General features: G+C 36.7%; 2 protein-coding genes across 3 annotated transcripts; one reads left to right on the top strand and one right to left on the bottom strand.

Annotated features, from left to right (window-relative positions):
* The first annotated feature begins 21,331 nt into the window (after window positions 1-21,331).
* Window positions 21,332-45,967, top strand: SLC6A14 (solute carrier family 6 member 14). Of its 2 annotated transcripts, none has more exons than XR_009050314.1 (14): window positions 21,332-21,467; window positions 22,399-22,564; window positions 25,579-25,710; window positions 26,941-27,102; window positions 27,896-28,034; window positions 29,494-29,626; window positions 31,210-31,350; window positions 35,929-36,157; window positions 37,792-37,917; window positions 39,105-39,223; window positions 39,779-39,878; window positions 40,142-40,251; window positions 41,921-42,093; window positions 44,268-44,404. XR_009050314.1 is itself a non-coding variant. In XM_057718603.1 (14 exons), the coding sequence occupies exons 1-14, from the start codon at window positions 21,420-21,422 to the stop codon at window positions 45,532-45,534; spliced, it is 1,920 nt and encodes a 639-aa protein (XP_057574586.1). In that variant the 5' UTR covers window positions 21,332-21,419; the 3' UTR covers window positions 45,535-45,967. The 2 variants fall into 2 exon arrangements, 1 of the variants encoding a protein (XP_057574586.1); XM_057718603.1 differs by lacking the exon at window positions 41,921-42,093 and adding an exon at window positions 45,388-45,967 and having other exon boundaries at window positions 44,268-44,435.
* Window positions 45,968-48,016: 2,049 nt separating this feature from the next.
* CT83 (cancer/testis antigen 83) lies at window positions 48,017-49,133 on the bottom strand. The gene is made up of 2 exons (XM_057717583.1): window positions 49,059-49,133; window positions 48,017-48,325 (listed from the first exon to the last, which is right to left on the bottom strand). Exons 1-2 carry the CDS (start codon window positions 49,131-49,133, stop codon window positions 48,017-48,019), a joined length of 384 nt encoding a protein of 127 aa, XP_057573566.1.
* Window positions 49,134-72,089: the final 22,956 nt, after the last annotated feature.

The raw sequence follows: 72,089 nt of genomic DNA, 5'->3' as shown, positions 1-72,089 counted from the left end.
CCCACCTCCCTGCCCCAGTCCTCTAAGGCATCTTCCATCCTCGAGTTGGACTCCCTTTGTTATACAACAACTTCCCACTGACTATCTATTTTACAGTTGGTAGTATATATATGTCTGTGCTACTCTCTTGCTTCATCTCAGTTTCCCCTTCACCCCCCGCCCCCTCCCATACCTCGAGTTCTCCAGTCCATTCTCTGTATCTGCATCCTTGTTCTTGTCACTGAGTTCATCAGTACCATTTTTAGATTCCGTATATGTGAGTTAGCATACAATATTTGTCCTTCTCTTTCTGACTTACTTCACTCTGTATGACAGATTGTAGTTCTATCCACCTCATTACATATAGCTCCATCTCATCCCTTTTGATAGCTGAGTAATATTCCATTGTGTATATATGCCACATCTTCTGTATCCATTCATTTGTTGATGGGCATTTAGGTTGCTTCCATGTCCTGGCTATTGTAAAGAGTGCTGCAATAAACATTATGGTACAAGTTTCTTTTGGGATTATGGTTTTCTTTGGGTATATGCCCAGGAGTGGGATGACTGGATCATATGGTAGTTCTATTTGTAGTTTTTTAAGGAACCTCCAAATGGTTTTCCATAGTGGCTGTACCAACTTACAATCCCACCAACAGTGCAGGAGAGTTCCCTTTTCTCCAGACCCTCTCCAACATTTGTGGTTTCCAGACTTTGTGATGATGGCCATTCTGATTGGTGTGAGGTGATACCTCATTGTGGCTTTGACTTGCATTTCTCTGATGATGAGTGATGTTGAGCATCTTTTCATGTGTTTGTTGGCCATCTGTATGTCTTCTTTGGAGAAATGTCTATTTAGGTCTTCTGCCCATTTGTGGATTGGGTTATTTGCTTTTTTGGTATTCAGCTGCATGAGCTGCTTGTATATTTTGGAGGTTAATCCTTTGTCCGTTGTTTCATAGGCAATTATTTTTTCCCATTCTGAGGGTTGCCTTTTAGTCTTGTTTATGGTTTCTTTCGCTGTGCAAAAGCTTTTAAGTTTCATGAGGTCCCATTCGTTTATTCTTGATTTTATTTCCCTGATTCTAGGAGGTGGGTCAAAAAGGATCTTGCTTTGATGGATGTCATAGAGTGTTCTGCCTATGTTTTCCTCTAGGAGTTTTATAGTGTCTGGCCTTACATGTAGGTCTTGAATCCATTTGGAGTTTATTTTTGTGTATGGTGTTAGGAAGTGTTCTAATGTCATTCTTTTCCATGTTGCTGTCCAATTTTCCCAGCACCACTTATTGAAGAGGCTGTCTTTTTTCCATTGTATACTCGTGCCTCCTTTGTCAAAGATAAGGTGCCCATATGTGTTTGGGCTTACTTCTGAGTTCTCTATTCTATTCCATTGATCTTCCTTTCTATTTTTGTGCCAGTACCATACTGTCTTGATCACTATGGCCTTGTAGTATAGTTTGAAGTCAGGAAGCCTGATTCCACCAACTCCATTTTTCCTTCTCAAGATTGCTTTGGCTATTCGGGGTCTTTTGCGTTTCCATACAAATCGTAAGATTTCTTGCTCTAGTTCTGTGAAAAATGCCATTGGTCATTTGATCGGGATTGCATTGAATCTGTAAATTGCTTTGGGTAGTACAGACATTTTCACGATGTTGATTCTTCCAATCCAGGAACATGGTATGTCTCTCCATCTGTTTGTGTCATCTTTGATTTCTTTCATCAATGTCTTAAAGTTTTCTGCATACAGATCTTTTGCCTCCTTAGGCAGGTTTATTCCTAGGTATTTTATTCTTTTGGTTGCAATGGCGAATGGGAGAGTTTCCTTAATTTCTCTTTCTGCTCTTCCGTTGTTAGTGTATAGGAATGCAAGAGATTTCTGTGCATTAATTTTGTATCCTGCTACTTGACTAAACTCATCAATGAGTGCTAGCAGTTTTCTGGTAGAGTCTTTAGGGTTTTCTATATATAATATCATGTCATCTGCAAAGAGTGACAATTTGACTTCTTCTTTTCCAATTTGGATTCCTTTTATTTCTCTTTCTTCTCTGATTGCTGTGGCTAAAACTTCCAAAACTATGTTGAATAATAGTGGTGAGAGTGGACACCCTTGTCTTGTTCTTGTTCTTAGAGGGAATTCTTCCAGTTTTTCCCCATTGAGAACGATGTTGGCTTTTGGTTTTTCATATATGGCTTTTATTATGTTGAGGTAATTTCCTTCTATGCCCATTTTCTGGAGAGCTTTTATCATAAATGGATGTTGAACTTTGTCAAAAGCTTTTTCTGCATCTATTGAAATGATCATATGGTTTTTATCCTTCCATTTGTTGATATGATGTATCACGTTGATTGATTTGCGTCTATTGAAGAATCCTTGCATCCCAGGGATAAACCCCACTTGATCATGGTGGATGATTTTTTTAATGTGCTGTTGGAGTCTGTTAGCTAGTATTTTGTTGAGGATTTTTGCATCTATATTCATCAGTGATATTGGTCTGTAGTTTTCTTTTTTTGTGACCTCTTTGCCTGGTTTTGGTATCAGGGTGATGGTAGCCTCATAGAATGAGTTTGGGAGTGCTCCGAGGCAGGCGGATTCTTAACCACGGCGCTAGCAGGGAAGCCCTCATAGATTTTTTTTGCGTCAAGAAATTATGACACAGCGATGTGAGTGATTTTCTCTTAACTAAGAAAAATAGGACTAATACCCATTGCACCTATTTCACTAGGCATACCTCATTGGAATGAGCAACTCAAATTGGTAAAATGAGGGTATTACATAAGAGGTGGTGTTTTAATTTTTTCTGCATTTTCAATAATATTTCCCAGTAAGTCTTAATCATATAGCTCCCCTCATTTCTAGACACAAATGATCTAAACAAATGAGTCAGTCTGTAACCCACATGGAGGCATTAGCTGGTGCTGCATAATTACAAGACAGGTGTATCACCACTCCTAAGCCTGAAACCAACAGTATCCCAATAACACAGGGTCATGGGCAGCCTGAAATCCTGACCACCAGTGACTGGTTGCTACACCCCACTGATGTTAATAACTAGAAGAGTACCGATTATGGAGCTGGACCCTGCTTTATTTACAAGACCCCCCTCCCACGTGTATTGGCAGAGGTCTTGGCACTGGTTTCATAAATTGATCTCTGGTTATAGGAGGTTCTCATGGAACTGATCCAATTGGCTTATACACTGAATCACCCCTCCTCTCTTTTTTTTTTTTTTTTTTTTTTTAGGCGCACGGGCTTAGTTGCTCCGTGGCATGTGGAATCTTCCCAGGGCAGGGCTCAAACCCATGTCCCCTGCCTTGGCAGGCGGATTCTTTACCACTGCGCCACCTAGGAAGTCCCACCCCTCCTCTCTTAAGCAGTCTCCCAAAAGATATCCCGAGCTTGGAGAAGTGAGCTATCTGGCAAGTTTAAGGTGTTATCTGTTCAGGCTGGTGATGAGTACTAATCACCCTTAGAGGTGTTCTAAAGAGAGACTGACTGAGATGGGAGGGATAGAAAGAGGGGAGACTGCCAAGAAAGGGAAAACAATTTGTAAGAAGGACTGGGTTAGGCATGATATAGGGTAAAGGAAGGGGGAATAAAAGTAAACAACAAAAGGGAGGAATGCCGAGAGGAGGAAAAGAAGTTATAGAATAATCAAGAAAGGCTGAGGTGGGAAGGAGAAGGCTCGTTGTATGATTACTGGTTTTGTTACTTAGGTTTTGTTAATAGAACAGGGGTTTGAATATCAGTCCCTGCATTTTCCAGCCCTATGACCTTGGACAAGTTATTTCACCTCTCTGTGCCTGTTTATTAACCTGTAAAAATAAGGATAAGGATAGTACCTATATGGTAGAGTTGTGAGGATTGAAAATATCATGAAGTGTGTGGCATATGGCAGCTATTCAAAGAGTAGCTGATATTATTACTGTTGTTCTGGTTATTGCTGTTGTTACAGACGATAACATTATTGTTAGTAACAGTACTTTTTGACAGTAATAAAACACAAACAAATCAGTTGCCATGCAATTCAGCAATAAAAGGAAGTGCATAGACGAAGGAGGCCTCAGATAGCCCTCCAGATGTCAGTTTTAGCAAAAGAAGCTAGAACATCGCTGTCTGGTGAAGGAAGAATGAATTGCATTGTATTATTCACATATTAGACATTCTACTGCACATCACTTTTACATTAAAGGACTTCGGCCAAGCAGGAAGAAATAAATCCTACACTTTATACACATGGTCAGTTTTGTTCATAGCCCTTCCTTTTCCAGTTCTTTAGAATATGTAGTAATGGCAACTCCCAATTTGATGTTTCTTAATTAGAATAAAAGATTGAGAATTCCTGCACAGCAACATAGATCGTCTTAATGTAATTATTACTTAGTTGATTTTCTCTTCTTAAAGGACTCTAGTAGGTAGATTTCAGTTAGGCTTCATACTGAAACGATTTTTTAAAATGCTAGCTTTTATTTAAGACGTTAACAAGATCAATTATTATGTGGTTCATATGAAGTGAATGATTTCCTTAGGTAGGAAAGCAAAAGATTAGGCACCCAGATTTCTAAAGGACTTGACATTTAAGTGCCATAGCACATAGTTCTGATGCAGTTTATTATTATAAAATGCAAATTAGCAGTAAGCATGCTTTACAGCAATGATTTTAAAAGGAGAAGTACCAGTGTATCAAGGTTGAAGACTAAGTATTTCTCTCCTTTACTGCATTATTACAATAGTATCAGACATCTAGGTCAAATTAAAATGTTTATTCATTGTTACTAACAATTTAAAGAGTACCTCTAGTGCAGCGGTCCCCAACCTTTTTCGCACCAGGGACCGGTTTTGTGGAAGACAGTTTTTCCACGGATGGGGGGTGTGGGGGTGTGGTGTGGGGGATGGTTCAGGTGGTAATGCCAGCGATGGGGAGTGATGGGGAGCAGCAGCTGAAGCTTCGCTCTCTTGCCAGCCGCTCACCTCCTGCTGTGCAGCCCGATTGGGGACCCCTGCTCTAGTGGGTACATAATCAAAGTTTCAGGGTGGTAGAAAAAATAAATATTGGTGTGCTGAAGGAAGACCCCCTCTGTCCTGGGAGAGAACAATCTCGGTTTATTTATTTTTAATTTTTAATTTTTATTTTTTAGGCTCTTTATTGGAATATAATTGCTTTACACTCTTGTACTAATTTTTGAGGTACAGCAAAGTCAATCAGCTGTATTTATACACATATCCCCATATCCCCTCCCTCCCACGACTCCCCCCTCACCCTCCCGGTCCCTGCCCTCTAAGGCATGACCCATCATCGAGTTGATCTCCCTTTGCTATACAGTAACTTCCCACAGGCTATCTGTTTTACAGTTGGTAGTATATATATGTCTATGCTACTCTCTCATTTCGTCCCAGCTTCCTCTTCGCCCCCCGCCCCCCCAACCTTGTGTCCTCCAGTCCATTCTCTGCATCTGCATCCTTATTCTTGTCTTGTCACTGGGTTCATCAGTACAATTTTTTTTTTTTAGATTCCGTATATCTGAGTTAGCATACAATATTTGTCTTTCTCTTTCTGACTTACTTCACTCTGTATGACAGACTCTAGGTCTATCCACCTCATTACATATCGCTCCATCTCTTTCCTTTGTATAGCTGAGTAATATTCCATTGTATATATATGCCACATCTTCTTTATCCATTCATTTGTTGATGGGCATTTAGGTTGCTCCCATGTCCTGGCTATTGTAAATAGTGCTGCAATAAACGTTATGGTACATGTTTCTTTTTGGATTTTGGTTTTCTCTGGGTATATGCCCAGTAGTGGGATTACTGGGTCATATGGTAGTTCTATTTTTAGATTTTTAAGGAACCTCCAAACTGTTTTCCATAGTGGCTGTACCAACTTACAATCCCACCAACAGTGCAAGAGAGCACCCTTTTCTCCACACCCTCTCCAACATTTGTTGTTTCTAGATTTTGTGAGAGATGGCCATTCTGACCGGTGTGAGGTGATACCTCATTGTGGCTTTGACTTGCATTTCTCTGATGATTAGTGATGTTGAGCATCTTTTCATGTGTTTGTTGGCCATCTGTATGTCTTCTTTGGAGAAATGTCTATTTAGGTCTTCTGCCCATTTGTGGATTGGGTTATTTGCTTTTTTGGTATTAAGCTGCATGAGCTGCGTGTATATTTTGGAGATTAATCTTTTGTCAGTTGCTGCATTGGCAAATATTTCCTCCCATTCTGAGGGTTGTCTTCTTGTCTTGTTTATGGTTTCTTTCACTGTGCAAAAGCTTTTAAGTTTCATGAGGTCCCATTTGTTTATTCTTGATTTTATTTCCCTGATTCTAGGAGGTGGGTCAAAAAGGATATTGCTTTGATGGATGTCATAGAGTGTTCTGCCTATGTTTTCCTCTAGGAGTTTTATAGTGTCTGGCCTTACATGTAGGTCTTGAATCCATTTGGAGTTTATTTTTGTGTATGGTGTTAGGGAGAGTTCTAATGTCATTCTTTTCCATGTTGCTGTCCAATTTTCCCAGCACCACTTATTGAAGAGGCTGTCTCTTTTCCATTGTATATTCTTGCCTCCTTTGTCAAAGATAAGGTGCCCATATGTGTTTGGGCTTACTTCTGAGTTCTCTATTCTGTTCCATTGATCTTCCTTTCTATTTTTGTGCCAGTACCATACTGTCTTGATCACTATGGCCTTGTAGTATAGTTTGAAGTCAGAAAGCCTAATTCCACCAACTCCACCTTTCCTTCTCAAAATTGCTTTGGCTATTCTGAGTCTTTTGCATTTCCATACAAATTGTAAGATTTCTTGCTCTAGTTCTGTGAAAAATGCCATTGGTAATTTGATGGGGTTTGTGTTGAATCTGTAAATTGCTTTGGGTAGTACAGTCATTTTCACAATGCTGATTCTTCCAATCCAAGAACATGGTATGTCCCTCCATCTGTTTGTATCATCTTTGATTTCTTTCATCAGTGTCTTATAGTTTTCTGCATACAGATCTTTTGCCTCCTTAGGCAGGTTTATTCCTAGGTATTTTATTCTTTTTGTTGCAATGGTAAATGGGAGAGTTTCCTTAATTTCTCTTTCTGCTCTTTCATTGTTAGTGTATAGGAATGCAAGAGATTTCTGTGCATTAATTTTGTATCCTGCTACTTTACTAAATTCATCGATTAGTGCTAGCAGTTTTCTGGTAGCGTCTTTTGGGTTTTCTATATATAATATCATGTCATCTGCAAAGAGTGACAATTTGACTTCTTCTTTTCCAGTTTGGATTCCTTTTATTTCTTTTTCTTCTCTGACTGCTGTGGCTAAAACTTCCAAAACTATGTTGAATAATAATGGTGAGAGTGGGCACCCTTGTCTTGTTCCTGTTCTTAGAGGGAATTCTTCCAGTTTTTCAACATTTAGAACAATGCTGGCTTTTGGTTTTTCATATATGGCTTTTATTATGTTGAGGTAATTTCCTTCTGTGCCCATTTTCTAGAAAGTTTTTATCATAAATGGATGCTGAATTTTGTCAAAAGCTTTTTCTGCATCTACTGAGATTATCATATGGTTTTTATCCTTCAATTTGTTGATATGATGTATCACATTGATTGATTTGCATATATTGAAGAATCCTTGCATCCCAGGGATAAACCCCACTTGATCATGGTGTATGGTTTTTTTAATGTGCTGTTGGATTCTGTTAGCTAGTATTTTGTTGAGGATTTTTGCATCTATATTCATCAGTGATATTGGTCTGTAATTTTCTTTTTTTGTGACATCTTTGCCTGGTTTTGGTATCAGGGTGATGGTGGCCTCATAGAATGAGTTTGCTAGTGTTCCTCCTTCTGCTATATTTTGGAAGAGTTTGAGAAGGATAGGAGTTAGCTCTTCTCGAAATATTTGGTAGAATTCACCTGTGAATCCCTCTGGCCCTGGGCTTTTGTTTGTTGGGAGATTTTTAATCACAGCTTCAATTTCTGTACTTGTGATTGGTCTGTTCATATTTTCTATTTCTTCCTGGTTCAGTCTTGGAAGATTGTATTTTTCTAAGAATGTATCCATTTCTTCCAGGTTATCCAATGTATTGGCATATAGTTGCTTGTAGTAGTCTCATGATCTTTTGTATTTCTGTGGTGTCCGTCATTACTTCTCCTTTTTTATTTCTAATTCTGTTGATTTGCGTCTTCTCCCTTTTTTTCCTGATGAGTCTGGCTAATGGTTTATCAATTTTGTTTATCTTCTCAAAGAACCAGCTTTTAGTTTCATTAATTTTTGCTGTTTTTCCTTCCTTTCTTTTTCATTTATTTCTGCTCTGATCTTTATGATTTCTTTCCTTCTGCTCACTTTGGGGTTTCTTTGTTCTTCTTTCTCTAATTGTTTGAGGTGTAAGGTTAGGTTGTTTACTCGAAATTTTTCTTGTTTCTTGAGGTAGGACTGTTATAAACTCCCCTCTTAGAACTGCTTTTGCTGCATCCCATAGGTTTTGAATTGTTGTGTTTTCATTGTCGTTTGTTTCTAGATATTTTTTGGTTTCCTCTTTGATTTCTTTAATGATTTCTTGGTTGTTTAATAGTGTATTGTTTAGCCTCCATGTGTTTGTATTTTTTGCAGTTATTTTCCTGTAATTGATATCTCGTCTCATAGCATTGTGGTCAGAGAAGATGCTTGATATGATTTCAATTTCTTTGAATTTACCGAGGCTTGATCTGTGACCCAAGATGTGATCTATCCTGGAAAATGTTCTGTGTGCACCTGAGAAGAAAGTGTATGCTGTCGTTTTGGGATGGAATGTCCTATAAATATCAATTAAGTTGAGATGGTCTAGTGTGTCATTTAAAGCTTGTGTGTCCTTATTTATTTTCTGTTTGGATGATCTGTCCATTGATGTAAGTGGGGTGTTCAAGTCTCCCACTATTATTGTGTTACTGTCGAAGTCCCCTTTTACAGCTGTTAGCATTTGCCTTATGTATTGAGGTGCTCCTATGTTGGGGGCATAGATATTTACAATTGTTATATGTTCTTCTTGGATGGATCCCTTGATCATTATGTAATGTCCTTCCTTGTCTCTTGTAATAGTCTTTACTTTAAAGTCTAATTTGTCTGATATGTGTATTGCTACTCCAGTTTTCTTTTGACTTCCATTTGCATGGAATATCTTTTTCCATCCCTTTACTTTCAGTTTATATGTATCCCTTGGTCTGAAGTGGGTTTCTTGTAGGCAGCATATAGAAGGGTCTTGTTTTTGTATCCATTCAGCCAGTCTGTGTCTTTTGGTTGGAGCATTTAATCCATTTACATTTAAGGTGATTATTGACATGTATGTTCCTATTATCATTTTCTTAATTGCTTTGGGTTTGTATTTGTAGGTGTTTTCCTTTTCTTGTGTTTCCTACTTAGAGAAGTTCCTTTAGCACTTGTTGTAAGGCTGGTTTGGTGGTGCTGAATTCTCTTAACTTTTGCTTGTCTGGAAAGCTTTTGATTTCTCCCTCAAATCTGAATGAGATTCTTGCTGGGTCGAGTATTCTTGGCTGTAGGTTTCTCTCTTTCAGGGCTTTCAGTATATCCTGCCATTCCCTTCTGGCCTGCAGAGTTTCTGCAGAACGGTCAGCTGTTATCCTTATGGGTTTTCCTTTATATGTTATTTGTTGCTTTTCTCTTGCTGCTTTTAATATTTTTTCTTTGTGTTTAATTTTCATTAGTTTGATTAATATGTGCCTCAGTGTATTTCTCCTTGGATTTATTCTGTATGGGACTCTCTGTGCTTCTTGGTCTTGGTTAATTATTTCCTTTCCCATGTTGGGGAAATTTTCTACTATAACCTCTTCAAATATTTTCTCAGACCCTTTCTTGTTTTCTTCTTCTTCTGGGATGCCTATGATTCGAATGTTGGTGCGCTTAATATTATCACCAAGGTCTCTGAGACTGTCTTCCATTCTTTTTATTCTTTTATCTTTTTCCTGCTCTGTGGCAGTTATTTCCCCCATTCTATCTTCCAACTCACTTATTCATTCTTCTGCCTCAGTTATTCTGCTGTTTATACCATCTAGAGTATTTTTAATTTCAGTTATTTTGTTGTCCATTACTGTTTGTTTGCTCTTTAGTTCTTCTGAGTCCTTATTAAGTGTTTCTCGTATTTTATGTATTTTGTTATCGAGATTTTGTATCATCTTTGCTATCATTACTCTGAATTCTTTTTCAGGCATTTTTCCTATTTCCTCTTCATTTATTTGGTCTTGTGGGTTTTTTTCCTGCTCCTTTGCCTGCATGGTGTTTCTTTGTTTTCTCATGGTAGTCCAAATTTCAGAGGTTGCTTCTCCACTACAGAGCGTGCTGCCCTCACAGGTCCCACTCAGTGTTGCCCTGGTCCCCCCAGCAGCCATTTGCCTGGGGCACAGTCCACGTGATCTGGCCCCCTTCCCATGCTCTGCCCACCGGAGGCGCAGTCACCACAGGGCCGCGGCCCGTGAGGTAGCTACCATGGCTGGTGACAATGCATAAACCTCTGGGACAGTGGCTCCCTGGGCAACAGCTGGGCAGGCAACAGCGGCTGGGACAGCCGGCCCCTGCTTGATTTATTTTTTAAAAAATCCACATTAGCTCCATTGCCTAGTGTGATTTGGATATCTCTTACATTAAAAAGTGCTTTGGTAAGTGATATTTCAAAGGAAAAGCTGCATTGTATGGGATGGTTAGTGAACCCCCTAAGTATTCTGTAGGCTCTAATCCTACGTGTTTGTTACACTTTAGAGAACAATGTGTGTCTCTCTTTGTTTCAGAGTTCTCACTACTGAAATCCAGCCCTCACCCTGAACACCCAGTGTTGATCATCCTTGCTGTGAGTCAGTTGAATCCGAATCTCTCAGTGATGGCCCCTGCAAACTGACAATGTGAGACTCCGCTGGGAAGGAAGCACAGATGTTGTTTAAGTTGTGACTTCTCCTTCAAGGAGAGAATACAGATAAGGTTATTCAATCTCACTGAAGATGAAGTTAATCAGAGTTTCACCTATGTGTACTGTTTTATTGCATATGGAGGGTCAAATGATGCCTAATTATTCCATATCACCATTAATGCTGTTGGCATACCAAGCCCTATGCAGCAGGATTGCCACAGACAAAGCATTTTCTAACATCTTATCCTCATGTTCTCATAGTAAAGTGGTTCAAGAGCATAGTATTTAGAGTCACATAGTCTGGGTTCAGATACCAGACCTGTCATTTACTAGTTGTGTCACTTTGAACCAGTCACTTAACTTTAAGCCTCTGTTTCTTCACTGTAAAATGGGGGTTATATTCGTTTCTACCTCAAAGGGGTTCAATGAGAATTAAATGAGATCATAAATGTAGATCACTTAACACAGCACCCTGCTAGGTAAATAATTATTTCTTTTCTTCTCCCACCAAGCACCCTCTTCCATCTTCCTTCTGTTCCTTCCACAGCCCATTCTATTCCATGTGACCTTTAAAAATCTTGGGTAGTGCTGGTGGGAATGTAAATTGAAAAACTGTTTGGCAACATCTATTAAAGCTGAACAGGGGGTACTTCCTAGGTGGCGAAGTGGTTAAGAATCTGCCTGCCAATGCAGGGGACATGGGTTTGATCCCTGCCCCAGGAAGATACCACATGCCACAGAGCAACTAAGCCCATGCACCACAACTGTTGAGCCCGTGTGCCACAACTACTGAAGCCCACGTGCCTAGAGCATGTGCTGCACAACAAGAGAAGCCACCACAATAAGGAGCCTGTGCACCTCAATGAAGAATAGCCCCCGCTCACCACAACTAGAGAAAGCCCACGTACAGCAACGAAGACCCAGTGAAGCCTAAATAAATAAATAAATAAACTTAAAAAGAAACCAAAACTGAGCAGGGTATACCTTGTGATCCAGAAAATTCATTCTAGTTCTATACCTAATGGAAACACGTACAGAAGATATGTTGCAAGAAAGTTCATAGCTGCACTCTTCAAGACACCCCTAATCTGGAAACAGACCAAATGTCCATCAGTGAAACAGAGAAATAAATTGTGATATATTCATACATTGGAATACTACACAGAATGACAATAGATGAACTACAGATCTATGTTATGGTACGGTTGGGTCTCCAAAACGTAATGTTGAGTCAAAAGAAATCAAACATAGAGTGTACATGCCATAATATTCCACTTATGAAAAGTTTAAAAACTGGCCAAACTAATTTACAGTGTTAAAATTCAAGATAGCGATTAAACTGGAGGAAGGTAAGGAGGGGTCTTCTGGGGTTTTGGCATTGTTGTTTCTTGAATTTGATGCATGGGAGTGTTATATTTTTGAAAACTCATCAAGTCATACACCTATGATTTGTACACATCATACTTAAGAAAAGCTGTATAGTGTGCTATGGAGAATGCTAAAAAAAAAAATCATGAAATTTAACAGATTCACTTTTCCTGTTTAGAAAGCACCAGTATGAAATTATGCATCAGGCACTATCGTTTTCTCTCAAGGGTCTCTGGCATATTATCCTATAGTATTGTGTAGGAAACCAGTATGTGTTTTCTCTGTCCATTGACTAGTTGACATAGCTAGAGAATCATTACCTCTTTGGCTGGCAGCAAGGAAATCTATATGATTGTCTTTCCTAAGAATATTTTACTTCCTAGGATTGAACGAAACTTTTTCAGGAATAATTTATTAATATTTTGACTATGGTGGAGTTAGATTTTTTTAAATAAAGTGGTTGTCTGAAACTATAAACTTTAAAGGGATAATTTATACATACACATTTACTAGGAGAGAATTTTTCCCCAAATATATTTCTTTTTACTGTAGGTAAACTAGTAGGGTTCCTTCTCTTACTCTTTCAGCTGGTGAAGTTTAACAGGGTTCTTCCAGAAGAGGTCTAGAAAACAGTGTGTTAGTAAGGCATTGGGTTTGTGAGATTGTTCAACTATCTTCTGATTTGTGCAAAATTTTCACATCCAAATAACTAGAAGAAAGCCTTAGATAATGATGCCCTTTTATATTTAGTGACTAAAGATAAGATTGAAGTGACTTCCATGGATAGTGACATAAATTTAATCTCAGTAAGAAGGGGAAAGAATGTGGTATATAAGTATTGGATCAGTTTTTATTTTAATGTTTCTTTTCCTCAACAAAATCCCAGTTAGGAGATCATTTTTAGTTGCTGATGACTTATGACTAAATAAATTCCTTAAAATTCTGTCAATGATTTTTTTTTTCAGCTAAGCAGATTCATGGCTGAGGTATGTGTGTCCTGGAGGAGATGGCCCATAGTTTAAAGTCCAGCATTGCACAACTTGATGCTTGAAGGTCATTCATCATAATTTTGAGGTGTTTTTGCACAACAAAAATAGAGTATGCTATGTGTGATTCCCAAGTTTACAATCACTTTACTGTTGCTTACCAGACCATGGTTTAGGCCAGGATTTCAAGGCACATGAATGGCCACACTTTCTCTCTCCAACTTTATTTCTTACCCCAACAGAGTCATGTTCTCCCATACTGTGCTCATTCCTACCCTGTGACTGAGTTTATGTAGTTACCTCTCTCTTCTGCCTGTAACCAAGCAGGACCCTATGAGGCCTTACCTGGACAGGACTTCCCCCACACCCTCTGCTTTAGCTTCTCTCTGAAGTACCTAGATAATAGTATTTGGTGCACATTTCCTGAGTTGTTTTGCAGATGTAAAAAAAAAAAAACCCTCTCTAACAAATGGAAGATGTTAACTCCTTGATGACCGTGAGCACATAGTCCCAGGCCTCCTGGAGCCTAAGGACTGATAATGTCCACTCCTGTGACACCACAGCCCTGTTACCTCACCATCAGCCAATCAGAGACTTGTGCACAAGCTGATCGCATACCCGGCGACCCCACCTCCCTCACCTGGCTTTTAAAAATGCTTTACTTAAAACCTTCAGTGTTTTAGGGCATAAGCCACCTGTCTCCTTGCTTGGCCCTGCAATAAAACTTTCCCTGCTCCAAACTCTGACATTTTGGTTTGTTTGGCCTCACTGTGCTTTGCACACACGAACTTGGGCTAGCAATTTTGGTGAGCCAGCCTAGGAGTCCGTGCCCATGGCAGGTCGACCCCAGCAGAGGGCAGCTCCTTCCCTGAACCCCCAGCAGCTGCCAGAGCCCATTTCACTCTGGGGATCTTGGAGGGACTGTCCCTGACAGGTGCTGGCTGTCCATGGCACAAGGCTGTTTGGAGCCAAAAAACGTCTGGAGCTGCGGTCCACGTGTGGTGTCGTTGGGTGAGTCACTCCAGCTTGCGCAGGCTGGGAATTCTCTCCACTCCATCTGGGCTGCTTCCCTTGCTGGAAGTGGGCCACTGGGTCCGTTCTCTTTCAAGAGCCGGGCCAATCTGTTTGAGGCCTCCAGTCTGGGAGTGGAAGTAGAATTTTAGACTACACCTCCTCTGATTTTGTCTGTGTGACCGTAGCTTAGTTGTTGTTTGTGTTTTGTGTGTATCATTTTAGGGTGATCCACTCGTGGTCCATTCTCTTTCGGGAGCCAGGCTGCTCTGGAGCTTCCGTCTGGGAATAGAAGTGGTATTTCTGGACTATGCCTCATCTGATCCTTTGTTTGTGGGACCATATGTTTGTTGTTTGTATGTGTGTTGGTACTTGCATTGACCAACTGAGACATCTTTGGTGAATAACAGGGCTCGAGTGTGATGACACCAGGATATCCTTCCCTATTGCGTTGGTTTCACCTACGGCAGAATATTGGTTGGGATTTTCCCTTTTGAACTAGCCTCGGTCATTCATTCAGCTTCATCTCCATTGGGGCATTGGTTGGTGTTCTCCGCTTTTGGACGGATGGGGCATTGGTTGGGAATCTTCCTTTTTGGGGCTAGGGAATTGTGACCCTGAGAGATGGAATTGAATTGCTATTTGCTTGATATTTGATAACACTGGCAGTGAATAATTAAGTATGAATGATCAGAGCTCTGTTCCATCTTACAGTCCCCTGGGGTGAAGAGATGTTTAGCTATGCTCCCTAAATGAAAGAAAATGCCTCAATACTCCCTGAGATCTGGAGAGCAAAGGCTCTAATGGCTCAGCTATTATATCAAAGTGGGCCTTTTGCAATTGCTTTTATCTTGGGGGTGTATGTGTGTGTTTGTGAATGAGTGTCTCATTACCTGAGTCCAAATCCGTTTTTGTCTTCCTGGTTTGCTGAAAGAGGGGCATATGAATGTGAGCGGATGATATGTATTATTTATTGTATTTATTTATTACTGTTATTTATTTATTTAAACAGAGGTGGATATTTGGGAACTGGAAAAAAAGAAAGTTCCCTGAAAATAACCCAAGCTGGCTGGGTTTTGTATAAGTAGTTAGAAGAGGAATCTACATTTCTCTTTCTGTGCCTTTGAGATGTAAATGATCTACCTGGGCTCTCTGGAGCTTATCTAATCAATCTGTATTGCTTGGAAATGAAGAAAAAAAGGGATGCAGGAATAACATTAAAACAAAGCAAAACAAAAAAACAAAAAAACTCAAAACTGCTGGAAATGCTCCCTCAGCCTCATGAGCTTCATAAGGGATCATCAAGAACAAATAGTAAAGTCTTAGTCATCTGAGCAAGTAACTTTAATGTATTCCAACTATTCTTTGTAAGCTAGTAAGTGTATATTATAACACCTGATTCATAACTGAGTTTTTTTAAGTGAAGCTATGAGATCTCCAGTATTATTTGTTTATATGTCTGTGTACACATTAAACATATGAGATATTGCTACTTTTGGAAACTATTATTAAAATTGAATTTATAAAGAACTCTGACTTTAAGCACTTAGAAATTAAACATAAAAGAAGCTACATAAAGTGAATTTTAAGTTCACATGAACAGGAAAATAACTCTATTAATACCTGGCATTAAGATTAGTTTAAGTTTGCTGATCTAATTAATATAGATCTGTCTTTAGAGTCATCAACATTAAGTATAATACTTTTACTACACCTAGGTTTAATAGAAGTTAAATGAAATCTTGTTATATCAGTTGCAAATTTGTCAGCAAGAAAAAAAACTTGATGTGATGAAATTTTTATGAGTGAATGAAATGCAAATGACATAAGAGCTTTTAGGTGAACTCTATAGTATAGGAATAATTACATTCTGAAAATTATCTGAAATAGTCTCTCCAGATTTTGGTAACAATTACTTGACTCTTGGTTTCACTAGAAAGTAATGTTTTTAAGAGTTTGGGGACTCTAATTTAAATATCTAATTAAAGCTACTAAAAATAATAAAACATTTCACTATACAGCAAGAAAGTGGGATATATATTTTGAGTGAAAAAGGAGTTTTATGCATGGTCAGGCTGAGATTAGATTAAAGTTAATTGGGTAAATGGATTTTGTTGTTAACAGCAGACTGATGCAGGACTAGATTTGGTTCTTTTCTGCTAAGAGAACAAGTTTATTTAGAATGCTGCCTTTTATTAGAGATTGTGTGAACTTCCTTGCCTTTAAGTGATCTGTATGAGTTTTTAAATAGTCATAGTTACCTATGATTCTATCTGACCAAATGTTTTAAAACTTTTTGATATTCTTGATGAACTTCCTATCAAATTCTAATTAAAGTTCTTTAGACTTCAGCTAGCTTTGGGATGCTTCAGAGGGCCTCTGAGGTACCTCAGGGTGGGTGGAAAATATTTTATATATATATATATATATATATATAACTGGCTAGGATTGGTTGGTATGTTAAATTACACAAGAAGCATTGTCAAATGAATGATAAGGCTCCTCAGATTACATGGTATGAATAAATGTTATTAATATAGACATTCTATTCAATAGAAATTATGTAAAGTTTCTGAAAATTGTATATGTCCTGGTATAATGTTATAATTTTAGTTGTTATCTTAAAATGTTGTATGTCACAACAACTTGGATAAGCTTCTTTGTCAAGAGGCATTGTAATCAGATCTTTAACCTTGCCTTTTTAAGACTATTATCATTCATATGCAGCTAAGTTGATGCTTTGCAAAACTGCCACATCTTCAAGAAGAGTCATAAAAAGCACATTTGGACAAAAACAGAGTTCTGATAATTTTTAAATCATACTGCTAAACTAGATAAGATATTTTAAAAGTCTAATGGAAACTCTGATTTCATAAAACTGTTAGTAAAAAGGATTAATTATATAGGACTGAGTAAACTAATGAATATGGTTATAATTTTTTGGCTTTACCTGAAACATTACTGGCTTTTAATCTGGGTTTTTCCAAATGTAAGGAAATCTTTCTCCCAAGTATAGTTATGACACAGTCAGAAAGTTAAAATTAATAGATAGGTCCAATTACAAATTAGATAACAACAGGGCTAAGGAGTTTAATATTCCCTGCCCAAGGCTGATCACTTCCATTCCACAATCACCCTTCATTGCCCCCGTACAGCAGGAAGTAGCCAAGAGTGGTCATCATGTCTTTCCCCACAAGATTGTGGAATGCACATTGATAGTCTGTAATTGTAATAGGGAAGAACAAATCAGACTCCATATTAGACCTGTTTCTTTTACTTTAACCTTTGTATTCTATTGCTTTTGCTACAAGTTAATCACTAAAGGGATATTGCCTATAGCTTAAAGTATACACAATGGCCCATCTCAGGGAACCCTGCCCCCATGCTTGAATGTTAAACTAAAATACCCTTGTTCAGCTCACAGCGAACATCCTGACCCAACCCACCTGTGAATGGCTGCAGGAAAGAAGAAATGAACACATCCCCTCCTGAGTCTGGCCAAAACCAGGAGATATTTGCAACAATTTATGACCTATATTGCCTGTTTTACAAAATTGTTTCTTGCATTAACAAATGTGTGACTGAGCCTCTGAAAAAATGATGACATACAGTCCCCTGTGAGGTTAATGATTGTAATAGTGTAACTCCAGATATGGGAAGAAGCAACAAGAGAATACTTTCCTGGACCAAAACAGACTAATAAGACAGATGGTCCAGAGATTTTTTTTTTTATATATACTGTTAATAAGGCCTAGTCCAGTGATAGCACATTAAGTGGCCTATCAATGAAATCTTTGCCAGACCTGGAAATGAGCATTTCTAGCACCATGGGATGAAATGGTCATGAAATGCCCTCAAAGCCATGGTCAAATTTATGACCATGAAGGGGCCCTACCAACTAAAAATTGGCACTTGCCATCTACCTCTACAAGGATTAAACCAAGAGCCACTGCTAGCTGACCTTCAACACCCCCTTTCAGGGTGGAGATCAGGAATGAGGCACTCTGTACTCTGGGAAAAATGGGCAAAACAGGCCTTCAGGTAGTTATTTTCAGAAGATTTTTATGAGCCCAAATTCTTACATCTTCTCATATCTAGAAAAGCAATAAAATCACTAATGATGACATCTGCTTTGGCCATTGATGAGAGGAATGCATTTGGAAGTAAAAATGGAGTAGCTGTGTTAGACTCAGATGCCACCTGCCATTCTCAAAGCAGTGTCTGCTGGAATTTTAAGTGAGCAGGACCCTGTGGGTACCTCTGTCAAGTTTATGATTAACCTCCTTACCTGAACCTTTATTCCTTTTCTTATTCAAACCTTGCTCTCCTCAAGATTGAAGAGTATCAAAGAAGAGGGGGGAATTGTAACCAAGCAGGACCCTATGAGGCCTTACCTGGACAGGACTTCCCCCACACCCTCTGCTTTAGCTCCTCTCTGAAGCACCTAGATAACAGTATTTGATGCACATTTCCTGAGTTGTTTTACAGATGTGAAACCCCCCCCACCAAAATGAAAGTTGTTAACTCCTTGATGACCATGAGCACATAGACCCCAGACCTACCGGAGCCTAAGGACTGATAATATTAACCCTTGTGACACCACCCTGTTCCCTCATTATCAGCCAATCAGAGAATTGTGCATGAGCTGATCACATACCCTGTGACCCCTCCCCCCCCTTCCCAAAGCTTTAAAAATGCTTTGCCAAAACCCTTCAGGGAGCTTGGGACTTTTTAGGTCATGAGCCACCCAGCTCCTTGCTTGGCCCTGCAATAAACCTTTCTCTGCTCCAAGCTCCGATGTTTTGGTTTGTTTGGCCTTGCTGTGTGCCCAGTACATGAACTTGTGCTAACATGCCCACTCAATTTCTATACTTCTTTCAAGTCCCAAATAAATAAAAAAATTCACAAATACAATTTGTTCATCAGTTAATAATTCAGACTCCCAAAGAAGAGAAAATGAAGTCCTGGTGTTTTATGATCTTTTGGGGATGGATTCTAGACAGTTGTTCTTTCCCTTCTTTGACCACAACGTTATTAAATGGACTTTTCTGAGTCAAATTTTCTCATAAACATTTCCTGAGTGCCTGCTCTGTGTCTGTCAGATTTTGTGCTAGGTATTGGAAATATAGGAATGATTAAAACAGTTTCCTTGACCTCAGAGACTTTGCAGTCTAGAGGACTGTAAGCAAATAATTTCACACAATGTAAAATGAGTATTGAGTAGCATAGGAATCCAGAGGAGAGGCATCTAAACCCAGTTTGTAGTAATAGAGGTGCAACCATTGTGGAAAGATCTGGAGGAGGTAACACCTAAGTAGAGTCTTAAAGGATGAGTAATAGCCAAATGAGGAAGGCAGGAATTTACAGAAGAAACAGCATGAGCAAAGGCACAGTGGTGAGTAACAACATGTGTGTGCAGGCATAGGAAAGGACACACAAGCTCAAGAGTTTGAGGCAGACAATGGAAAGAGATGATACTGAAAAGGTAGGAAGAAGCCATGTCATGGAAAGCCACGTGTGGCAACAGGAATAATATACCCGAAGCAAGCAAGTAAACAAACAGTACATTCTCTAAAACACTTTCTATCTTAAATTTTAAGCCTCAAAACTTTCCAAGTTGTTAGAAGCTTCTCCGTTGTATATTAGGCAGGAAAAATTACTGGTTGTTTCCTCTGCTTACCACCTACCCCTGTGATAGATGGATTCCTATTCTCCTTCCCACGGTTACCATCTGTTTCCAGTGCCCCATGCAAACAGACTTTGATACGAGACTTTGATAGTTTGGTAAATGCTATTAGATTTGCTTTTTACCTCCTCCTTTCATAGAAAGGTTTATAAGTCTTCCTTCCTCTCCTCTCTTCTATGTCTGAGACAGGCTAATGTAATTCCTTCATTTTAGCCTTTAGGTCACACCGGTAGCGTATAACACCAATAGGTTCATGCACACGAGCGTGCATGTGCACACACAGACACAGACACAGACACACACATAGCCTGTGCTGTGTTCATGACAAAATTAGGTGAAATTTACTGCTACTTTCTCCTTACTGCTTTCCTGCTTCACTAGTGGACTTTCCTCTGCCTTACCTGCTCAGATTCCCCAGGGCATATTTCTGTTGCAAATGGAAGAGTCATGTCAGTCAGTGGAGAACAAAGGAGCTGCATATAGGATACAGGATTTGGCTCTTGGCTGGTTCCTCCAGGTGCAGCGATTTGTACTGTGCTTCATAGAACCGCCATCATCTTTTACCTGTCTGATCGAGTTTAAATCCTTTGAGTTTTCTGATGAAAAGGTGCTACATTGGTAAACAGCATTATAATAATACTCTCCTCCCTGGCCAAGCTGGGATGTTTCCTCATGGTTTACTTTCTAGGCCTTGCCTTTCTTGCAAAGTGGAGTCCTTTGCTAGGGTTAGAATTTCCCATAAACCTGCTCAATAATTTGTTTTTCTTTGGCCTCTTTGAAATACTACACAAAGCAATCCCTGTGAAGGGCAACGCTGTCCCAAAGGCTGAGAAAGGTGCTTGAGACATAGGCTCAAAGTTGCTCTTTTCAGGCAGAGCCAGCTGAGTAATCTTATCTCAACTGGCTGCTTTTCAAGGTGCCCAATTCAGGAGCTTTCCCTCTGGGAGCAGAGTTTGCCCCAGGGGATCAAGTGCTTTCTAGAGAGGGGCAGGACTTTGGGAAATCCCAGAGCCCAGCGCAGTACAGTCTGTTCAGGAGAATCTTGGGGAATGGAATGAACCCCACAGACCATGCCCTTCCCCGCCTACAGCCCCGGCGGAGATCAGCACTTGGCCCCAGGACAGAGACCAGACTAAGCCAGAAGGTTAGGAGGAAGCAGGGAACCGGCGAAAGGAGGCGAGATTGCGAAGGCACGGCTCTGAGTCAAAGGCTGTCAGTCATCCGGGCTCCGACTGCTCGGCTCTCTTACAGCCAAGCCCTTTCCCGGGGCCGGGGCAGGGGATTGCTACATGCCAGCTTACCTGGGGAAAAACCGGAGCCTCACTTTAGTCCCTTCCGGTAATTGACACGACAGGGCTCCCAGGCGGGGGAGGAGAGAGCTTCCCTCCATAAATGGTCCCACCCCTGGGCAAGGTGGCTCACTCTGGCAGGCAGCGACGGGGGAGTGTGCACCTGCCACCAGTCAAGCTCAGCCAGATTGCCAGACAGGCATAGCAGCCCAGGGAGCCAGTGAACCATGGACAAGTTGAAGTGCCCAAGCTTCTTCAAGTGCAGAGGGAAGGAGGTAGGAGTCTGGGAGCTGTGGGAGGTGTGGAGGGCTTGGGAAGGGAAGACTTACGGGGAGGCAAATCTCAGATTTTGCTCTCTGCCAACTGTTCCCTGTTTTCCACATTTCTCTTCAACTTCCTGCAAGTGTGCCCGAGATATCCCCGTAGAGTAGAGGAAACATAGAACAGTTCTTACTCTGGTAGCTAAAAGACTTAGGGTCTCCTCATCCTCTGCCTTGGGTGTACCCACCACCTTCTGTTTTCTGTCCTCCGGATTGTGTCCATATGCTGGAGGGAAATGAGAAAATGCCCTGTCCTTATCTGACCTGAGGAACCCTCCCCTCTCCTCTGAAGTGGAGAGAGCACTGCTCCACCTGGTGGGACAGGAGAATTTGTCTCTGAATATTATTTTGTGGCTTTCAGAAAAGCACTGATTTTACTCTCCAAGATATGGAGAGAATTTAAACTTCCCTGACAACTCCAAACATCAAAACTATCAGCCAGTATGAAAAAGGGTCTATGAATTTTTTTTAGTAGAAACTATATTTGATCCTTCTCAAAGATCTCCTCCAATTTAAAAAATGTTGATTTTACCTAATTCATCTTTAAGACTTTAGTGTTTGAAATTTTATTTGCCCCCCTTCACTTACCCTTCATAGCGGGTACCACATGTAACCTTTCCACCAAAATTTGGATGCTCTAACCCAAAGAAGTAAAACTACCCACCTACAGAACTTTTTTCATTTCACAGCATAAACGTTGTAACGTAAAAGCAGCATCTCCACAGCTTTAGAAAGTGTTCTCTTTGGCTATGGTTTTCAGGGTTCATTCGCTCTCTCTGTCTCTCTCTGTCTCTCTCTCACTGTCACTCTATGGATTTGTGAAATTATGTGTCTGTGGAATTTTTAATAGTAGAAAAACAAGCTGTTGATATTTTCCCTTTTCTAGAAAGTGACGGCTTCATCTGAGAATTTCCATATTGGTGAAAATGATGAGAATCAGGACCGTGGTAACTGGTCCAAAAAATCGGATTATCTTTTATCTATGGTTGGATATGCAGTGGGATTAGGGAATGTGTGGAGATTCCCATATTTGACCTACAACAATGGCGGAGGTATTTACACTCCCCTCCCCCCCCCCCAATTTATTTCTCCTTCAATTTTAAGTGCAGTGTCATATGGCCTCTGAGGATATTTTAACTACTGAGGAAAGTATACGATAACATAGGTTCGTGGGAGAATGGGAAATGAGCATACTGCGTTTTATTATTAGATTACAGTTTCTAGTTCAAGTTGGAAAGCTGGCTTCACAAGATCTTCAGATAAAGGTTGATAAAACTTGATAAAAGTTGTATCTTTAGCACTTTGGAGTTTCTGATTTGAAATCCCTTATAATCTTCAACTATGGCTTACTTTTCTTGATTTACACGTGTTCCTATGATAATCTGTTCAGACTCAAGTTGTGTTTTGCCTAATTCATAGCTGAATCTAAGCAAAAGGCAGGGAATTCTCATTCTAATAAGAAGCTCAAATAAATTGTTTGCTTAAATAAAATAATGCGTTACATTTTGGAAATGTAACTGTGGAAGGAGTTGATTAAAAAGTAATTAAAGTTTTTGTACTTTAAGCTGTAATATTCAGTTACATGTATTCCAAATTGGATTGATCATGTAGAAGGCCCTTCTAAAATGCAGTAGAGTTTAGTTCAAGGCTAGGTGTTTAATTTCTGCAAAATAATACAGTTTATACCTCATAGATCACTAAGGAAGACTCAATTAGAACAAGGAGAAAAAAATAACTCTGAAGTGACACACAAAAGGAAACAAAATGAATTGCACAATCCTCTAGTAATGTTGAAATAATTTTCACTTACATCATATTTTATTTACTTATAATTACAGTTTCTATTAGAAGTGTAGAGGTGACATCCCCTTATATTTCATAATTGGATACCAGTGAAATGATGCCACTATAATTGTTTTTCTTGGTACAATAGGATTTTGTGTAGTGATATTTCAATCTTATATTCCTCATTAATTGGTTAGGGTAAAACATTCATACTGGCTTTCAGAGACTTAAGAAAGGAGTTCTGTTTATCAGACACTTTAAGTGTTGGTGCCATAAATGATCCTATCTAGAGCCTACATTGTTTAATCATGGGTTTGGTATAAGTTTGAGCTGGAAGATGAGTCAGAAATCACAGTCTTTTTGGTGTCTATGTCCTAAGGTCAGTGTAGTGGAGAGAAGCATTCAGGCGCCTTTCCAGCTTCTTATGTTCAAGTTTAGAATAAGAAATTCCCTGTGAGTTGACATCATACATAGGCCCAGTACTTACTACAAATTTCCAGGAACTATATTGAACTAGGTTTAATAGAGAATTTTTAAACTTAGTCGAAACAAAATGGCATTATTTATTGTACGCTATTACCTCTTTCACCATTTCCTCTAAAAATTAATATATCATACTGGTCCTCAGTTTTTAAAGATCACATCATTGGAGTAATGGATGACCTAGTCTCTCTCAATTGCTTCCTTCTCTTTTACCCAAGGGTAGAAGAGGAACATGAAATTCAAATTTGCCAAATGTTAATAGATTAGATTTAAGATTACAGTCAGGCTTGAAAGACTGGTGTTAAAATCTGGAATCATTTTTATCTGTAGATGCTTTTTGACAGTTTATGGAAGAGAAGTGTGAGACTACCTTAGGGTCTAGGTCAGCAGGATTAAGAATTGGTGGTCACTATATTGTATTGATAATTTACCAGCTATGGTTGTTATTAATAATGAAGTAATATAATGGGTGAAAAGCCATATATAACATGGAGGAAAATCCTCTTTCGTGTGTGTCTAAAAATCTATTTACACTGGGCTTGTAAAACATTGCTTATTGTTGTATTTAAACAGGAATATTTTGTATTACTTTTTCTTCCGATTTATCATTGGTAGGAATTAAACTTCTATTAGTCATAGTAATAATGGTGTGTATATTGCAGCATCTATAAAAACATTTGTACCTATGTTCTGGTAACTAGTGACTTGCATGTAAGAAGTACTTTATTGTCTCCTGTTTTTAGTAGAATATATTTTTAGGGTTAGAAAAAATGTAATTCCCAGGTATGATGTTACAGTATCATAATGGGAAAAATATATGAGGAAAAAAATGTAACATGGCTAAATAAAAGGTACATAATCCAAAACCTATTTTTATTTACTTACCTCCACATTTTCTTCTTAAACTTTGTCAAGACTTCTAGAATACTTGAACAATAAGTTTAGTATTCTATCCCTGCCTCTACCAAAAATTTGATCAAAGTTCTAATGAATAGTATTATGCCCTAAACGTGGGCAGGAAAACAGTAAAATAATAAAAGGTTTAAAACAAAAACCAAAAATGGGCCTAAATAATCTAAATGTAGGAGAATTAGTCCTTATGGAATTGAAAGTGAATTCTGAATGCATCTCAAGGGTTCAGATTCTTTTACCAAAAATCATATTTCTTATTAGCATTGAGTGAAGACCCTTATGGCTATTTGGAGAATAATGAACTTAACTGCAATAACTTCCACTTTGAACCACACTTAACGTTTGAACCCTAAGTCTTAAAAACTGTTTATTTTTAAAGGAGAAAGGAGAGAAATTAACTTTGAACATACACTATGTGCCTGTCTATTTTGCCAAATGTTTTCACATAGGCTCTGTGATTAAACCCTCACCACAAACTGATGAGTTGGCATTGTTCTTCCCATTTATGAGGAACCCAAGGTTGAGAGGTTAGGTAACCTGCCCCAGGTCACATAACTAGTACATGATGGAGCCAGGATATAAACCTGGGTCTATCTGGCTCCAAAGCCTGTGATCATTAAACTTCTCTGGATAGCTTTTTATGGGCTATTGTTTTTCATAATCACAACAACCTCGTTAGGTAATACTAGCATTCCCATTTCATGGGTGAGGAATCCAAGGTTTAGAGAATCAACTACTTTCTCACAGACAGTAGTAAATTTGGAGCCTAAACCCAGTACTCTCTGACTCCACTATATCAGAATGCTTTCAAAATGCGCCGGTTGTCAAAGTGCCATCAAGATCTGGGTGTATAACAGTGCTTTGGTTCTTTTTTTGCGTTTTCTAGGTGCCTTCTTGATACCTTACGCGATTATGCTAGGACTGGCAGGTTTACCTTTGTTCTTCCTAGAGTGTTCACTGGGACAATTTGCTAGCTTAGGTCCAGTTTCAGTCTGGAGGATTCTACCATTGTTTCAAGGTTGGTATTAAAATGTTTTCCTTATTGTGCCTATTGGTCTATTCCTGCATATAGCTGTCCTCACCGTGTGAACGAAAAGCGTTTTAACATCTGGACATGTTAAAGGCAAAAGGGCATATGTTGCTTTTCTGACTATTTGCCACTGTTGCATTTAGAAATCAAATGTCAATTTGTATTTATCCTGGGCTGCAGATATGGTAGGGGTTAAGAAGGATGCGAGAGAGTTGTAAGGGTGTCATTGTTTTCCTATTTTCACCTTTTGAATGGTCTTGGCAAACAGTCTTGTGCATTAACTTTATGCCTCTGTTTTTTTTCTACTTCATATGCAGTCTTTGCCTTCTTGTTTTTGCATATCTTTTACAATGCCTCATTCAGAAAAGTTGAAGGGCAGGTCATTCTTTTTTCTTGGATGCTCCTAATGGAATAGGACACTAGGAAAGCTTTTTTAAAAATGCTTTGATTGTTATTAAACATCAAACAGCCTTACTGTTTGAAGATTAGATATCATTTTGGTATGTGCTATCTGCTGAAAACTACTTGTAAAAGCTTCAATGTAACATCAAAACTACATTTATAGTGAGGTGAATAAAATATAGTGCTGGAATATTAAGGAAGCTACCTCAAAAGTTAGTCTTAACATAGGAGTTACATTCAGTATGCTAAGCTGCATTTTGAAACTACCAAGTTAAAGAAATTTCAGAAGTTTAAATTTGGATTGTTACTGAGTTATTGAATTTTCTTTACTTGCACTTGTAGAAAGGCTGTACACTCTCCTTTTAGAAAATTCATTCAGAGGCTTTATCTTCTACTTGTCAATACATTGGTTTATAGACGAAGATGGAAGTATTGGTCAGTGAGTCAATAGGATATGAGCTTTGAATAGTTTTTTTGTTTTTAATAGTACCCACTCTCACAAGAATTTACAGACTTAATAAGAAACAGTAATGAACATGGTTTTTCCTTATGTGAATTTGATGGCTTAGTACAGATCTTTGATCTTATTACCTTCTTCTGATCAACTAAAAAACTCTCAGAAAGTTGATCATCGAAATAATTTTGAGAAGAAAGCTACTCAGACAGTAGTACGCCCCCCCCCCCCCCCAAAAAAAGGAGAGAAAACTGCAACAGTTTTCTCATTTTAAAATAGATTTTGTGGAAATTGAGATGTGGCTTTATGAATTAGCAAAAGAAATTTGCCTTGCTTTTTATTTTAATTTTTTTCTTTTCCAGGTGTGGGGATTACGATGGTCCTGATATCCATTTTTGTGACAATCTATTATAATGTCATAATTGCCTATAGTCTTTACTACATGTTTGCTTCTTTTCAACGTGAATTACCATGGAAAAATTGTTCTTATTGGGCAGATGAAAACTGTAGCAGATCGCCTATAGGTAAAATTCATTTATTTAAAAAACATTATTAACTCTGCATCATTCTTTTATGTTTTCTAATAAGATTAAAGGGTTAAGTCATTTTCTAACCAATTTAGGTTCAATTTTAAGTGAGCCCCAGGTTACTGATGAAAGCAGAATAAAGCATGTATAACCTGTAAATGATTAATGCAAAATATGTTAATTTCTGAGGGCAGCCAGTAAGGCTAAACCGCTACTTGAAGTATTTCTTGCAGGCCTGAGTTGTGGGCAGCAGAAAAGGAAGAAAATGGTAAAGTGGTAAGACAGAAAAGCACTATTTATGGTAGTAGTAGTGTTTCAGGAGATGATGAGTTTGGCTAATATTTGGGATAATGTAGCATCAATATTGTAGACTATTACCACTGGGATTGCCCGTGTGTATCAGAGGATAACGTGATAAAGATTTAACACTTAGGAATTTAAAGGTGTCATTTAACTATATAGGTTAAATAAATCCACATATGAAAATTTTCCTAGAGCACTAAATCACAACTGAAAAGATTATTACTTTATAGCTGTTATTACTATAAATATAACCACAGTTTAAAAGGGCAGATATTTTCATACTCACCCCCAGCTTAGTAGAAGAGAAGATTTAAGATGCTGAATGTTCATGGCTTATTCCATTTGTAAGACTTCTACTCCACCTTCACTGAGTAACAGTTTAGACAGTACTTTAAATATTTCACCATTAAAACTTTTTTTTTCCAGGAAAGTACTCTTCTAAAACTAAGTATATGTCTGTGTGTGTATTTTTTTTCCTAATTTTTAGTGACACATTGTAATGTGAGTATAAAGCTAGGTGAAATCGTCCAAGTGAATAAAAGCTGGGTAGATGCCAACAATTTTACCTGCCTCAATGGAAGTGAAGTTTATCAGCCAGGGCAGCTTCCCAGTGAACAATATTGGAAGTGAGTACAGTAAACTCTCTACATCTTAAGCAGATGTTATTAAAATTTTTTATAACAATAAAATATTTTTAATAAATTTATTTATTTGTTTTTGGCTGCTTTGGGTCTTCATTGCTGCACACAGGCTTTCTCTAGTTGCGGGGAGTGGGGGCTACTCTTAGTTGTGGTGTGCAGGCTTCTCACTGCTGTGGGCTTTGGGGCACGCAGGCTTCAGTAGTTGTGGCATGTGGGCTCCGTAGTTGTGGCTCGCAGGCTTTAGAGCACAGGCTCAGTAGCTGTGGCACACAGGCTTAGTTGCTCCGTGGCATGTGGGATCTTCCCAGACCAGGGATCGAACCCATGTCCCCTGCATTGGCAGGCAGATTCTTAACCACTGCACCACCAGGGAAGTCCCAACAATAAAATACTGATCAGCTCTTTTCTTAACTCAAAAAAGTAGGGGAGAAAACAGGGAATCAGAGCAAATTATACTTCGTTTGAGTCAAATGTTTACCTAGCCTGTGTGAGTAGTAGTAGCCTGCAAAATTAGCTCCTAGTTAACAGATTGTCATTTATAAGTTAGTTATTAAAAGGGCACAATCTTGTCAGTGATGATTTATATAGTGCTTATTAGCTATAAGTTAGGGCATATGTAACTTTTACACTATAATGAGCAAGTTCTAATGATAAACAGTTGGGTGATGAGTAATATTGGGGGCAAAAGTGCTATTTAAGGCTACGATTCTTTATTATTCATTTTGCTTATAATTGTCATTATATGGTAAAAATAGATGTTTGGGGTTATATTTGCTTTTATTAATTTTAAGTGATCTCTCTTTAACCTCCTTACTGTATACGTACCCTTTACCCTCACATAACTTCTTTGACTATTGCTGTAGTGAGCTCTTCCTCATCTCCATGTTCTGTGTGGCCCTTTTAAAATTTGGACCCTGAAATGTTCCAAATACCAAGCTAAGAATTACAGTCCTAGATTCATATGTCCCTAGTGGAAATCATGGAATTTTACAGAAAACCTTTGAAAAAGGTATAAATAATGGGACCATGTAGGTTTGACAACTACAAGTATGATGAATAAGAAAATATTTAGTACAATTTCAAATGTTTTCTCCATCATTTGAACCTGAGAAAAAAATACCATTAATGAGTAAAATGAAATAATCTGATGTAAGGTTAATTTCTTTCCATAGAGAAGCTTTGAAATATTAGGGGAAAATCAGAGCTAAAGGAATGAGTGGATCTTTTATTCTAGGGTTTGGAACTTTGGACTGGCTGTAGTTAGAGCCTAACTTTTCACTCAACTATTTTTGCCCCTCCATACAATTGTATCAATAAAAGGCTCACACAACATTGATGTATTAATAAAATACTCATGAAGCTTCCCCTGGATGAAAGATATTACAAACTTCAGTGTATTAAAACAAGTGATTGTGTGTTCATCAAAGGGCTTATGTGCTTTCAGTAAAGTGGCACTCCAACGGTCAAGTGGATTAGATGAGACTGGAGTCATCGTGTGGTATTTAGCACTTTGTCTTCTTCTGGCTTGGCTTATAGTCGGAGCAGCCCTATTTAAAGGAATCAAGTCTTCTGGCAAGGTAATTTACAAAACACATTAGACAGCGATGTAGCTGTTTTCCAATTTCATTGTAGTTCAATGCCAAGTAGTATCAAATGCATGTTTTTCTCTATAATGGGAACATTCACATGTGTGAAAAGCTTTCTAAGTAGGCAGCCTTGCTCTAAAAAATATATAAGAACACTGCTATTATTAAAAATAAAGCAAAACAAGCCAAAATTAGTACCAGATTTATGCAATATCTCTAAACTTGGGCCCTTCTAGCTGATACAGCATTCTGAGGCTTGGGAGTGTTTCTGTCCTACTATAATAAAGAAGCATCTTGAGTGGAATTATATATTGCAATGTTTGGTTTGGAAAGTCTAGATCCTTGTTATATATGTTATATAGGGTAACAGTGTCAGGATTCCCGTTGTTGAAGAGAGAAGAAAAAAAAAACTATACCATTGTTATCTTAAAGCTTGCCAAAATTGACTCAGATCCTCTTCCAAAAAACATTTCCCACTTCATTGTTTTATTTTTTAAACTTTCAGAGAGCATTGTGGCAATTTCAGAGAATAACATGAAACTTTCTCTGTGAGCAGTTGTACAGTACCCAGAAAAGTACATGTGTATATGTTTGTAACTACTAGACTGAAATTTCCTTAAAGACAGAGCACAGGAATAACTGTGGATACTATCTTTGTGTTCCTGGTACAGTATCTTGCACAGTCAGTTAATGTTCCCTTGTAATGAGACCTGCTGTTAGATCACAAAAATACAGTGAACATCACAAAGTCAGTGGATACTTTCCAAAATAATGTTGCAATTGTACATTTTTCAAATCATTGGTTCCTTTTTGATGTTAATATTGAAAGAATCCGTTAAAAGCCACTTACCCAGCCAATTAATTTTTATTGGTCTCTGGATGACTTGTTTAAATCATCCTTTGGGGCATATTATTAAACATAGGATATCTATGGAGCAAAGAGATCATCCACATTAATGAAAAGCCAGCCTCAAAGGCAGTCTCCTCATCTGGAACCATGTGTTATCTAGGACACAAGCAGTTCGTGTGTATATATGTGTGCTATCAAACTCTCTTAATGGTAGCTTTAAGGATAATAATAGCAAGTGTCCAGCATTCACTTTAATCAGCTTTCATAGGATTTGGACACCTACTAGGAGATTTTCCTTCTCCTTGGGGACTGAGTATATACTAACCATTGCAGGATTTAAAATCATTTCCCTTCCCACCTCAATGCAGTAATTTACCAAGAGGTAATATTCAGTCTCCTCAGACATTTATTAGGATACATTTAGGAAAGCACTCCATCTAAATTCCAAGTTACCATTGCTGATGTATTATGTATTTAAAACACAGACCTGGGAAATATTGCTTCATACATCAGAGCGTTTTGAAAGTGGATCATTTGAGAGTGGTGAGAACAGAAAGAGGAAATTCTACCAACTCTAGTATTGGTATTATCAGATATTATTAACTTAATGAAATCTTTGATACTTTATTTTACTAATTTCAACTGGTTAATAACTTTATTTGTATATAATTATACACCATGATTTAAAAATATAACATTAACTTTTGGTTGTTCTTCTTGGTAGGTGGTATATTTTACAGCTCTTTTCCCCTATGTTGTCTTACTAATCCTGCTGATCCGAGGGGCAACTCTGGACGGTGCATCAAAAGGCATTTCATACTATATTGGAGCACAGTCAAATTTTACAAAACTTAGGGAAGCTGAGGTAAGACAATCTGGATTTCAAATTATCTGAAGCAGTAAACCTTAAAAGCCAATACTGAAAATCTGATTGCCGTTAAGTGTCGTAATGTAGTAGCTTGCAAAAGAATATGTGGTTAAGTTTATTAGTGTTTCTGTCATTAGGATGTCTGATTTAACTATTTAACATGACACTAATGCTCTCTTATTGGAAGTGAGACAATCATTTTTAGCAATAGGATTTTCAAAGTCATTTTATTCAGACTGATTCTATTTGACCAAAAGGATTTGGAGCTTATTAATCTGAAAAAGAATATTTCATGCATGAATACCCACAAATTGATGACTAGGGCTATGTGACATCAGATAAACTTGTAGTAGATTTAAAGATTATAGCTGATAATTTAATGGTCTAATATAAATTTTAATTGTCTTCAAAAGTTAATATCAAAAGTTAATATTATGAAGTTAAAACATAAATTTGAAATGGATGAAGCATTCCATAAACAAAACTGTTACTTGTATCAGACACATAAATATGTTCCGTGAATGTGAATTGGTAACTCCTTTTAATATTAGTCCATCTCCAGATAATGGCTATGTGTATCATAGGCACACAAAATCTTTTACAATTTTGACTGCAGAGAGCATTGCCAGTAAGTGTACTCTATATACTATGCTTCTATTGATATAGCCTAAAACCCCACAATATTATAGTAAAATCAAGAAACACTATAATATCTACCATATTAGTAGTGTTAACCAAAATGGTTATTAGTTTTACTTTGCTATGGTATTCTTTGTGGAACTCATGTTGATTTCCAGCAATTGCTATTTGCTAAATACTCACAATCTGGATATTTAATTATTTGTTGTAGAACATTTCTGGTACGCAAGTCAAATTTATCAGTTTTTAGTCATGCAAATCCATCCTTGTCCTTTCTGAAAATTGAGAGGTCAATCTCTGGCCTTTGGTTACCTTCTGTGTGTCCAAATAATTTTCACTCAACAATTAGCCACAAAACCCTAAATGATTTTAGAACTATAACTTTTATTGTTTATGTGTTGGAGATTAACATGCTCTGATGTGTCCACAGGCCACTGTTTATTTCTTCATTTATCTTGGGCCTCACATCTTTTAACCTTGTTTGTTAATCTCTTCCCAATTAGAAGACCATTTTCGATGATGGATAAGAAACAAATAAAATGGAAGTTGGGACCCATCATCTTCTCTCTGTTAGGTTATTAAACAAGATAAAATATGTCAATGTTCTTTGAAATGGTAAACTGTTATATAAATATAAGCACACAAGTATTTTAATTATTGCTGTTATATAACACTATATTATTGTAGATACAACAGTTTCCCTAAGAAATAGACCCTCCATTTTCTTTAAACCTCATAACTTTGAGCACAGTTGAAAAGCCCCTTGGATATTCCTTTAAGTGGCTTTTATAAGCCTCAGATCACCTGGGTTTTATAGCTCCATGAAACTATCCTGAAAATTTTATATGACTATTTCATACTGGTCTGTGTTTCAGTGTCTCTGTTATCTTTAAAACATCAGAGCTAAGCCTAAAGCTCCTTATGAAACATACAATTTAAGCCTCCTACCTCCTCACCCCAACACAAACACTACCCTCACCCCTTCTTTGGGTTTGCTGGCGATGAGAATTTTTTTCTTGGATGTTTTTTATTACTCTCCAATCCATATTCTAAGCATGTAATCATAAGTATATATTTTTTCCTTTTCTTTAAATATTTGAACTCTATTGGTATCTCTAGCAGAGTAGAGAACCATACAAATTTATAGCTAGAGGGGTTTCCAGTGATTATTTTACTAGCTCCCTCATTTTACAGTGACGAAGTTGAGACCCAGGAAGATGCACAATTAGTTAAATTTACATAGCCTGTTTGTGCATCTTGAATTAAGGTTTCCTAATCCCTAAACTAATAATCTTGTATATAGCTATGAGATAGGTAGATATAGAGATTATAACTATGTTTAAAACTATATTTCACTTTTATTTGCTGCCTAGGTACATCATGGCATGCAGCAGCATTCTTACACAACCCAGACCTGCCACAGCACCTCTAACCCCCTTCCCCCAACTCACATATGCATACGTAATATGTACAACTCTTAATATGTACAACTGCCTAAGAAATGAGAACATTTTGTTTCTCACCTGATTTTTGTTATATATAAGTGAAATAACCATGATCTAGCTGTCTATCTATCCATCTATCTATTTATCCATCTATTTTATTTCCTACTGGCTTCCTGCCATTATAAAACCACTATAGTGTAATAATAATCCAACATCAAGCTGTATTCTGACGACCTAGTATATATTTATTTCACTCCTAACAACTTTATTTCAGTGGAAGTTGGAGATAGATCCCACACCTTTCAAGGAGAAAGTTATTGTTTTTAACATCCACAAAAGGAACCAAGTATCAATTTATGTTTCTTTTCTGTAAAAACAATAATAGCTATCATCGAGCAACCTACTGATTGTTTTACATATGCTATCTCCTTTATCATTCTATCATCATCATCTCCATTTTATAGATGATGAAACAGGCTTGAAGATGTTATATAAATCGAATTCAATGAAAGTGAGAGGTATTGGATTTAGACTTCACTCTTTCTGACTGACTCCAGAGTTAGAACTGTTAGTCACCATGTTTTATGGCCTGCCTTCCATTGACGAGTCCTATTTTCAGATGGACTAAAAACACACTTTTGCCTACATATATGCCAGCCCTATTATTTGAAGTCTTCACAATTAGATTTTTTTCTATGGGGTAATATATCTACAGAATTTCATTAAAATGGACTTACCTCGGTGAGTGTCTAACATTAATTATTGTCCTCTAGCAAAGACATAGGAGGGGTAAATTGTAAAAGGGGGAATGATAAAGGGATCAGATTAGACGAAGAGTTAGGGGCTGCTTAAAGAGGTGAGGCCAGCTACATAGGGTGCTAATCAAAACATGGAATGAGGGAACTGGATGATTGAAGGGATGCCTAAATGTATCATCGTTCTTCAAAAATTGCCGAGTACTGTTCTTGTTAAGAATTAATATGTTTTTATTGTCCCCAAGTTGATATGTGGAGTATATAGAATCCAACCAAATTCCCAGCACAGTTTCCATGGAACTGGAAAATTTATTCTAAAATTTATGCAAAAAAGAAAAGGCAAAAAAGCAAGGTGTTTCTGAAAAAGTGAGGAAGACTTGTCCTACCAGATATGAAACAATATTATAATGCTATAGGTATTAAAATAATGTGGTGTTAGCATAGGTATAGACAGTGGAGCTGTGGGACAGAATAGTAATCTCAGAAACAGATTCATGAACATATGGAACTTGATATGTGGCAGAGGTGGGGATGCTGATCAGTGGGAAAGGGATGGACTACCCAATTGATATAATTGATATCCAAATGACATAGTTGATAATATCAATTATCTTTGGACAATTGATATTGCATTTAGAAAACAATGTATTGGGATTTCTAATTTTATATGCATATAAAGTGGATTGAAAACTTGAGAATATAAGCAAAACTTTAAGTCTTTTAGAAGAAGATATAAGATAGTAGCTTTATGACCTTGGGCCAAGGATTCTTTAAGTCAGAGAAATCAAGGACAATACATAAAAGCAAAGGTGGATACTTTCAACTGCATTAAAACAAAATCTTTCCTTCATCAAAGGACACAATGTTAAGAGGTGAAAAAAAATAAGCCACAAATTGGGAGAAAAAAAATTAACATATATAGCAGATAAAGGATTAGAATCCAACTACATAAAGAATTCCTAGAGATCAAATAAGACAAATAACCCTAACAAAAAACTGGCAAAAAAATATGAACAGATATTTCACAGAAAAAACTATGGAATATAAACACATAAAAGCATGCTAAACCTTATAAAGTACTTAGGGCTATCAAAACTCTCATTTCACAGCCACTAGTTTGGACAGTATTAAAAATTCTGACCAATGTTGGCAAGAATGTGGGCAAATGGGAACTCTCATACCAGCTGGTGGGAGTGCAAAGTGATACAACCACTTTGGAGAATAATTTGGCAATATTTAGTAGGGAAATACAGCAGTGGAAAAAAAAATGTTCAGAACTACATACATTTAATTGAACCATGTGAATTTGCCTATTTTCTTTCATTTCTGACTTACAAAATTGAAATTTCATATGGTTCAAATTGTTAATGGATAAATCTCACACACTACTGAATCGAAAAAGCAGGTTATATAAGTTCACATGCTTTAAGAAAACTTTCCTATAAACTCAAAAACAAGCAAAGCTAAATGCCATATTGCTTAAGTTAGTAAAGAAAATCAAAGAAATGATAAACACAGAAGTCAGGATAGCAGTTACCACTGAGGTTGGAAGGGTAATATGATCAGGAAGGGGCACAGGGGGGCTTTAACAGACTAGTAACATTTCATTTCTTAAGCTGAGTAGTGGATACTTGAGTGTTTATTTCGTTCTCGTAATATTTATTCATTTGTATACATGAAATATTTTATACAAATGAAAAATTGAGTGTGTTTTTAAATATTGTTTTCTCTTATAGGTTTGGAAAGATGCTGCCACTCAGATATTTTATTCCCTGTCAGTGGCTTGGGGTGGTTTAGTTGCTCTATCATCTTACAATAAGTTCAATAACAACTGCTTCTCAGATGCCATTGTAGTTTGTTTGACAAATTGCCTCACTAGTGTGTTCGCTGGATTTGCTATTTTTTCTATATTGGGGCACATGGCTCATATATCTGGAAAGGAAGTCTCTCAAGTTGTAAAATCAGGTATGTAATGCTATATATTATTAACTTTGATTAAATTCAATATAGTTCATTTAAGAAACACTGATATATTTTATAGCAATTCAGGGTATTGCGTTTTCTTTCTCATTTCATGTTATATAACTTGGGTGTTTTAATGACATAATAATTCTCAGATGATCTGAAAAACAAGACTATATTACAGAATACTTGTTTAAGAAGATTTTTTCCAAATTTTGTCCTTAATATGAATTACTTACTGCACAGTTGCAAGTATCAGGCATCATGCTATGCACTTTACATGCACTATCTTCATTTGTGTGTCTGTATATCTATATACATATACATATATGTGTGTATTAATATGTATATATGAATATATGAGAGACTATATATAAAAATTAATCTATATACAATTACACTATTAGGTTTGAATTTTAAAAATGCACAAATGTCATATAGATAGAATGTCTCAACTGACTTTGAGAATACAGCTGTGTCCAGCTTTAAAGGAATCTGATTAGTGAACTTCCTAACTTTAAAGACAGTAACTAGGGATGCTTAATTATCCGGCTAAAGATTCTTAGGAACAGAATTCTAGCGTTCTTTTAAGTAGGACTTTCTTAATTAAATTTCTGTTTATGGTTAGTATCATTTGATAGAGAGACTGATGAATGAGAATAGAATGTTAGGACTAGAAAGGACTTTGGAGATCATCTAGTGCCCAGCTCCTCATTTATAGAGGAGTGGACTGATGCAGAGAAATGTTATGTCTTGCAGAAGATCAAATAATTAGGAAGTGACAGAACCTAGGCTAGAAGCTAATTCTCCTGACTCCTAGGTCAGTCCTCGGGGAAGTTGGAGAAACTTAAAATACTCAAAATGAAGTATCATATAATATCAATATGATTGCAAAAATTTTAAAAAGCACCTCTAAAGGTAACATACATCAAATAGAAAATAAGATTCAATTTATAGTTTCATTACATACAATTTTGCAGGCATCCATATAATAATTAAAATGGCACTAAAATTATACCCATTATCTTGCAATAACCTATAACAGAGTATAATCTGCAAAAAATACTGCATCGCTATGCTGTATACCTGAAACTACATAATATTGTAAATCAACCATACTTCAACAAAAAAAATAAAATGGCACTACACGGCTGTGAAATGTACAGTGAAAAAAATGGCACTACATATTACTGATTTGGGGGAAACATTTGGAAAGAGAGTTGAAGGCTAAAAATTCCACGAACATATCTTTCTTGATAATGTAATTCTTTTAGAAGTTCTAGGCTAAGGTGACCTAATTTAGGTTTCTGGAATTTAAGACAGCTGTTCCTCATTAATTAACAAAAAATAAAATCAGCTAAACAAAATCATTGATATAGTTAAGATTTCTTGTGAGCAACGTACCATTTACAAAATTTATCTCACTAGCTTAATTCACATCACATGTTCACATTATCGCATTGTAGAACAACCTAGTCGAACACTTTTAAAAGTGAAAGAGTTGCTAAAGAATGTATATTATGGATTGGGTTGCCAAATTTAAATGAAATTTTTCTAGTATCTTATTTTGGAAATGTTCAAATATGTGCATTTTCTTGGCAACTGATTTAAATTAAAATGCCATTCATTTTTCTTAGGTTTTGATTTGGCATTCATTGCTTATCCAGAAGCTCTAGCTCAACTCCCAGGTGGGCCATTTTGGTCCATATTATTTTTCTTCATGCTTTTAACTTTGGGCCTTGACTCTCAGTTTGCTTCCATTGGTAAGTAATACTCCCAATGTTAACATATCCCTCATATCTTACTCATGTTTCCTCTACTTAAAAACATCCTTTTCTTACCCTCTAGCTTTTACTCTCAAAATGATCCTTCTGAAACTTCTTTTTAGCTTAAATTTTAAATATGGAAAAATACAAAGTACTCATGTACCAGACACCCAAAAGGAGCACACATTCATATTTTATATTTGCTTCAGATATTTTTTAGAAAAATAAACTTATAAATTTGAAGTCCCCTGTGTTTCTCTGCCTAATACAATTCACATTTCTTCCTTCCTAGAAGCAACTGTCACCATGGATTATGTATGTTATTCAGTCCATGTTTGTATACATTTTATATGTATCCATAAATAACATAAATTTTAAAAATTTCGCATAAATATGAAGTTTCATAGCATACACATCATTCTGACAGTTTTTTTTAATATGTATTATGAATCCATGTTGATACACAGACATAGTGCTAGTTAATTCACAATCTGTCGCCATAGTGACGGACATTTGGATTATTTCTAATTTTTTAAAATTACACACACTGCTGCAGTGACTATTCTTGCACATGGTTCTGTGTGAACACAGGGATTTTACCTAGGGTACACACCTAAAAATTCTGAAATAGTTTCCATCATATCACACTCTTACACAAACCATGTTAATAGTTGACAGGATAAAGTCCAGCCTCCTCTAGTTGACTTTCAAAACTCTCTAAAAAATTCAAACATGTTTCTTAATTCTTTTACTCATATATCCTTCTACTTTTAGCCAATACCCTGTTTTACGAACACATTTATTTCTTAAACCTAGAAAGCCTTTCTGTCTCCATGTCATTTATTCAAATATTCACCTTATTTAAAAGTTCTGCTAGAATTCTTCCTTCCCTATAACCCTCTTTCAAACTACTTCAGCCCTCGGGAACCTGCTACCGTAAAATTGCTACCAATGAAAAACCTTATAAGACAGACTAAAAACAACAAACAAAAGCATTTGATTTTTATCAGAACTGATAAGTGGGGACTGCCAAGAGAAAGGCCCCTACAGATTTTTAAAAGCGAGCAGTAGGGCCCAGAGTATATTCTCAGCATATATTTGTAAATTTGATTAATAGAAGTTGATTTCTGTGATTAAAATGATTGGCCAATGAGTTGACATATGTCATTTTTTCCCTTCTGAAGAAACGATTACAACAACGATTCAAGATTTATTTCCCAAATTGATGAAGAAAATGAGGGTTCCCATAACTTTGGGTTGCTGCTTGGTTTTGTTTCTCCTTGGCCTCGTCTGTGTGACTCAGGTATACTACAGTATTTTTTCATAGACAAAATATTAGTTGGAACGTACTTTATAATCTAAATGAGGAAGCCAGGATTTAAGGGGATTTTAGTGACAAGTCCAAGTCTACTTGGATCAAGATTTTCTGAGTTTTAGCCCAGATTTTTCCCCCATTATAACACAATTTCAATAGTAAGTATATTTTGCAGAGGAAGGGAAAAGGCCCAATAATGGACAATTTCCCCAATTACAGTAAAGTTATAGGCTCTAAACATAGGCTGTATTTCTTGGCAGCTACTACAGAGCACACACTGTATATCATTTTGATAATCAACTATTCTAGAGGCTTATTTTTTTTTTTTTTACAGTGACTCAGTATAGAATAAAAGGTACATCCTGTTTGAGATATTTAAAGCCACATTCGTGTTTACATTTGAAAACATTCCTTTTCATATTTTGGCAGAGGTGAAACCAAGGAGCATATGTTAAAATCAAATTAGTAGATTCAACTTGAGTACCTCATCAATCATAAAAATAATTAAAAATATACTTAAAAGTAACTGATTTTTCTCGGTAGGCTGGAATTTACTGGGTTAATCTGATTGACCACTTCTGTGCTGGATGGGGCATTTTGATTGCGGCTATACTGGAACTAATAGGAATCATCTGGATTTATGGTAAATAGTGACTATAGAATTATCTACACATTTTATTAAAATGACTTAGACTTAGTTTGATTCCTTTTCATTATGTTTACTATAATAGCTAAGTATAATATAGTGAGCAAAAATTATGATTAAAGTATAGTTAAAGCTCTATATATGGTTCATTGCTGTAGTATGGGAAAATGTTTAGACATGGAAAGATATCTAGGGGCCACAATGATTAATGAATAAAAGTATGAGTAAGGGCTGAATGCACTCTTTGTTGTCATTTTTAGGAGGGAACAGATTCATTAAAGATATAGAAATGATGATTGGAGCAAAAAGGTGGATATTCTGGCTATGGTGGAGAGCTTGCTGGTTTGTCATTACGCCTGTCCTTTTGATGGTAAGTATTAACATGCCATGAATTTGGTATCAATGATATATATATTTAAACACTTCTAAGATAAATTTGAATTATTCACATTGAATACAATAAGGTGAATTAATGTCATAAATTAATGATTTTCAACTTTTGCTTCATGACTGGCACCTCCAAGCTGCCTAAATTACAATGCCTTTCTTTCTAGCATTATTTTTGAGGCCATAGGGTTAAACATTCACCATTTGAGAAAATCAAACAGGCTCCTATAGACTTAAAAGTCCTAGATACTTAAAAATTATCAATGGGATACATTTTGAAAAACCAGTCATTTGCTCATTCCCTAAAAAATATGCGGAGCCATCTACAATGTTCTTAACCTCTCTGCTTTCAAGGAATTCAATCTAAATATACTATTCGCTAAGAAACAACACTCGGTTGATAACACATTTTTTAAAATATAAATTTATTTATTTATTTATTTTATTGGCCGTGTTGGGTCTTTTTTGCTGTGCACGGGCTTTCTTTTAGTTGTGGTGAGTAGGGGACTACTCTTCGTTGTGGTTCGCGGGCTCCTCATTGCTGTGGCTTCTCTTGTTGTGGAGCACTGGCTCTAGGCACGTGGGCTTCAGTAGTTGTGGCACACGGGCTCAATAGTTGTGGCTCATGGGCTCTAAAGCGCAGGCTCAATAGTTGCGGCGCATGGGCTTAGTTGCTCCGCAGCATGTGGGATCTTCCTGGAGCAGGGATCGAACCCATGTTCCCTGCATTGGCAGGCGGATTCTTAACCACTGCGCCACCTAGGAAGCCCAATGCATACTTCTTTTATGGGAAGTATTTAGTATCTGAAATTACTACAAGAAACTCACGTGTGTCAACAGAAGCAATAGTTTATGTTAAAAATTGGTGCTATTTAGGAGTTGAGGGAAAGCAAAAGATGTCTTATTGGAGAAATAGGACATATAGACATGATATCCTTAAATAACAGTTCAAGACAGTAAAAGGCTGAATGCCAAAATAAACACTTAATGGGACAGAAATTACTATGGACTAGAGATAATGGCAAAGCTTTATAGAGGATGTGTTTTGGTTCTCATTGCTTCCACGCTTCAAAGGTTTTCCAAGTAATTTGATCTAGAATTTGCTTTAGAGGGTGTTTTAACAATTTAAGGTCAGGTTCCAGTAGTGAGAGGTTGGGAACTGGATATGCTGAATTAAAATATTTGGATGCTACATATTCTTGCTAAATGACTTTGACAGTGCTATTCAATATTGTGTTCCTTATTTGACGTCTCCATAATAAAATAAGCCTTTTATCAACTTAGAAAATCTAACTAGACTTTTTAGCCAGCTAATTTTCATTGATCACTAGGTTTGACGACTGGATTTACTTTAGAATGCAAAAGTATTAAATATTAAATGATATACATTATCATCTATTTTGTATAAAGTCATATACATTAGACTCCACTATACCTCCTCCATTCTCTTGTATTTATGTAAAATTATGGTAATTGTGAAATAAATTACTGTAATGAATGTAAGTTGGTACAGCCACTATGGAAAACAATTTGGAGGTTCCTTAAAAAACTACAAATAGAACTTCCATATGATCCAGTAATCCCACTTCTGGGCATATACCCAAAGAAAACCATAATCCCAAAAGAAACATGTACCATAATGTTTATTGCAGCACTATTTACAATAGCCAGGAAATGGAAGCAACCTAAATGCCCATCAACAAATGAATGGATAAAGAAGATGTGGCATATATATACAATGGAATATTACTCAGCTATCAAAAGGGATGAGATGGAGCTATATGTAATGAGGTGGATAGAACTACAATCTGTCATCCAGAGTGAAGTAAGTCAGAAAGAGAAGGACAAATCTTGTATGCTAACTCACATATACAGAATCTAAAAATGGTACTGATGAACTCAGTGACAAGAACAAGGACGCAGATGCAGAGAATGGACTGGAGAACTCGAGGTTTGGGGGGGCGGGGGGTGAAGGGGAAGCTGAGATGAAGCGAGAGAGTAGCACAGACATATATATAGTACCTACTGTTAAATAGATAGCCAGTGGGAAGTTGTATAACAAAGGGAGTCCAGCTCGAGGATGGAAGATGCCTTGGAGGACTGGGGCGGGGAGGGTGGGGGGGACTCGAGGCAGGGGGAGTCGGGGAAGGGAGGGAATATGGGGATATGTGTATAAAGACAGATGATTGAACTTGGTGTACCCCCCATAAAATAATAAATAAATAAAAAAATAAAAAAAAAAGAAAGGGAGTCCAACTCGAGGATGGAAGATGCCTTAGAGGACTGGGACGGGGAGGGTGGGGGGACTCGAGGGAGGGTGGGGGGGGAGTTGAGGGAGGGAGGGAATATGGGGATATGTGTATAAAAACAGATGATTGAACTTGGTGTACCCACCCCCTCCAAAAAAAAGACAGATAATAACAAGTGTTGGGAAGGATGTGGAGAAACTGGAACCATCATATAATGTTGGTGGGAATGTAAAATGGTGCAGTCACTTTGGAAAACAGTCTCGTGGTTCCTCAAAAGGTTAAAGATAGTTTAACATGTGATCCACCAATTCCACCCCTAAGTATATATCCAAGAGAAATGAAAATATATGGCCACACAAAAAAGTACAAGGACATTCACAGCAGTATTTTTCATAATAGCCAAAAGATGAAAACAACCAAAATATCCATCAATAAATGAATGGATAAATGAAACATGGTAGGTATATCTATACAATGGATTATTATTTAGCCATAAAAGGAATGATGTATACACACTACAATGGAGATGAACTTTAAAAACATCATGCTGAGTGATAGAAGCCAGACATAAAAGACCCCATTTCTATGAAATGTCCAGAATAGGCAAATATATAGGAACAGAAAATAGATTAGTGGTTGTCTAGGGCTGGGGGTTTGGGAGAAAATGAGGTGACTTGCAAAGGGTATGGAAATTCTCTTGGGGGTGATGAAAATGTTCTAAAATTGCCTGTGGTAAAGTTTGCACAACTCCAGTATTCTAAAAGCCACTGAATTGTGGCTTTGAATGGATGAATTCTATAGTGTGTGAATTGTATTTAATAAAGCTGTTGCAAAATCAAAAAAAAAAAAAAGAAATTACAGGAATTAACCTATTTAATTCTAAAATTAAACTTGAATATCTATAAAATTCTTACATTCTATATTCTCATTGATTTTAGTAAAACAAAGACAGGTAAATTTAGAAGACCTACTAGGTGGTTTTTTGGGTTTCGTTCATTTTGTTTTGTTTGCTTTACAGATTTCTAAATAATTAGTTTTAATGCTGCAACATTCCAGTAGGTTTTTTTAAAAACACTTTCAAAAAAACTTGTCCTTAAAGTGTTTTAATCTTTAACATTCACTGTTTTACCCAAACATATATTGAGCTTGTTTTATTTCTAAGAAAATGAAGCATGCTTTGGTAATTATGTACCAGTGTGTGAATGTGTGTGTGTTTTGGGTGTGGAGTAAAGGGTGCTCTATGTAGTGGGAAATAATAGAAACAACTGCTAAGCAAGGCACAAATCACGTTCACTAAAGTGTACTTTACAGTCTCATTGAATTAACTGATACGCTGGCTAGCTTATAGCACAGAATAAAACTATGCTGTCATAAGTGAAAATTAAAAGTTCAATAACAGAAAATTTCAGATATTATTTTACTTTCAATCTGATATATTTTATGATAAAGTATTTTATTAAAATACATGTTGTACAAGTATTTGTATCTTTTATAAGTATATGGAGATATTAATTTTGGGAGAATCTATTCAAAGCCAAATATAAGTTATTTAGATTGGTTCATTTAGTATTTCATCTTCTGGCTAGTTACCTGATTATCTTAGTTGGCTTGAATGTATTTTCATTTTAATTGCTTTTGATAAGTTGTTTCTAAGGAATGGAATCAAATTGCTAATAATTAGTGCAAATGAAATCATTAGTGCAATAAAGTTTAATCTTTACTATTTTCTTTTCATATTTTACTTTCACAGGCAATCTTGATCTGGTCATTGGTACAATTTCGTAGACCTGATTATGGCAAAATTCCATACCCTGACTGGGGAGTTGCTGTAGGCTGGTGTATGATTATTTTCTGCATTATTTGGATTCCAATTATGGCTATCATAAAAATAATTCAAGCTGAAGGAAACATCTTTCAAGTAAGCATGTTAATATTATTTATATTTTATATAAGGTAGTTATGAAAATGAAGATTAATAAGAGATTATGAACATGAGGTCAAATTAATCACTCTTCCCTATAGTCTACTTTTACCACTGATACAATTACCATTACCATGTGCTGCATAACATTGTATTATACTGAATGTATATTTTTGTGTCTCCATGTACTTAGACTACAAGCTCCTTTAAGGAGGAGTCTTGTCTTGACTGCTGCCATATCCTCAGGCTCTATTAGGATGCTTATCACAGAAAAGTTATGGTGTCTATACTTGTACTGAGCTGTATCGAGATCACACAAAGCAAATGACCTTTTTCTTTTATATCTATAATTTTCACCTTTAAAACTTCATCTGGTTATAATACATACTGTAATAGCATGTTAAAACTGGAAAAAGTCTGGTAAATTATCTTGAACCCAATCTAGACCCTGAATTATCCCTCTTCCATGGAGGCCTAGGGGAATTGAGTTGATTATGACATCTCAGTAGGATAATGACAAGGTAGGCTCAGCAGTCAGATTGGGTTCAAAATTTAGGTCAGTGTTTTGTGGATATAGATCAATGGTTTGACCCTTTCTTTGGTTCTTGAAATTTCCCAGGCATACACTGGTTTAGATCCTCATTAACTGTCACCCTAAGGCCAGGACAGAAATGTCTGAGAATTCAGTGAAAGTATGTCAAGTGATATTTTTGCTTGAATGGGTTCACACACTTTCTTTTGAAATCATTTACATACTCAGTTATTTTGGCTTTGTAGTGAATACAATTCTATTAACAATTGGTTAAATTTGAGTATCATTTTTTTGGTAGACAGTATATTAAGAATTTAGATGATCACTTTTTACTTTTCTATGGTTCTTATTTCATCTTGGTTAGCAAGGAGACTTAACACTCTAAAGTTTTCATTTGTTTTTCTCTTTGCTTTTCAGCGTATTGTAAGCTGCTGCAGACCAGCTTCTAACTGGGGGCCATACCTGGAAAAACACCGTGGGGAAAGATATAAAAACATGGTAGATCCTAAAAAAGAGACTGACCATGAAATACCTACTGTTAGTGGTAGTGGAAAACCAGAATGAGATCTAGTTCTTAAAAATATGTGGTTGTGTAATGTGATTATTTTAGAATAGAGAAAATTTTTATTTATTTGTATGTTGAATAGAAAAATGTATATACTAGGTTCATAATAGTATGATGAGCTTTTTTCCCCATTTAAGCAGGAATGTAATATAAAAATGTGAATATACTAATGTTTAGCAATGTTATTATCATATTTCTTTTAAGATTATCTGTTAACACGCACATAGCTGCCTCTATTTCACAATAACATTTTTGTAAATATTACTGTAATATTTTTCTAATATACTGAAGGCTTTATTTTGAGCTGGTTATTTAGAAAATAGTTATATTTTCTATTATTCAAGTTTTTAAATATTATTTGCTTATGTTTTCTTAGTACACAATCTTTCTTTTCCATAAAACTGGGGAAAATAAATCAATATATTTAAAAGACAGCATTAAAATTGAAAGCCTCACTTAATTAAAAATGCCATATATATATGGAAAAAAATGGACCATGTATATAATATGAGGACTGTAGCTTAATACTTTTCACTCATATGTCTAAAAACTTCATGTATTCATGGCTCATTTTTTCTAGGTGAACTCAGTGGTTATATTCTTTATTTACAAATAGTGAAATAAGACAGAAAACTAAGGATCCTGTGGCCAGTTAGTGATAAATCTAGAAAATGGAATCCTGAAGCTTTGATTACTTCTTTCCCCACATAATGTCTTCCTTAGGTTTTATTTGGAAGAAAAGCATGACCCATCTAATTTCAACTGTGTTTCACAAAATTAAAAGTAGTTCATTATACACCCTGAAATCTAGGTTTAATTTCAAATAGAACATGGAACGACATACTAATGAGGAAATGGCTTCAATCAAATCTAAGATCTTATGATTGTAATATATAGTTAATAGATCAAGTAAAATGATTTTGTCTTATTTGAATAAGTTACTACTTATGGGTGGTAACTTTTTACATACTTATAGGAGATAAACTTGTGAAACTTGTCAAGAATGAAGGCAGCCAAATTAGAAATTCCTATGTCCCAGTTTCCTTACAAAAGGTAATGAAAACATATTATATCACTAATAGATTTATACATTGATTATATATCATTGACAACTGGTTTAATATCACAGACTATGATGGTGAATATTACCTATGTAAGAATCTTTTCAGTTATTCTTAAGGTTCTTAATCTGGGCTTCAGAGGATGTATGAAGCTGAAATTACATGTAATATTTTTCTATGTGTATGTGTGTATGCATTTTTCTAAGAAGAGAGTCCATAGTTTTCATCAGAATCTCAAAAGGGATCTGTGACTCAAAAAAGTTTAGGAACCACATATACTACTGCTGGCTTTTTGTTCTTGTCAAAAGAGGAATAAAAGAATAATTTTAAGCCTTAATTTCTTATGCATTTTAAATTCCTTTTCCTCTTCCTTTTGATTGAAGATTAAAGGAGTAAAGGATTAAGGTGTTTCTTTAATTTATGCTGGTAACTTATTGTGGGGGAAGGAGGCATGAAGGTAGGTAGATAGGTAGGCCTGTAATTGAACAAATCAGTGAATTATATATATATATATATATAAAAGACGAACTTGTGTTAGATATTTTGAGGGCTTTCTTTGAGGGTAGCTCAAATGCTGTTAGTGAATGTCAACAGATTAATTCCTCAATTATACTGGATTGTATAAAATACTGTTTGAAACACACGGCTAACTACAGTTTAGACTTTAATTTTAATCCATATTATATTACATGAATTCTACCATTAGATTTTGGTGCTATTTGAGGTGTGGATTTTTCACCAAATAAAAAAATGCATGCAAGTTTCCACAGGTGACTTGCAATTCAGAGACGATTTAGGCACACTTCTAATGAAATTGATAATATCTAATGAAGTAGATAATATCTAATTGGTGGCAGAGGTGGTGCTAGAAAAGAAATCCACTTCAAGAGCTGACTACAAAGAGTAGTTAAGAGTTTCTGTGACTATCTTTACAAGTTGTAAAGCACAGATCTTAACAGAGTGCCTGGCACATTTTAGGGTGCTCAGTGATGGCTCTTAGTATTATTATTACACATACTCAACAGTGGTAAGAAAGACTAGTCTGCATGATGGAAAGGGTTCCATCAAATCCCATTTACTTTAATGCAAACTTGGAGACATTTACAGTATTGTATTGTAAACCATTAGAAAAAAACCGTTTTTCACACTTGAGCAAAATTAAAATCACTATATCTCAACTATATTCTTTTTACTGTAGCTTATTTAAAAAGAAAACAGCTCTTGAACTGTTTGTTTCTCTATTGTGCTTTCATTCCTTCCCCAGTAAAATATATATTAGCAACATAATCAATTCTTTAAATGTGAGTAAGCAAACTGACAAATGTCTGGATTTTGTATCTGACCTGGCATACCCTCCCCTTTTAAATATAATTCATTTAATATAAACACATATAATCAAATGAATCCACTCAAAGTGCCTTTAATGATTGCCTCCACCGTCATGACATTCTGTAGGCTTGTCAGTGGATTTCTGGTTAACTAATGCACCGTTTAAACCCTTAGTAACTAGAAATTGTTCCAATTCAGCCAGCTTGTATTCCACAATCCTGAGGTTTACCAGTATTCGCTTCTGCATGGCTATCGAGTGTGGGAAATTAATTAAGCTATCCCGAGAGAGACTGTTGACTGAAAGACTCTTAACAGTATTGCTCTTAGTTGATATAGTAGAAGAGGATGATCTTACTAGTGCAAGAGCAGTCGAATTTGATGACATTTCACCAGTGTTTCTCTGTAAGGGAAGGAAATTATACACATGTAGTTTATTGAGTTTAGCAATATCCAAATACCACCAAATAATATCCTTTGCCTTGAATGACCAAAATCAACTGACTGTCCTCCCCCAAGATCAAAAATCTGTTGAATGAATATATTGATTTAGAAATATGCCCTTCCCAAATACAGACTGAGGGAAAAAAATATGAAAGTAGTCTTTTATAATGCACAAATGCCATATCCTTGGCTTGCATTTCTTGGGCATTCCAGTAGGTCTATACTTGGACCCGTCTGATTCTTACTTAAAGGCACTTCGCTTGTAACTTTAAATATCACCAGGAAACCCACATTTAATTATTTGTGAATGCCCCAAAAAGCTCTCATAGAGATGGCTGAAAAGGAAACTACAAGGGAGGAAGAGGCAAACAGAAACACATGGGGCAGTAGAAGCCAGAGAAGAAGAGAGAAGGTACAGATTTTTACAAGGGGAGGTGGTGGTGGGGAGCGGGTGCTTTCTGCTGTACTTTTCAAGTGGGTGAAAAGTGACCATATCACTTAGCTTGGGGTAAAGAGTCAATTATCTGGGGCTCTTTCAAAAGAAAAAGGAATAAGGTGACCTCTCCTCATTCTTATTATACTATTTCACTATCTTTCTACTCTCTTAAACACGCTGCCGCCCCCCTCCCCCGCCCCCTAACCCATGTATTCATTGAGCTTCATCGAATTCCAGTCGCTCTTAAACACTTCACCTGAAACTGGGTTTTCCAGAAGACAAATATGAAGGCGAACAGAACGCCGCTCACGAGCAGGAACAGGAGACTCATGGCTGCTCTTTGACCTCTTCACTCTTCTCGGGCATCAACACTCAGCTGGCAGTTGGGAAGCAGGGGGCCGCTAGCCGCCCGGACCTGGGAAGCCACGGGCCAGGACACTAAGCGTCCCGCACTGCCTGGTGCAAGTGGGCATGGGCGGCAGCGTCCGCTTTATATACTGGAGAGAGCGTGTGACCTCACAATGGAGCACGCGGGGGGGGGGGGGGGGGGGGCGCGCTACGTCACAATCTGATGACAAAACACAGGCTTGCAGGAAACCAGGCGGTGCCTACTAATCGCCCACCTGGTTACAGTTAGAGACAATGGGAGAGTTTGGGATTTGGGGGAAGCTGAAACACAGCAGAAGTAAAGACTCCAAAATGACTAGTTAAATACTAGATTTTAAAAGTGCTCCTCCCCCCCCCCTTTTTTAAGATAAGTTTATCTTTGCTGCAACCACTCCATTATTCATTTCAAAAACAAGTTCAAAAACAAGGTAGAAATGCACTGTAAAAGTAGTTACCTACAAATTGTGAGTCTCGGCCAAATACCTCCTCCTTACCCGTGCTATTTTAGGATTCACTCCAACCCTATCACATTGAGATAGTTAAGGTACATTTGTGTTACTCCACAGTTTAAAAAGTAATCCCAGGGTCATTTCTGATATAGTTCTCACAACAGTTTTGTGCTATATGTATTTTTAATACTGTGTCTACTGTTGGAAATGTAGAAACAGATTCAGGTGTCAATTCATTTGCAACTAGTAGCAAAAGCACAACTTGAATCCACAGAGTTTGTGTCCTGAGAGAAACTGACCATTCCCTCATCCTCATCCCCATCCCCAGGACCGCTACCTACACTTGTGAGCCTCAATTTTTTTAAATAAAGAAATTATTTATTTATTTATTTATTTATTTATTTATTTTTATATCTCAGTGTGGTGGCTTCTCTTGTTGCGGAGCACGGGCTCTAGTGGTTGTGGCACTCAGACTCAGTAGTTGTGGCTCTCGGGCTCTAAAGCACAAGCCTAGTAGTTGGGGTGCACGGGCTTAGTTCCTCTGCAGCATGTGGGATCTTCCTGGACCAGGTCTCAAACCCATGTTGCCTGCATTGGCAGGCGGATTCTTAACCACTGTGCCACCGGGGAAGTCTGAGCCTCAAGTATTTACTATTCTCTACCCAAGGAATTGAATAGTATATTTGGATTAGTTAGTGAGAGGGGACAGACACAGGAATCATTGTTCTAGACAAGTTAGAAATGTTGAAGAAATTCAGGTAAATGTACAAAATGACACTGAAGTAAAACTCAGAACTAAAAGCAATAGCCAGGGTAACCTCAAAGATGAGTGTCAAACTGTAACCCACTAACTCTGCTTGGGGAATAACTCAAATCTTCATATAGATAGGAAGGAGAGGAATTACATTTATACATTTTTCATATCAAACTTATTTCCCAATCATGAGTTCAAAGCTTGAAGATTTATTTATATAACACGTTTATTAAACACCCACATAAAGGGTAGGCACTGTGTTGTATTCTGGGAATATGATTATGAGCAAAAATAAAGACTATTCACCTGAAATGTGCACTCTAGTGTGAGAGAGACAGTAATCAAATATTCACAGAAATAACGTAGCAGTATTAATGAGATGAGTGATAACAAGAAGTACATGATGGCACAGGAGCTTATAATAGGATATGAGATGTAAAGGAGAGTGAAGGTCCTGGTGTTATGGCTTATTCAATTGGATGGATGAGAGATAATCAGGTATGGGGATGCTGATCAGGAATTTGGTGTTGGACATGTTGAGTTTGAGGTGACTTTGAAACATGAAATAATTGATCTCAGGGAAATAACTGAAGAGGTACATTTGTGAGGTATCTGCATGTAAATGACAATTGAAGCTCTAGGTGTGTAAGAAATTCCCTCATGTCAGCGTAGGACGTACAAACTGAAAGAAAAGTTAGAATAGAGTGTTGAAGGATTTAAATATTTAATAGTCGGGTAATAACACTTCCTTTGGCATGTAATTGTGGTTATCTTAACATCTAATTTCTTATTTCATCAAATAAAATGAGTGAAGCCCAGTAACGTTGTCTCTAACAACAGAATTTTGAATTTTGATCCTACTGGTATCCAAGGAAACACTTCAAAAATTTTGGAAAATATTCTCATCACTCACATTGACTGTTGCCAACCGTTGACTTTTTTGGGCGTTTTATTATTGTTGTAAAGTATATAAAACATAGAATTGAACATCTTAGCCAAATTTAAGTGTACACTTCTGTGGCAGTAAGTACATTCACATTGTTGTGCAACCATCACCACCATCCATCTCCAAAACTTTTTCATCTTTCCCAACTGAAAATCTGTACTCATTAAACACTAACTTCCTATTCTCCTCTCCACCCATCCCCTGGAAACCACCATTTTACTCTCTGTCTCTATGAATTTGACTACACTAGGTACCTTATATAAGTGGAATTACACAGTATTTGTTGTGTTGTGACTGGTTTATTTTACTTAGCATAATGTCTTCAAGGTTCATCCATGTTGTTGTCCTTGTCAGACTTTCTTTCCTTTTTAAAGCTGAATAACATTCCATTGTAACAATAACTTAAACAAACAAAAAGAGTTGATTAAAAGACAAGCAATTCAGTATGGGCATGGGAGATTCATAAATGTATTAGGAACCCTGGTTTGTTATACTCTGTTGTTTTGTCATCTTCAACATACATCTTCCACCTCATGGTCCAAGATGGTTGCCAAACTGTTCTGTTACCAGGCTGATGGAAAACGCGAAGAAGGACGTGCCTCCTCTCTTTTAAGGACATGTCCTCAAAGTTGCACATGATACTACCACTTTCATTTTACTGGCCAGAATATGGCCAAATCTAGCTGCAGAGGAGGCCAAGAAATACAGTATTTGTTCTGGGTACTGATAAGCCCAATGAAAATGTATGGTTATGCTACTGAGAAAGAGAGGATGAAGAATTATTGAAGGATGTCTGTCAGTCTCTGTGACATCTTCTGGAGGAGGGGATTTAGATTTTGTCTCGGGATACCAACCCATCCTTGCACTCATAAGACTCACATGATCTCCATCACTTGTAAGAAATTGATATTTGAAGATTAGAGAAAATGAGGAGAGGACAGCAATCTGGCTTGTTCAGAATTCCACCCATCTACCTCTTCCGCCTTGCTTTAATTGAAATTGTCTAAAAATGGTTCTGCCCTTCCAATTGTTGTTCTCCCAGAATGAGTTCCGAGTAGATCACACCTACTCGAGGCCATGTGACTGGGCCTACTGCATTAACCATCTATTTGTTGATACTTTTTCCTATTAACTGACATAATTTTGTGCTTATTTCTGTAAAAACAGAAGAACATAAAATGTGTATTTTATGAAATTCAATTAGGATATATTTTAGGGAAACTAAATAAAAATGAACTAAGAAACATATGTTGGATTTTTTCTTTCTGATCATGAATTCTCTAGTCACATATTTCATCAACAGAGGGCATTGTAGGTTTTTTTCATCTTTTTTTGGTTGCTCTGTACTTTTCAATTATAGCTTCCTTTCATTTGGAATTGCACCATATTATCCAGGGTCAAATTAATAAATGGTATGTTGTATTTGTTAAATATACCACAGATCATTGAACTGTGACACCATAACCCAGACTTCACCACATGTAAATTTTGCTGAGAACATGCCCTTTCAAATTAATCATAGTTGAGTCAAAATTACTGGACCATATTTCTTTTCTTTGAAAAGAAAAAGGATAAAGACTATAAATGTTATGATCAATCCTAACCTGAGACATTGTTTCTCTACCCCCATAACACCCCTGATGTTGTAATATAGGCAAAATAATAGGATTATATAATCTGAATGACAATGCTTAAATCTAGTATTTTATTTTCAGTGACACTGTTTTACTTTAAGTGACATTTAGAGCTTATTTCAAGTGACCTTTAGATCTGTAATATGTTCTGGAAAGTATTAAGGGACTTGGAAGAAAAATTGCTTTTAGCTTTTTCACTAAGAGAATGAGCTACAATGTCCATCTCAAATTGTTTGTCACTGAAACTTTGAAATGCCAACTTGAAAATTTTATTAAAATATAATTTGCAGCCTTTTATAACTTGTAATAATGGAAAATATTGATAATTGTTCTTAATGTTGATGGGAAATTTAAGTACAATACACGATTTTTCTGGTAATATGTATAATTGAGTTGTCTAAAATAAACCAGGTTTTTTTTTTTTTGAGGGGTGGTGTGTGTGTATGTGTATGTGTGTAAGTGATGCCCTAAAAGAGCTCAGTAGCGAACAAAACAGACAAAAATCCTGTTTGCAGCTTGTATTCTATTGGGAAGCTATATTCAAATTCCCAGACTGATTATGTATGTTTTTTTTTCAGATCTTCATGTAATATTTAATTAACCAGTAATTTAAAAAGTCAGATCATGGCAAAAGGGGGAAGGCTCCCTAAAGACTTTTTTGAAGCTAACATAACCCTGACATAAAATCTTGCCAAATATAGCACAGAGAATTTAGACTGATTCGCTTAAAATGAAAAAAAATCTAAAATAAAGCACTAAGCAAATAAAATATGGACAATATTTTAAAAATAATATCACCAAATATAATTTATTTCAGAATGTTAGGATGACAACATTAGGAAATCTCTTACTATATCATTTCCATAGGTTAAAAAACCCCCCAAAAGCAATGATATTATAAGACTATCTCAATAGATGTGCAAAAGAGGCAGTTACTAAACTTCAACACCCATTTCTGGATGAACAAAACGAAGCGTTAATTTTTTAAAAGCCTAGGCATGAAAGAATAGGTCCTTAATATTATGATATTGAGATGAAAAAAATAACCAACATCATCTGTGACAGTGACACACTGGAGACATTATAATCGACATCAAGACCAAGTCAAATGTGCTCCATAACTATAATCATTTAACAACAGTATAGAAATTCCAGTGAATGCAGTAAGAAATATCTGCATAGAAAATCTAAAAGATTCTACACAAAAATTCTTAGAACTAATGAGTTTAATAAAGTACCTGGATACAAAGTAAATGAACAGATTAAAGAGCTTTCTTATATACTGATAATCACTAGAAAATATAGTAGGAAAACAAGACCACTTACAATGGCAATATAATATACAAAATACCCAGAAACAAAAAATAAAAAATTGGCTGAAGAAAATTACAAAACTTTACCGGGAGAGATACAAGATTTACGTAAATGTAGAAAAATAACATGTTCCTGGATAGGAAGACTAAACAATATAAACATGCCAAGTTTTCAAAAACTCAAATGTAATTTTGCTGTAATTCAGATCAAAATCCCAAGAGGATTTTTGAAGCTTGAGAAAATGCTTTTAACATTCATTTGGAAGTTTTAAAATATGAGACAGCCAAGAAACTTTTGAAGAACAAAAATAAAGAGAAGATACTTGCTTATATAAAAATGTATTAAAGAAACACTTTTTAAAACAATGTGGTGTTAGGACAGGAATATGTAGACATAGAAAGAGACTGGAAAACTCAGAATAAAGATGAATTTTCTAGTAGAAAATTGGTAAGAACATAAAAAAAGAAGTAAAACAATTGACAAAAAATTACAATAATAATAGTCTAGCAATCAAAGAAATAAAAGTTAAAATGAGGTGTATATACTGATATTTGACTAATATTTTAAAGACACTAATCCTCAGTGATGAATGTGGGTACTCATTCTTCTTTATCCAGTCATCTATCAATGGGCACTTAGATTGTTTTCATATCTTGGCTATTGTACACAATGCTGCAATGAACATAGGGGTGCATATTGCAAATCAAAACCACAATGAGGTATCACCTCACATCTGTCAGAATGGCTATCATCAAAAAGACAACAAATAAATACTGGTGAGAATGTGGAGAAAAGGGAACTCTCACGCACTGTTGATAAGAATGTAAACTGGTGCAGACACTATGGAAAAGAGTATGGAGGGTCCTCAGAAAATTAGGATTAGAGGTACTATACGATCCTTTCATAGGTTTATTGACTATTCGTATTCCTCTTCTGTGAATTACTTGTCTGTATTCTTTGAGCATCTTTTAACAAGTTTTTTAAAAAACCAAATATATAGGAGTTCTTTATGGATTTTTGACCTCTCCCCAACTTGGTTTTGGTTATACATGTTGAAAATGTCTTCTCCCAGTTGTATCTTCTAATTTTACCTTGTCTTTTGTCATATTAAAAAATATTAATTATTACATACTCAAATTTTGATATTTTACTGTATAGTTTTAGCTTTGGGTTCTTGTATGAGAAAGCCACTGGCCCTCACAAATCATAAAGATATTCCTCTATGTTTTCTCTGATACTTTTTTTCCTATTTGGTTTTTAAATCCATCTGGAATTGATTTTTATTATTAAGTGACGTCGGATTCTAATTTTAGTTTTCTTCATATATAGTCAGTTGATCCAACACTATTTATTGGAAAACTTGTACTCTCCTCACTAATTTTAACATCATCTCTATTATATGCTAATTTTTCATATATGTACAAATGTGTGCATATACACTTGGCTTCATTTTAGTTTCATTAGTCTGATGGTTCCATCAGTATCACACTGTTTTTTTTTTTTTTTTTTTGGCACACGGGCTTAGTTGCTCCGCGGCATGTGGGATCTTCCTGGAGCTGGGATCGAACCCATGACCCCTGCATTGGCAGGCGGATTCTTAACCACTGCGCCACCTAGGAAGCCCATCACACTGTTTTAATTAGTATAGTTGTATAGTAAATTCTTATATGTATTATTTTTGTGATTAATTCTAAATATATAACCATTTTCTGTATGATTTCTTCTCTGAACCATTGATTAAGAAAAAATTGTCCTATTTTTTTACAAATCTGTGCTTTCATCGTGGTCTTCATTTATTTTTATAATCTCTGTAATCATTTTAGATATTTATAGTTGCTTTTCTATTGTTCTATTACTGTATTGTGTTTGGAGAATGAAATCAGTCATTTAGCATAGGTTTTCTTTACGGCCTAGCAATTTTTTAAAGGAAACTTTAAATTTTAGAATAGCTATACATTCACAGAAAAATTGCAAAGCTAGTACAAAGCGTTTGCATATATCCATACCCCTGCAATTAACATCTTACATTAGTATGGTAAATCTGCCACCATCAATGAACTAATATTGGTACAATATTTTAAGCTAAAGTCCATATTTTACTCTGACTTCCTCATTCTTTTTTTTTAAATCTAATGTTCTTTTTCTATTCCAGGATCCCATCCAGGAAATACAATACAGTTAGCCATCTTGTCTCCTTATGCTTCTCTTGGCTCTCAGGTATTTTGTAGAATGTCCCTTAATTACGGTTTCTGCTGGTGTCCTTATTTTACCATTCTCAGTGAAGTATTGAAATAGTACCTCCCTTTATGTCCCTTTTCCATCTCTGTTTTATAATATAGTTGTCTTAAATATTTCTTCTACGTACATTTAAAGCCACTTCAAACAATTTTACACTTTTTTTAAACCAGCAAATATAATTTAGAAAACTCAAGAGGAGAAGAAAAGCATACTGTATTTACCCATATTTTTGCTTGCCATACTCTTTCTTACTTCCTGATGGTTCAAGGTTCTTTCTTTTATTGTTTCCCTTTGGTTTAGAGGAATCCTTTTAGCTATTCTTTTACAGTATGTTTGTTGGCAAGAAATTCTCTTAGTTTTTCTCTCATCTGAGAATGTCTTGATTTTCCCGTTATTACTGAAGGTATTTTTTGCTGGATATACATTTATGGCGTTGCCAATTTTTTCCTTTTAGTTAATTCAACATCTCTATCTATGCTCTCGGACTTGGCATTTACTGATTGTCTATTCCTGTTCTGTTTGGGATCAGCCAGGTTCTTAGCATGATGAGTGACTTTCAGTTGAAATTTGGACATTTTCATATTATGAGACTCTGGGATTTTTTGCTGATTTTCTCTTTTCTCTGACTCTGCTCTGGCAGGGGAAGAAGAGATGCTGCCTCATTACTGTCAGCTTGAGTAGAAGCAAAGTTTCCCAACTTGGCTTCCACTGACATCTGAGCGTTGGAGGAGGGTATATTCATTTCTGCTGTTCAGAGTGGACTTCCAGCTCCCCACATGGTCTGCACTGACACCATGGTAGGGGTTACTATACTGCCTCTATGTAATGGTAAAAGTCCTGACTCTCCACTAGGCCTCTATTGACACAACCCCAGCATTGAGGGAATACGATGCCTCATTAATGGTGGGTAGGGAGTAAGCTCAGGACCCCCATGTAGTATCCACTGACATCATGGGGATGGGATTCCTTGCAGGGATTGGAGTTGAAAGTCCCTGTTTTCTATTTGACTTTCTCTGAGCCACCTAATCAGGGGTTTTGGAGATTCTTGTTACATACAGCCTTGTGAACGTAGATGTGTAGGTTCCCCATTTGGTCTTTGCCATCATGGGTAAGGGTTGGGTCACATTTTTTCCTGTGGTGCCTGAGTGTAGTGGTTAGGTTCTAAGATGAGGATCTGAGCCCACTGCTTCTATTGTCTGGGAAGCACAGTCTCCACAAAATGTCAGATGATGTTTTAGACACATACATTCTACAGGTTTGGCACAGTTCATTATTATTTTTTTAATTAATTAATTAATTTATTTTATTGGCTGTGTTGGGTCTTTTTTGCTGTGAGAGGGCTTTCTTTTTAGTTGCGGTGAGGGGGGGCTACTCTTCGTTGTGGTGTACGGGCTCCTCATTGCCATGGCTTCTCTTGTTGCGGAGCACGGGCTCTAGGTGCTTGGGCTTCAGTAGTTGCAGCACGTGGGCTCAATAGTTGTGGCTCATGGGCTCTAAAGCGCAGGCTCAGTAGTTGTGGTGCACGGGCTTAGTTGCTCCACAGCATGTGGGATCTTCCTGGGGCAGGGATCGAACCCATGTCCCCTGCGTTGGCAGGCAGATTCTCAACCACTGTGCCACCTAGGAAGCCCCAGTTCATTATTTTTTCCTTGAAAGCCTGAGCTGGACAGAAGAGGTTAAGGTGAATCCAATGAAGATATGGTGAAAGCCCTGACCAGAGTCACATAAAATTTGAAAGGAACTGCTGTCACCTAGTCTCCACATTAATCTAGCCCGGTAACTATTGGAAGATTGACTGTGAAAAGTGGTTTAAAATATAGGTATTTTTGACTTAGGGGAAAAACTATTTCAACTAAATTGAAGTCATTTCAATTGAAAAAATGTTCCTGTTTATGATTATTACTGAATTTTATATGTGTTTTTAGGTGCTAGTTCTTATGTTTTGCTTTATTTATTCAGCTTCAGGAAATGACTGTGGGTGACTGTATACAGAGAAATAGGAACTGCACCTTAAAATGAGCTAGACTTTTTCCTTCCCATTACATCTTATTTATTTCCTGGTCTTTTTCAGTCCTAAAGCTGATAATGGGGAGTATTATTCTGGACTCTATTTTAAGATCAGTCTATAGTACATTGGACTTGGTATCCTACTGTTATTATTGTTCCTTGAATTTTGCTCTAAATTATATTGTAATAATTCAGTAGAAAGTGTATTAAAATTGTACTCAAAAAAGAATAGTCAAGCTTTAAAGAAATAAATGTGAATGAAATTCTACAAATTGATAAGAAAATATGGTGAGATTGAATGCTGGACAAAAATCTGTAAACCTCCAAAGATAGTAACAAACCTATCCTTTTAGCAGGTTATTACTTAAATTCACCTATGAGTTTTGACTGTTCATTGCTATCTTTTTTGAATCAACTTTACCAAAGTTTAGAGATGTATTTGAATGTATAATTTTAAGTTTTTGCCTTTAGTAATATGTGCATGTGTGTGTACTTTATTACAAAATGAAATAACAAATGCCCCTTTCCTTTCCCCCAGAATCTAGTTGCATCGACTTGATAGCTCAATTTAAAAAATCTTAAGCCCCCTTAGGAAAAATCCTGAAGGATTTTTCAGCCTATTTGTGACTCTGTATATTTCTTTAGTTATCAGGTAGCAACACTTACATTGTAGAAAGAGCATAGATTTTTCTAGTCAGAAAATTAGTATTCAAATCCTCTTTGTTTCAATTACAATATTCATGACCTCAAGCCAATTATTTAATATCACTAGAACTCAATTTCCACATCCATAAAGTGGGGAAGTTTTAGCATCTGCTAACAGAGTCCTCTAATTAGACCTGGCCATTTTTATAAGCAAAGTGTCTGTCTAGTTTGTCACATAATTTGAGAGATTCAGTGATAATTACCCCTAAATATTTCTTCCATGGATATAGCTGTAGTATTTATTATTTATTTATTTAGAATTTATTTTATTTATTTTATTTTTTGGCTTCATTGGGTCTTTGTTGCTGCATGCAGGCTTTCTCTGGTTGCAGTGAGTGGGGGATACTCTTTGTTGTGGTGTGTGGGCTTCCCACTTTGGTGGCTTCTCTTGTTGTGGAGCATGGGTTCTAGGTGCTCAGGCTTCAGTAGTTGTGGCTCGTGGGCTCCAGAGTGAAGGCTCAGTAGCTGCTGCGCACGGACTTAGTTGCTCCAAGGCATGTGGGATCTTCCCCAACCAGGGCTTGAACCCGTGTCCCCTGCATTGGCAGGTGGATTCTTAACCTCTGTGCCACCAGGGAAGCCCCTTAGCTGTAGTATTTGAAATTCCCATTTCATATTTACATAGGAGCTATTGAAACTTTATTTAAAAATGTACATTTTTCTGAACAAGGTAAAATTCTGAAGCCATTATTAGGTAGTAAGAGTTAATGAAATTTTTTTTCTGTCCCCTAAAATCTTGATATCCAGAGTACTGTCCCCAAACTAGCAGATGTGGGTGTCGCCAAGGGGCTCGTTAGAAATGCAGGCCACAACCCAGCCCTACTGTATGAGAATATGTATTTTAATAAGATACCAGTGAGTCATAGGCACATTAAAGTTTGAGAAGCACTTATCTGAATGACTTCTGGAGAAATGGGATAGCTTTTGACGAGGAAAAGTGGTTCAAGTCTGAGTAGGAGAGAAGAACATTACCATAGTAGGGGGCGTGCATATTCAGATGATAGCAGGAAGGCAAAGCCCAAGGAGAGGAGACAGAAAGAGGGTTCCAGAAGGGACATGCAACCTATTTCCCAACCCCTAAGGAGATATATCCTTCATGACAAAGAGAATTGGTAATCTGGAGAAAAAAACAACCAAAACCGACTAAACAGAGTGAGAACAACGGAAAGAGCACTTCAGTGCTATGGGGACAATTTTCATTTTTCTTCTGGGCTAGTAAAACATCCTAGAGGACTTGGAATCATGAACAAATTTACGTTAGTTTACGTTCATCCTACAAAGCATAAAATGCCTGATCACTTCTGGTACATAAATCTAGGACACATTCTGCTCTAAAAGCCTTATTCCTTGGACTTCCCTGGCAGTCCAGTTGTTAAGACTCTGAGCTTCCACTGCTGGGGGTACGGGTTCAATTCCTGGTCGGGGAACTAAGGTCCCGTGTGCTGCATAGTGTGGCCAAATAAATAGATAAATGCCTTATTCCTGAAAACCCCTTGGCTTTGAGCCCACTTATGAAAAGGTACTTGATTTCATCCAGTCAATGAGCATATGTCTTTGTATAAATCAAAATCTTTCTGAAGTTTTAATAATCATTCCACTAATTGTATAGCAGGGCCATTTTTTTGTTTTTTGAATTTTAGTCCACAACATGAATCAATTCATTGGCTGAGAACAAGTTAAAAATAACCAAACTTTGGAAGTGACCTCTGGAAGGTCTGCTTGAAGAAGTGCCAAGAAGTCTCTGCTCCAGAGATGTTCTCTCTGTGATTCACAGCATGGCATCATCAGCATTGCTTCTGGAGAAGGCATATCATCTCCTTTGGTATTTGAAAATGGATGAATTAGAAGTCAGACTGTGAAGTAAAATTGAGTGAATGACAAAAAGGACTTGAGATTTTTTAATTAGTGAAAACAGTGTATATTGAAACCATATGAATCCATGTATCTATATGTCTAATACCTATAGCTATATTTATATTTATGGAAAACGTTGGTTGTCAATGTGTACTTTAATAGCTTTTGTAGTTAAGGAGGAGATGTTCTGATAGCAGTATATTCACAGGTAATCTTACCCTTTGCAGAATAGTAAACCTTGTTTCATTTTTTTCAGCAAATATATCCTGTATCACTTGCTTTATCCAAAGAACTAAGCTAAGCATTACGGTGGGTACAGATTGTCTTAGAAAAAGACTCTATGTGCTTATGGTCTAGTAGGAGAGACAAGACATTCTAATACAATGCAAAAGTGTTATAAACAAAATGTTTCTGGAGCGCTCAAGGGAGCAGGAAATTAATTACAGCTTGGGAGAAGACCCAAAGCCCAATGGAAGAAGTGGCCTTGGAATGAAACCTTCAGAAACAAGGATTGTAATTGGCAGGCATGTGAAGTGAACGCATTCTGAGCAGAGAGAACAGTAGAGTACAGTATAAATAAAGGAAAGGCAGATGGTATTTAAGGAATTGCTATAGTCCTGTTCCTGTGCAGGGCAGCGGAGGGAGATAGGGCTGGAAAGCTGTGTTGGGAAGATGGTTTTCAAACAATCCTACACATCAAAATCTTCTGGAGAGCTCTTGGTAATATCAAATTCCTGGGCCCCACCCTAAGAGTTTTTGATTCAAGAGGTGTGGGATGGGGATCCCAGAAAGTTTTCTATTGGAAAAGGTCTCCCAGATGATCTGAGGCCCAGTGTTTTTAAGTCACTGAGTTAGAGACATACTGCAAAGGTAGACAGAGGTAATTTAAGAAAGATTACTCTGGCCTCAATGATTAGAAAGGATTGGAGAGTAGAAAAGGAATAGGCAGAACCAGAAATTGAACACAGAGGTAATAGTCCAGCTGTAAGACAATAGCCCATAACTGGGCAGCAACAATGGAAATGTAAAGAAAAGCCAAGGTGTGTGAGATATTGCTCTGAAGAAGGATAGGATATAGGGACTGAATGGGGGTAAGAGAAGTCCAGGAAGAAGGTTAGATCAATGATGACTGTGAAATTCAAGTTTAGGTGACTGAATGAACAGGAATACCATTATCCAACTTAGAATACAAAAATTAAGTGAAGCTCTTCTATGTGTCATTATGAAGAGATAACCTAATAATAAGCATTTCTTGACACCCATTACTTTAGGTTAATCTCCCTATTATACAGTTTCATAGCACTCTGTATCTTCACCTGTAGCATGTCTTAAAGTGTAATTTCATATTAATTAGCATGGCACTTTGATTACTATCTACGTGTCCTATTAGACCACCAGTCCATGAGGGCAGGGAACCACAATATCTGAAAAATCATAGGAACTCAATACATTTTTAGTTGATTCAATTTTTCTACATGAGTGGTTGAGTAGACAAAAAAATGAACTTTTCAGTAACTCATTAAGATTAGTAGTATATGTTACTGGTACAAAAATATTTACACAAGAAGGATTTAATGGTAACTGTACATATTTTTACTCCAAGTGTTTCATAATATACAATGGTAAAATTATGCATTTTCTCTCAAGTTAGTGGGACAAAAAATTGAATAAACTAGTTTTGATGAAAGACTCTCTAGACAAGATTATGTATGCTTACTTGAACAAGAAAAATTCCAAACATTTTAGAAGCTCCATCTGAGTGTTTGCCTATTGTAAGAAAAGTATGTGCACAATAGATTTGTTTTTATAATTCAAGGTCATAGCATATGATTCTGTGTGAATTTTGGAAATTCCAGGTTGCCTTTTTATAAAATAAAACAAAATTACATAATGAACTCACTCTTCATTAAACCCTGAGGATCTGGGTCTGTACACTACTGCGTCCTGCATGATCTAAAATAAAAATAACCCAGAGGAAATTTACAGAGATAAAGTTCTTTTTTTTGTTCAAAATCTACCCAATCCTCTGTCTTACTTTTGAATAATAATGCACCATTGTTCTTCTTCCTCATTTTACTCAGAAGCTAAAATGGTTAAAAGACTTGAAGTTTCTACATTTAGTTAGTGCCAGGACTAGACTATTAGGGAAATGGGACAATTAGGGATAACATTTATCAAATGTGTCTTGTATGTGACAACACTTTAAACATATATCTGTTTAAATGGCACAACTCTACTACATGATAGGTGTTATCCCGTTTTTATAGACAAAATATTGAGGCTCACGATAATGCACTTTTCTTGTGTCACAGAGTAAGTTGTGGAGTGCTGATCAATATTTGATTCCAAACACCGTGGTTTTCTCCCCCTCAATGCTTTATTTTCAATTAAATAGCAAAACTAGAATTAAATAAACCAGGTGCTGCATTGTAGAGCCAATAATATTTTATAATTGTGCTTATTTGGCAAATTAAGGCAACAGACCAGGTAGAATGGCAAAGAAAATAGCTACCTCTTTTTATATTACATACACTATTCTCCCTTATCCAGAAATAATTAGTTATATGAAAAAGGTCAAAAAGCAAACAAGATTAATATTTGTACAATTTTTAAAATTGAAATATAGTTGATGTATAATATTACATTAGTTTCAGGTACACTATATAGTAACTTGACATTTACATACATTATGAAATGATGACCACAAGTCTAGTAACCATCTGTAACTGTACAAAGTTATTACAATATTTTTATTACAATATTATTGACCATATTCCTTATACTATGTGTTACATCCCTGATATTTATTTATTTTATAACTGGAGGTTTTTACCTAATACCCTTCACCTATTTTACCCTACCACTGCTTTCCCCTCTGGCAATCACCCTTTTGTTCCCTGTATCTATGAGTCTGTTTTCATTTTGCTTTGTTTGTTTTGTTTTTTAGAATCCAGGGTACACATACACACATATGTATATATGTAAAGACACACTTTATATAAATATGAAGTTGTGTATATCTATATATCTATCTTTATCCATTTATCTAAACCCCATGTGTTTCTTCACAGCATGCTGTGTCCTAATTCTGCTGATTTCCACCACAGTGTTCCATTCTGATATCTTTCTGGGAAACAGAACAATTTCAGCAGGAACATTTTCATCCAAAGGGTGAGTATGTTCCTACACTGTAAACAGAATGAGAACTTACGTGAATATCGGCAAGGTTGAGATAATGTAGGTATCATTTGAGCGACCTGCAGCACTGACTCAGAAAGGCCAGACCTCAAAGAGGCAGAAGAGTGTAGCTCCAGGTAAACAGAGCATATAGCAAGAATCATCATACATTTAGGGAAATGTGGACTGGAAGTTGGAAGATGAGTTGTAAAAAAAGCAATTGTGGGTCACCAAGGATGACTTGGTCTTCTTTTGTAATTTTTGTCCTGTTTTTTTTTTTTTTCCAGATTCCTTTCTTTTTTAAATTGTTGCAAAATATGCAACGTGAAATTCACCATTTCAAAGTGTAAAAGTTAATGGTGTTTAGTACATTCACAATGTTGTGCAACCATCACTACTCTCTAGTTCTAGAACTTCATCATCTTAAAAGAAAACTTCACACCCAGTAAGTACAGATTCCTTTCTTAAAAAAGTGAAGTTAGAAAGCAGCAGTTCAGGCTGGGAAAAAAACATTTAGCTTTAAAATAGCAAGCTTTCTGCTGAAAAAGTATCAGGACCATCTCCAAGTTTCCCAGTCATTCAATTTCTTCCCTCTGCTGCAATGTTCAGGGTGGAACTGTCTCTTGAAATCCAGCCCTTAGACCAAAGGCAGCCATCAGAGAAACCGTTCTCTTTGGTTAGTCCATAGACACAGACTGACAGCTGGAATTTAATAAACCAAGTTGGTTAAACGCTCATTCTTGTCATGAATGAAGAGAATACCATTCAGAACATGATATGACTCCGGTGGGATAGTGCACTTTGGGCATTAAGACCTTCCTTACCACCCATGCACATAAAAACCCTGACAAAACTTGGTGTGTGTGGCTGGAGGTGGGGAGGAATCTTTTGTAGTTCTTGCTTCAAAGGAGAGAATAGAAGTTTGTGACAAAATGTTAACCCGTGATTTAGTGTTTCTAGACAAACAGAAATAAGGAAAGCACCTAAAATGTTGAAGAAATATTGCACAGCAGTGTACAAGAGGAACAAATGGAATGAGGACAGAGCTGAATGAGGAAAGCTGAGGCGTTAGAGCTTAAGGCTTATAAAAAGCTTAATGTAATGGAAGCTACAACTGGAAGAAACTGGAAGGTTTCTTCAATGGAACAGAGCAATCCCGCCTCCAATAGGAAGAGAAAAAGAAACTGATAATTGATTTTCTTCCGCAACAGGCAATGCTCCATTCACAGTAACTGGGCAGGATATTGTCTGCAGAAACCCACCAGATGGTCTGAGTAGAGAAGGAGAATAAGCAAGATGATACAAGAGAATACAAATCCATCATTTTTATTGCAGCATTGCTTGGAGTTTGATTGGAATGGCAGACGGCAAGAGGGTTTTTTTTTTTAGTATGTATTTGATATCTTTCTTTTGGGAACCAATTTATTTTGATATTTTTACCTCAAATGTCGAAATGATACACAGAACTGAAGGCTCTCAGCAGGTTTTCTTAGCTTGTCCCTGGAATGGGGTCAGATTCAATCTCCCTTCTCAGGTTACAACTCATTAGAAGGGAGAACAAGATGACTAACAATTTGAGACAAATGGACCAAACATTTAAAAAGAATACTCAACCATTTTGCATACACTTCTTGGAAAATTTCAGTAAGCAGAGGAGAGAATAATTTTGACTTTAACATGGCTTTAATACAGTTTTCTTAACGGACAAAATAATCTTAAATATTCTCCTTTTAGAATACCAGCAAGGAGTATATTTATATCTTCCCAGAAAGAATCATGATATAGGAATTGAGGTAGTCCACAACCTAAGAAATGGGCTGGCTCCAATATTCCATTGTATGTTGGTTGCTTAGAATTTGTAATACATTTTTCTTTAAAGACAACTTACAGACTAATACACAGGTTAACTTCCAAGCCTGTAATGTATCACAAAACTAAGTCTGAGGTCCTGGTTTTGGGTCATGAGATAAAGGAATGAGAAAAGGGAGGAAAAATAAGAGATTTTTACCCTCTTTCCAGGGTGAATGATCAGTTCAAGGTAAAAATTTAAAACAAGCAAGATTGGTCTTTGATTTGGGGCACATACCAGTGTCCTCAGAGCCACAAAACACTCAATGCCCTCAGGATGCCCTACACAGCCCCCTGCACACTACCGTGAGATTCCAAACAGGCCTGATCTGCTTCTTAAATTGCTGCAGGATCCAACATTATCTATTTTATTTGCCTCTAAAAAAACTGCCATATTTTCCTTTCAAATAATTCATTTTATATCCCAGTGTCAAGAAGAAAACAATCTGCTTTAAGTCCCTTTTAACGCATGGATGATCAATAATCCCTTTTTTGTTGGCATCGATGCTTAAATTGCTCAAAGAGAATTCATGTTAGTCCAAAGATATCTCTAATTAACAGACTTCCTTTGTGTTAATAACATGAGTTGAGACTATTCAAGCAGTGTAGGCAGAATTTTTTCCCGAACCGGAGGCCACCAAACAAGTTAGATATTCCTGAATGATTCTCTCTCTCAGGAGACATTTTCTCTAAAGTGTTTCTGATTTTTAGCTTCTTCCTCTTTTGTTACTTTTGTATTAAAAACAATAACAACAAAAAACCTTTTTACAGTGACATAGTGACTCCTGAGGCAGCGTTGGCGATAACATCAGTATCAGGGGCTTTAGCAGAGATGAAGCAGGGACAGGAATAGAGATCCTGATTTGTGAGGTAGGTGTTTTAAAGTGGAGAAATTGACTGTATCCCCTCTTATGCTCAAATTCACTAGTTTTCAAAATGAATTTAACAATGCATAAGAGCGAGATGTTCACTCTCGTCTAAATCCCAATGAATCATCCACAGTACAAAAACAGTACACACAGCATTTGACAATAATAAATCATAAGATGGTAGAATAATTTAATGTAGATCTTTTGTGAAACAGAGTTGTTTTTCCTCCATGGGGTGATTTTTGCTGGGATGCACTGGGGAAAGTCATGAATAGGCAGCATAAACGTTAGCACCTAAAAACTAAATTGCAAGGCTAACAGAGATTTCATTGATGGTACGTGTTACTGAGCAACACAAGTTGAAAGTTTATAAAAAAAAAAGATGAGTCATCAATTATAATTTCTAGAAAAACACGATTGAAATTCATTTACTTAGTGTCCTAACTCCTGCCAAATCTTTAAAATTTTGGTATCAAGTAGAAGGTATAGATGAAGAAGAACATTAAGCAAGTAAATATAAATTTATCTCTCTGAGAAGCATCAACTAGACAATAAACAGGCCAGAGAAGTAGATGGTATCTCAGAAAGTAAGCAGTAATGAAAGTATTCTCTCCAAGGACAAATGGATCTATTCACTGTGAACTCATCTCTTCCTTAAGCAACCAGTTTGGGGGAGAGTCCCAACCCAAATGGCTGTCCTCTGAGCACAATTCTAGCTATTGTGTAGTAGATATTTCCCATCCCTTCTCAGTGATGCATTTCTGGAGATTCTGAACCTACAAAAGTAATCTTGCTAATAATGGATAAAATGTATCATGTATTAATTATGTATTGGGTTTGGTGGCAATTGTTTTACCCACATTATTTCATTTAATTCTCATAACCCCATGTGAAAAACATTTTAACATCTTCACTTTACAGATGAGAAAAATGAGACTTAGATAGTGTCTTCCTAAGGTCACACAGCTGGTAAGTGGTGGAAAAGAGATTGGAACCCAGATCTGCCAGAGCAAATCCATGCTCTAAATCCATGGTCTTAAAAGTGGGTACATGCATGCTAGCAAGTGTGCAAGAAAACTCACTTGGGTGCTGGAAGCTAGTAATAAGTTGTATATTTAAGTAAAAACAAAAAATGAAAGTTTACCAAAATTTAGTGTTATAGGTTGCCACAATTACCCTCACTAGATCCGAATGTCAGATGGTCAAATGCTACATGTGGTACATGACTTATTTTAGGGAAGTGCGGGCATTTCACTACGTGGAGGGGAAGGCAGTAGTGCCCTGTCACTTTTGGCCTATTGCCACATGTAACAATATGTGTGCTCATTTTAGTGCATTTATGGATTACATTATACACTTTTGAATGGAAAATTATTTATTTAAGAAAACTTGGTTATAGGTAATACTAACATGTAAGCATGAATGAACAAGAAAAGATGGGGCTGACAGTTCTAGTATCAATTTTTTAATCAGTCATAAAAGGAATAAAAATGATGGTACAAACAGATCGGGTTGGAAGATGCCCAAGATATATTTAAAATTTTTTTTTCTGGAATCTATGTAAAATGCAGATGTACATCCACTATCATTAACAATGAATCCCACTCTAAATGTATATTGATAGTATGAAGCCATATTGATTGAGCAAAACATTAAAAATAAGCACTTTGAACATTAACATATATCCCTACAAATACTTCAGCAATGTTTAAAATCATTAAGTTTCCATATAATATCTGATATCATTTCTCTAAACTTAATCATTACTATTTAAAAGCCTCTTTGAAATTTCTTAATATATTTGCGAGTGCCTATGACTTATAAATATGAATACATATATTAAGTGAACTATTTTTTAAACTGATCTAGGTGCATAATTAAAAATATTTACAGATAGGTTTTCTAAATCACTAGTTGTTGTTTGTCTAGGAAAAATGAGGTTTAAAGTTGTTCCGTGAAAGGACATTTTGATTCTAAGAGAATGAAAACATGGTGCAGGAACGTGAATTCTCAATGGCCCATTTAAACTTTTTAACTTTTAGCTTCTCCTTCAGTCTCTCATTTTTCTTATTCTACATAATCTTCAATGTTTTTTAATACAGACTTATGTGCCAGAATTACTCAAAACAATCCTGGAATTATAGTTTCATTATCCTATTTTCTTGAACAGTGCTTTCTGGAGCATTATTTAACATATAGGTGTACTTGTATACTATAGCATGTTTGTAAAATCATATATTTTTGCCTTATTGTCTTTACTTACTTATCTCTTAGAGGTTGGTTTTCTGGGTTTCCAAACCTATGAAGCACTTATCAGCTGATTTTCTTCAGCAACTGTGAGATAATTAGATATGATTGGTACATTAATACTTTTATTTACTATATCAGATATATTTGAAAACATAATCTAGGTCATGTGTATTAATTTCCCTCTCTCAAACATGACAAAAGAACCTCTTGAGCCAATTTCATCTAATAGTGTGTGCACTGTCATATACCTGGTGGCAGCTCCTTGAACTGCAGCAAAAATGTAGAGAAGAGATTCATGGGTCACCCAAACAGCGGAGGAAGAGAATTTTAAAAAGGAAGGAAAACAAATGAGGAGACGGTTCAAGATGGTGGAGTAGAAGGACATGCGCTCACTCCCTCTTGCAAGAGCACTGGAATTACAACTAACTGCTGAACAATCATCAACAGAAAGACACTGGAACTCACCAAAAAAGACACCCCACATCCAGAGACAAAGGAGAAGCCACAATGAGATGGTAGGAGGGGCGCAATCCTGATAAAATCAAATCCCATAACCGCTGGGTGGGCGACTCACAAATGGGAGAACAATTATATGACAGAAGTCCACCCACTGGAGTGAGGGTTCTGAGCCCCACGTCAGGCTTCCCAACCTGGGGGTCTGACAACGGGAGGAGGAATCCTCAGAGAATCAGACTTTGAAGGCCAGAAGGATTTGATTGTAGGATTTCCACAGGCCTGGGGAAAACAGAGACTCAACTCTTGGAGGGCACACAAAAAGTAGTGTGTGTACCAGGACCCGGGGGAAGGAGCAGTGACCCCATAGGAGACTGAATCAGACCTACCTGCTGGTGTGGAGGGTTGCCTGCAGAGGTGGGGGTGGCTGTGGCTCACTGCGGGGACAGGGACACTGGTGGCAGGGGTTTTGGGAGGTGCTCATTGGCATGAGCCCTCCCGGACGCTGCTATTAGCCCTGCCAAAGATCCTGTAATCTCCAGTGCTGGGTCGTCTCAGGCCAAACAACCAACAGGGTGGGAATGCAGCCCCACCCATTGGCAGACAAGTGGATTAAAGTTTTACTGAGGTCTGCCCACTAAAGCAACACCCAGCCCTACCCACCACCAGTCCCTCCCATCAGGAAGTGCACACAAGCCTCTTAGATAGCTTCCTCCACAAGAGGGCAGACAGCAGTATCAAGCAGTACCAGCAGTATTTCGCTCTGTGGAATTGAAAACCACAGCCTCAGAAAGATAGAGAAAATGAAAAGGCAGAGGACTTTGTACCAGATGAAAGGACAAGATAAAACCCCAGAAAAACAACTAAATGAAGAGGAGATAGGCAACCTTTTAGAAAAAGAATTCAGAATAATGATAGTGAAGATGATCCAGGACTTTGAAAAAAGACTGGATGCAAAGAACAAAAAGATGCAAGAGAAGTTTAACAAAGACCTAGAAGAATTAAGGAACAAACTAACAGAGATAAGCAATACAATAATTGAAGTGAAAAGTACACTAGAAGGAACCAAGAGCAGATTAACTGAGGCAGAAGAATGAATAAGTGACCTGGAAGACAGAATGGTGAAAATCGCTGATGCAGAAAAGAATAAAGAAAAATGAATGAAAAGAAATGAAGACAGCCTAAGAGACCTCTGGGACAATGTTAAACGCACCAACATTCGCATTATAGGGGTCCCAGAAGGAGAAGAGAGACAGAAAGGACCCAAGGAAATATTGGAAGGGATTATAGTTGAATAATTCCCTAACATGGGAAAGGAAATAGCCACCCAAGTCCAGGGAGCACAGAGAGTCCCAGGCAGGAGAAACCCAAGGAGAAACATGCCAAGACACATAGTAGTCAAATTGACAAAAATTAAAGACAGAGAAAAATGATTAAAAGCAACAAGGGAAAAATGACAAATAAATACAAGGGAACCCTTATAAAGTTAACAGCTGATTTCTCAGCAGAAACACTGCAAGTCAGAAGGGAGTGACACGATACATTTAAAGTGATGAAAGGGAAGAACCTACAACCAAGAATACTCTACCCAGCAAGGATCTCATTCAGATTTGATGGAGAAATCAAAAGCTTTAGAGACAAGCAAAAGCTAAGAGAATCCAGCACCATCAAACCAGCCCTACAATAAATGCTAAAGGAACTTCTCTAAGTGGGAAGCACAAGAGAAGAAAAGGACCTACAAAAACAAAAACAAAACAATTAAGAAAATGGTAATAGGAACATACATATTGATAATTACCATGAATGTAAATGGACTAAATGCTCCGAAAGACACAGACTGACTGAATGGATACAAAAACAAGACCCATATATATGCTGTCTACAAGAGACCCACTTCAGACCTAGGGACACATACAGACTGAAAGGGAGGGGATGGAAAAAGATATTCCATGCAAATGGAATTCAAAGTAAAGCTGGAGTAGTGATACTCATATCATATAAAATAGACTTTAAAATATAAAATGTAGCTAGAGACAAGAAAGGACACTACATAAAGATCAAAGGATCAATCCAAGAAGAGGAGATAACAATTATAAATATATATGCACCTAATATATAGGAGCACCTCAACACATAAGGCAAATGCTAAACAACTATAAAACAGGAAATTGACAGTAACACAATCACAGTGGGGGATTTTAACACCCCACTTACACCAATGGACAGATCATCCACACAGAAAATTAGTAAGGAAACACAAGCTTTAAATGACACAATGAATCAGCTTGATTTAATAGATAACTATAGGACATTACATCCAAAAACAGATTACACATTCTTCTCAAGTGCACATGGAACATTCTCCAGGACAGATCACATTTTGGGTCATAAATCAAGCCTTG

Source organism: Hippopotamus amphibius, chromosome X (assembly GCF_030028045.1).
Source record: "Hippopotamus amphibius kiboko isolate mHipAmp2 chromosome X, mHipAmp2.hap2, whole genome shotgun sequence".
NCBI classification, from domain to species: domain Eukaryota; kingdom Metazoa; phylum Chordata; class Mammalia; order Artiodactyla; family Hippopotamidae; genus Hippopotamus; species Hippopotamus amphibius.
The sequence above is the reverse complement of the archived record's forward strand: the minus strand, read 5'-3'. Positions and strand labels throughout refer to the sequence as shown.

Bases quoted from the DNA above. Each gene is read 5' to 3' on its own strand.
- SLC6A14 (XM_057718603.1), top strand. From the start codon at position 21,420: ATGGACAAGTTGAAGTGCCCAAGCTTCTTCAAGTGCAGAGGGAAGGAG. The intron at 37,918-39,104 runs GTAAGTAATACT...TCCCTTCTGAAG, and splicing joins CTCTCAGTTTGCTTCCATTG to AAACGATTACAACAACGATT. The intron at 39,224-39,778 runs GTATACTACAGT...TTTTCTCGGTAG, and splicing joins GCCTCGTCTGTGTGACTCAG to GCTGGAATTTACTGGGTTAA.
- CT83 (XM_057717583.1), bottom strand. From the start codon at position 49,133: ATGAGTCTCCTGTTCCTGCTCGTGAGCGGCGTTCTGTTCGCCTTCATA. The intron at 48,326-49,058 runs GTGAAGTGTTTA...CTTCCCTTACAG, and splicing joins TCTGGAAAACCCAGTTTCAG to AGAAACACTGGTGAAATGTC.